Raw genomic sequence first — 72,089 nt, 5'->3', positions numbered from 1 at the left:
GAAGTATTTCAGCTCTAGAGTTGTATATTATTCTATTTGATGGGTGGTTATTGGATGATGGGTCTCTACAATTTGGTATAAAAATGCCAATTAATGCCAGCTGTGACAGCACTATTATGCAGGCAACCAAATTACAAAAATTTATTAGAAAGAAAAATCAAATGGGATTTGCTGGAAAACAAGATTTCAGAGCAGACATGTTCAACAACAGCAGCTCAAATTAAGGTTTAATTACAATAAAAATGTCTGGCATCAATAAACACAGTAACATCAAGCTGATTCCTGTATCATGACAGGATTTGAAGTAATTAACAAGCAGTGTCTGATAGATTTTCCCATTAGAATAATATATGGTAAAAAAGTAAAGATTAAAAATAAGACATATTTATATGAAAACCTTTATCTGGCAGCATAAAAGTATTAATTTAATATAAATAACAAGCATATATTAAATGAGTATTTCAGTAAAAAAGGAAATGGTGTTCTGTATTTTTTGTCAAGTTACCTCAGCAAACTGACTCCCTCCAAAATATATACATATAATTAATATGCTAACTGTATGTCAAAAGGAGTTGTTATCAAAGTTTGGAGGATAATTAGCCATATGTAAACCTGCTGTCTTCATTCAAACCCAACCTTTCTTCAAACAGAATGCCATAATGAGATTGAAATTTCTGTGAAACTATTCAGTAAGAAAATTACTGAAAGAATTTGTTCTGCACACAGCTAAATCTTTGGATTTATTATACATTGTTAAATCTGGTATTTCAGACAGTAAACCGCAATGATTATTTGTGACCAGCCACATGGTTTTTGTTTTTCTTCTCATACGGGGGGGTGATCTTACAAGCTTCTGAGCACTCTGGCCTTGATTCAACAAAGCACTTAAGCATACGAACAGTCGTGTTGACTTCAATAGTTAGATGTAGCTAATGGATCAGGCCAGAAAGTTTAGTACCCACCAAGATCAAGACACTAATGACCACACAAATGATAGTTAAAAGACAGTCTTGAGCATGTATTTGATTGTCTTAGACTAAAAGGAAGAAGGAAATACAGCAAAATTGAGTAATTTCCTTTCTGGATCATGCATCTTGCAGCATTACTGCTCTAAAAATAGGCTATAGCAAAGGGTAAAGTTTTTATATTTAATATCACAGCACAGGGCAGAATCTGCTCAGGGCACATGAAGTGCATGTCTCAGTATCTACAAGCTTGATTAATTGTTTCTACAGCAAAGTTATAGTATGATTTATATGTATAAATCCTGTGTCAAACAACACACCATCCAGGACAAAAATTATTTCTCTCATTGTATTGAATGGTGAAGCTGTGCTATGATGAATGTAAAAGTAACAATGGTAAATGGTGAAATTTATGATGCCTTGCATAAAGAAAAACATTTTATCATCTCTGAAGTGTGTAAATGTGTACAAGTCAAAGGCTTCCTGAAGAAATGTTCCTGCCCTATCTTCTCCCAGTATGCAACCCCTGATACACCTTTACAACTGTGGATCTAATACAACACAGCACTGCTTCCAACCCACCATTCTGGCAGAAGGATGAGCAGCAGTGTTTGCTCTGCAGCATAACCTGCCTGTATTTCCATACCAAGAACTATTATGCAAACAGTTGAGATGATAGAATATCATGAAGTGTCTTCTGCTCTCTCAGGCCTGCGTTCATCTGTTTATCAGGCCACCATTCTTCCCCATGTCAACACTGAGTTCGACAATATGCAAGTTTCCATAAACACTTTTTCTGCTAAAATTCAGTTGCTGGAGAGGTCCTGAAAAATATGCAGGGAAGGCTTAAATATGGGCAAAATCCAAGTGAATAAATGAAGTAGTGTTATTTACTACTACTTACTACTACTACTACTTCAGTTTTGAAGACACAATTAGTATAAAGCGATCCACATGGCATTTATTGCAATGTAGTAACAGCATGACTGAAGAACAATTTGAGAAGGAATACTCCGGCGTACTGCAGAGAAGCAAAACATGATCTCAGCCAGTACTTGATCATAACACTTATTTATTTCTTCACATATTGGTTCATGAGCCATTCTATGCCTCTCAAATCATGGCGTTTCTTGCCAACATTTGAAATCTGAAGCTAATGATAGGACAAGAAATAAAGATAGAATAACAACTGTTATTTTACTTATGGTAGTTTAGTAAATGCAAAGCGAGTTATCAGTCTTAGGATACATAGGTAAACAAAATTTACCTTCAACTAATGATAAAATGCTGCATTAATGCACTAATACATTGCAAGCCTCTCTGCACTTCTCTTTTCCCTGTAAAAACTATGTTGTCGATGTGTTCTGTCTCAGGCATTTTAGGTAAGTTCTCTTAAAAAATGAAATGAAAACAGCTCTGGCTCTTTAGCTGCCTGTGTGTTCATTCACCCAGTGGTATAAAAAAAAAACCAACCCCAAAGTGTCAAATGTTTGGTTATGAAACTCACGGTATTCATGACACCTCTGATAAAAAGAACTTTTTAATAGTCACCTATTCAAGCAGTATGATTAAAATAAACACCAAAACCCTCAGTTGACATTTAAGCTTCATTCAATAAACACTTTCTAACAAGGCAAACTATACTGTTTCCTGCTCTAACATGGAATATAAGCAGTATCGTTTAAATCACAAAGATTTTGTTTCCCACATTATGCCATTTAAAACAAACTTTCTTTCTATTGAACACATTCTTTGTATAATACAATGATAAGCCTTTCCAAAAATGATATTAACAATTAGTGTGTAATTTAAAGACAGGCCTGAGCCACAGTATTTGTGTCCATATCTAGACCTAGGAAGCCTCAAGGTTTAAAGATATTTATATTGAGGGATTTAAATTTGGGATCATCTCTAAGCCGGATTACCTCTACCCTCACTCCTTTTCCCACACACAACATCCTATACAAAGTGAGTTCAACAGTATCTCATTCTGGTTTTCTGTTACAAGGAAATTTGCCTCTTGTAAGCTCCAAGTCTCACAATAGCTGCTTGTAGCCTGAGTAGAAGCTTCCTACATTACTCCCTCATAGCCAGATTTTCAAAGGTATCTAAGCATCCAAAAACTGAATTTAATAAAAAAGAAAAAAAAAAAAACAAAGAAGTCCAAGGCTTACTATGGTTATACATCTATTGTATACATCTACTGAAAATGTCACTAGGTACTCTATCATTAACTTTAGCCTTCTGCGTAACTTTGACAAATCCAGATATTAATTTAGGTGGAGACGCTCTATTCAGAGTAGGTAATCCGGGAGTCCTCCCCAATTCCAGAGTCAAGGTAAAGACTCAGTTTGCCCCTAACTCCACAGTGGGAGGAGATGCAGAGATTCACCTGCTACTCCCTTCTCTCTCATACCCAATGCAAAAGCCGTACGGGTGGCATATATGTACAATGCTCCATCAAGTTCCAAAACTGGACTTTGATGGTATGCATCATGGCATGCCATATCAGGATGTTGCTTTGCTGAACTGTTATTCATAAATTTAATGGCATTAATATGTGGTTTCTAAATCTGCAGTCTAAGACTACTGAGTCTACGAGAAAAAGAACAGAGAGGAAACAGGTTAAGTATCTACACAATCATGTGCGTACAGACAGGGTGAACAGAGCTTGACTGTTTTCCGTGTTTCCAATGTAAGAATTAGTATCCAAATGAAGCTAGAAGAAGTGGCTTCAAAATAAATTAAAAAATGTGGTTCTTCATAGAACAAGCACTTAAAACTCTGGAACCCCACAACCCAGGATGTGTCAGATGTCCGAAATTTATGCAACCCTGACGGGACACTGGATATTATCATGGAAGAGAAATGCATCAAAGGTGAATAAATGCAATGAAATCACATTGGGCTCAGGAAATCCCATGAACTAGAAGCTGTCTGAAGCTGGGACAATAATCTGCAGAAGTATCATTACATGCTTGCCCTATTCTTATGTTCCTTTGGATTTGCTTTTGACCGCTGACAAGAACAGAATACGCAGCGGGATGGACCTTTGGTCTAGACTACTATGGATATTTTTATATTCAGTTTATGGTCACAGGAGTAAAAAGCAACTGGTGTTTAAGAACTCATTATCCATCAGTTGCATACATGTGACATCTTTAAATTTAGATTATAATTTCAGTGTCAGATACCCTTTTTTGGTGTCTTTCCCTCCAACTCTAGCTACTCATTCAAATAGTCCAGTTTCCTTCCCTGTCTTTAGTGTTTATGCATCTGGTTTTACGGCCACCTTATAAACTAGGCTAATTAAACAATACAGGTTAAAAAGAGGCATGTGGAGGAAAATTGACCCAATTTACAAGAGGACACTCATTAGTTTAAACCACCTTCACCATGATGACTCGCTGCTCATAGTTTAACCTTCCCTGGATCATAAGCTAAATATTTTACTTCAGAACTTAGGCAGGCTAAGAGAGCACTCATGAGTAGTTATTACCCCATAGCTGGTGAAAGGTATCTTGCTAAACTGCAGTACCTCAGTATCTTTTTACTCACAGTAGGAATGGTAGGATTGCTCCAAGTATGATAGTGAAAGCATATAAGACAAAGCTTTGACTGAATGTGACCTAGTGATACAGTTTGGGGAAAGGAGGGGAAGAAATGGATGGTAAAAAGCTTGCCATTTTATCCCTCAGTTATTCAGACTGCCTAACAACAGACGTTGCCATTGACAATCTTAGTGACAGTATATATATATATATGCATATGTATAAATTTCTGTATTTGCTGTTAAAATAATTAACTTTATATGTTGTGGTAATACTCAAGGAGTAATAAGAAATGTAGAAAACTGTGTACTGGGTAGACAGATAATATTGAAGGAACACAAAGATGCTGTTTTTGAAAACGTATTTTTTCCTGAAGAATTAAAAATCAGATAAGAGTTTATTTATTAGTTGGCCAGTTAATCTTTTCAATGCCTTGAAGTGAGTTAAGTCTTGATAAATGATTTTGCAATCCAATATTGAACATGTAACTGTAGTCTGACCGCAGGTACTCATCCCACATAATGAAGGTCTATCATGGACTGCACTCATGGACCAGGCAATTACATTTCTATTTGAACTTTTAATGTAAGTTCAAAACAAATCAAGATTAAATTTGTATTCACTATTAGGTTTAAGAATAAAAAGAAGACTTCTTTTAAATGCATAAATTAAGTCAAATTAAATAGACTTTCACAATTACTAAAGGTGTTCTGGAGTATGATTCAGATCATACTGAGGGCTTGTGAAGAGCATACACTATGTAAATTTTAAAATGAAGCAATAAATGGATCAACCATACAAAGTGTTAGAACTAGTTTGATGAATGTTTTGGACCAAACCAGTCCAGTCCAGCCACAATCTGCCTTCAGCAGTCATCATTGGGTGCCTGCTAAGCAAAATCAGTCTTCCGTGCTGTCTGAGCTCTGGGACCACAGCGGGCAGTTCTGATTTGGCTTCTGATATTTGATTTCCTGGCAGACTTTGGGTCAGTTCCAACTACATTCCTGGGACTAATCATTGGACAGACTTGCCCTTAAGTCTCTCATACCAAGAGCTTTAACCACCTATCCTGAAAGGTATGTAGGTTTGGAAGCAAGTGAAAGGCATTCAGTAATGGTCTTCTGTTGTTCCTGTGGAAACACGAAGAAATGCAGTAAACTGTGCCCTTGAAAAGAATCCCCAATATTGTCCCATTTGCAGGGGAGATGCCACTGAGGTTGCCCCTATCGTAAATGTGATTTTAAAACTTTACTATTTGTCCCACTAATCAATTGCATACTATTGGAGAAGTTGTACACTATCTGCTCTACCAAATTGTATTATTGATGTTTTTCATGACTCCCACCACCACATTTTAAGTATTGTTAGCACGTCACATCTGGACATAAATGAAATAGTCCAAGTCCTGAAGTCAGTTTATAAAGTCCAACTGGAGATGGTCAGATGCTCCCCTTTTCAGTCTCTCCAGGCAGCAAAAAGGCAAAGAGATTTTAAAAAACAGCAATGGGGTAACAAGAATTTTATTCCTGGAACTACATTAGGCCTATGTAAGACAAAATTAGGGAGGAGTAGGAATTACACAGAAGATACTTCTGACAGGATATTCTTTTAACTCTGGAATAATTTCCCACAATAGTTAAAGCTGACAGCATTAACTACCTCCCCAGGCAGGATGCTGGGGAAGCCCATAGGATACAGGCATCTGAGTCAGCTGTAGCACATGTGGAAAAGCAAAATTATGTAATATGTCTACTGGTGAATTTCTAAAGAGTTGATCTAGTCAAAGATTCCTCTGCTTGGGGCCAGCTCTACTAACTAAATCCCTAAATACAAACACACATTATGTGTACTCACACAATCAGCCTCTGCTGAGCCAATGTCTCTGTATTTGCATAGAAACATGAGGGAAATACATCGGTGTATACTTCACTATAATTAACAGTGAGGTCTTCTTGTTGAAAGAACCATCTGGAGCGCAGTGATACCTTCAAGTACAAATATTTTACTGCTTAAATATCTATAATTAGAAAATGGCCAGCTGCTCAAACACTGACCTTCCTAGTGCAACAGTTAGTACCAAACTAAATAATTCCTTAGTGTTAAGCAACTACTGCTGAATTCTTTACAATAACAGCTAGAAACTCCATGGCAAGGGGTTTCATTAGCTTCAATGGCACTAGTTCCGTGAGAAAGGACCATAGGATAACACGGGGAAAGCTTTCAATTATTTTAAAACCTGCCATATGAAATACCTTATTGCAAACAAAGAGTCAGCACATACAGTCACTTCATTTATCTCCCCGAACTAAGTGAAAGTTAATTTTGTTTTCCCAAGATCTGGTTTTAAAAGCATTCGTGGCAGCTTTCTGTTTGCTTTGCCTTGCCTTGCATTTTATTCTTTCCTGTAATTTAATTCATTATTCTTGTTTGGTTGATTTATCAGACAATGGAGGATTCTTTGCCTCTCCCTGCCTTAAGTGTTCTTTTTTTTTTTCTGCTTTAGCATTTACCAGAAACACAAAGATAGAAGCCTGAAGCCAAGTCTTAATGCATTTTAAATATTTGTCTTTTTAAGCAAAACCAAGGGGCAGATCTATTGATTTTAAATATCTAGAAGTACTTTAAATGTTTCATTTGAACAGGGGACGTAAATGCTCATAGGCTTCATTCAAAGAAAAGTGAAGGAAACTAAAGCCTTACCTGAGCAAGGAGAGTTACATTATACTCCAATAACAGGCACTAAGAAAACAGTAGTGAAGGCAGAGTAATGGGTTAGAAAATATTATTGTGACATGTTGCTTTGGAAAGAAATCATCATCCTAAATTACATTCTAATATTTTCATGGATTATAATTATTGCAGCAAGTGAAAGTCCAAAACCTCAGCTCTCTAGTTGCCAAACCACTGAGGAACAGAGGAAACATAAGGATCTTCTCATTTTCACACTTTCAGTCTTGATTACTGCACAAGATACTGAGGATCTTAATTGGCTAATCCTTTTAAGTAGGGGGTTCAGAGTGCATCCATTCTTGGTAATGGATGGTACCCTGTGCCTCCAGCACCAAGGAGTTAAAAGTGATTTAAGTTGATTCCACTATTTGACATAAATAGCACATAAATTCTAATTTCACACAGTCGAGATGGCCAAAAAATCTAGCCACAAGCAAGTTCTTCTTTTCATTTACAAAAGTGGGATTCATGCTGTTTAAGGAATGTACTATGTTTCTCTAATCCCAGGCCTAAGTCAGAGGCAGCAAGTGAAAGACATTTTCTTCTTTCAGAAAGAAGCTATTGTATTCATATAATTACAATATGTTTTTGTGATGACTCTGTCTAGCAAAATTATGTGCATTTGCTAAGCACCTTGTACTGCTTGAAGTGTGGAGTTATTTTTGCTAGCATACATCCTGAAGTAAAGTTGTTATTGCCATCATACCGAAGCATTCAAACTGAAAGATTATTTCAGAAAGAGATTTATTTTAATGTGAAGTCCAGATCCTGCATTCCAGTCATGCCTCATGCTTACTGAAGCTAATGGGACTTAAGAAATTACACTTGAGGAACAGGCTTAAATAAGTCTTTCCTGCTACCAAACTGTGGCACATCATGATGCATATATATAGAAATAGGATCTTCCATCCACTTACTCAGACTTTAACTCAAATACTGTGTTCAGTTTCTAACTACTGATAAGCAATCACTTCTTTACTGTATAATAAAGCCAGTTCAGTAATAGTTTGCAACACACCCTCTATTGCAGCTGTTGCACAGGATAGAGGTCTGATGAATTCTGTCCAGAGGGATGATATAAAACCAAGAGCTTCAGCCCTGATGTCATCATTGTGGTCTTTCACTGGCTTCCTCGAGGCACATCTGCAAATGACACTGAGGAATACATCTTCTTCGTAGTAATGGAAGAACTATCTTTGAATGTCAAGAGACATCACTGTACAATCTGGAAATCCTAAGGTACATTCCAATAAACCTCTAGGTGGCCTCTGCAGCCTGATATTCATAAAGGACAAATTCCCTGTCATTCAGAAAACAATAACAACATCTGTCATAGGGCCCTACAAATAGGACTGAACTTGATTTAACTTCAGAGTTCTACTTTGAGCAGATGGTTGGACCAGCTGACCTCCAGAGGTCCCTTCCAACCCATTTAAATTATTCTATGATTCTATTCTGACCTTTTTAGCGAGTAAAATGGTTCAAATTCAAAAGCAAAGCAATTTCTCAGCTAACAAAGGGACCAATGAAAGTAAAGTAATAATCTAAAACAACCTTAGAAACACATTTGTGTTTCTTAAGTGGTCTGAGACTGCAAGAAATCCACACAAGTCTTTCCTTCTGTTTGTTGCTCTAATCTGTGGTGTGCTGTGATGCTACAGTGTTGGGGGGCAGTACAAAACTCTTATGTAGAGCCATCTTGGTTTTGGTCAGAATTAAAAAAAAAAAATCTCAGGTCTAAGTAGAATGGTAGGGCCACTGAATTCAGGAATACAACAAAAATTTCTGAGCAGCTATTACTACAGAAAATGAGTAACATTCTTACAAAGTGAAAGACTGCTGGTTTAGTAGTTGTTAAAGTTTTCATTACAGCTAAAAGACATTCTATATCAATATATCATACTGGTTTAAATGTCTTCATCTTAAAAAAATCCAAAATCTAAATAACGTATTTATTTCATCACCACTGCGACCATCTCTTGTTAGGACCATGAAGTCCATCACAGAAAGTACAAAAAAACTTGAAAATCAAACCAGACAAAGCAAAGATTGCTACAACCAATTGAAATTTTGCTTAATTTACAAATGTCCAACATATTCGAGCTTGAGACTCGTACTTCTTGAATTATTTTTTATGTCATGGAAACTCTTGCCATTACCAATATACTTATTTCACGTGGTTTCATGATTTTTTTAAAAATTTTTATTTGTTTTAAAGTCATACATCCTAATTTAGGACTATAGAATGGCTGTGTTGCTGTACCAAAAAAAGTGTTGTTTTTAAAAGCAAACTACAAAATCATGAGAACATTAGAGCAATTAACAGGGATTCCTGTTTTTACCCACCACGTATAAGACAAAGAGGTCAATTCCCTGTCAGGAAGGATTTGAACTCTGATTGCCTAACCGCAAAGAAAATAGCCTAGATGCTAGGCCATAGAGTAGGCTAAGGTAAATTCTCTTTCAGTATTTCCTATTATAGTTGCTGCACTCTTATACCTCCTACAACTCCCTCATAAAGGAGAAAGACGTGTGGGTGCAGTTCCAAACGCAGCTCCAGTAACTGCTGCCTTTTATAAAGACAAGACACAGCCAATATACTTCTCCTGCTGTGTTCCTTGCACGGTGAAAAAGACTTGCTCTGCAGTAAATTGTCACTAGTAAATTTACAGTCAGTACCTCATCCATATACTACATAACCTCCAAACTCCTGTAAGAGCTTATAGAAGCTGCTAGCTTCTCAGGAGGAGGTAACTGGCTATATTTCAGTTCCACATGAGGCAATGGTTCATGCTGAATTACTGCATATGCTGTCACTCAGAACACAGATATTTTCTTTTTAAAAAAGAAAAGAAAAAAGTGAGTGTGACAAACTGCCATATTCTGCCCCTCCTGACATACCTTTGCTATCACTGTTCGCTATGTGAGAAAAATGAAAGCGACTTCCACTGCATGGCTGGGGCATATACCTAAACACCCTAGTGCATGTGACAGAGCTTGCTCCCACCACATGACCAAAATGGACATCTGGGCGTCCCCCTTATATAACTGGATGTACACAGGTTCACACAAGATAAGTCAGCTGCACAGCCAGCAACTCAGGAACTCAACCTGGCACTAGGTGACAGTATGTAAATCCATGTCATTTCTAACAGATCTGTGCCATATCGTCTTTGAAGATCTCCAATTGTGGAGATTACACCACTTCCAAACACTGTTATTGCCAAGCTATAAAATATTCCCTGACTTCATTTAATCTTAATTACCTCTTGTCTCAGCCAGTATGAGAATGCCGACTACCTTATTTCTTTCCATAGGCATTTATAACTTTTACTACAAATATTATTTCCAGGTATGTAACACTGTGGGATTCAGCTCCAGATTTAGAAGTCAACATTTAAGTAACTATGTTGTAACATCTACTTATAAGCTTGATATTCAAGTTATCATCATAATTAGTTGACATCTAGTTCAAGAGATCTACTTTGGAACAAAATGAATATTGCTGTACTGGTCATGATTTTCCCTCCATTAACTATAACAGTGAATTTGGAAAACTACTTGTAAGGTGAATTTCACTAGGAGCGCTGGCATTTTGGTCATAGGACACATAATCTTTCTTCTGGAAACAGGCTGGCAGGAAAAGGGCTGTAGCTAGATCGATTGTTCCACTGGGCTGAATCTTGCCTGTAGACTGTGAGTTGTACAACCCGGCCTTACACTTGTGGGAGACATCATAGTCTCCTCATCTTTGAATCTTGTCCCTCAATTTTTTCAGTTCAAACTGCTCAGAATTGAACCTCAGCTCACAGAGAGATGTTAGGCATCTCTAAGCCCTCTATAAATGAGTTGTCTAGGCTCCCTTCTGTACTCAGTAAGGAAGAGAGGCATCTCCAGAGAATGATTCAGCTGCTGCGTGGGATGAATTGCTTCAGAAGTCACCTGCTTTTCTTTTTTGACTATAAAAGGAGTTGGACAAGAAGTTGACAGCTCACTTCCAGAAGGCTAAAGCTTAAGGGGATCGGTCCCAAGCTCAGAATATATAAATCTCACTTTGGATAACCAAAAGCATATTATTAGGTAAACTTAGTATTCACAATTAAAAATGCCTCAACATTTATTGACTTAAATTATTATAAACTTTAAATTATTCCAGCTTTCCATGAAATTAGGCAAAAATGAAATATAATGGGGAAAGCTAGAAAAAAGAAAACTAGCATAGCCAAGATAGGCACAAATATTTAAAATGTGTATGTAGTCAGGCTGAGCCAAAGCCTGCAGATTTTATGGAGGAATAATCATTTGATTTGAAAGTATTTGCTATAGCAGGGCTAGAAAGGTAACCATTCAAACAGGCAGGCACTTTTTAAGCAAAAGATACCGCTCACAATCTTCACCATCCTGTGTGACTTATTCTTATGTTATACAGCATAATTGAATGGTTATATAGCCTTTTCTTGTTCAGGGTGGTGCTGCATACAGCTAAACTCAAAAGAGCTTAAATATTTCTAAAATTCTTTGAAAAATTCCAGAAGCAAAGGTGATTATCCATTTTGTAGCCCTTCATTTCAAACACAAAAATTGAATGGATTTTATACATGTGCTACTGCTACATATATAGATTGCTCCAAGTTAAGACACTAACAGTGTTAGCACACTTTCAAATAACAGCATATGAACCTGTTATGGCTAAGCTGGAGCAATGTGTAACAACCTATATGCTCCTAGAGGGCAAGAAAGGAAAACCCCTTTTTTGATTTCTGAATCTGATTAGACACTTAAAATTTATGGCATTTTCCCTTAGGCTGGAAGACTTAAACACAAAATTGTTGTTAGATTTTTCCGAAAAACAGAAGGGTGCATGCAGCCTAGTAGAAAACCAACTTAAAAATTTTTCCAGTGGTTGTGGCCAACTATTCATCCTGTTGTAATTCAAGGTGACTGACAAAGTTTGGCATAAAGCCTATTGTGGCCTTAAGATGAGCCAGTATAACTCTATATTTTGTGGTTCAAACTACAGTTTAGTTTTCGTGACACCACTGCATGATCTCCATGCACTTCCATTTCCTGACTCATTTCTCAAGTGACAAGTCCAACAAGTGATACTGCAGTGGCATCAGCTGAAAATCCACCCTGGAACTGTACGTGCTTGAGATCCTCCAACCACACTCCAGGGAGACAACATTCATAGCCACAAAATCTCTGTTGAACATTCTGCTTCCTTCATTTCCCTATTTAAAACTTTAGAGAAGCAATTTCCACCAAAATAAAAATTATCTCAGCTCTGGGAAGATTCAGTATCCCAACATGACTGACTATTTTTGGATAGCTGATTCACGTCACTTCCCTCTGCCAGACATTTACACACCCATAATACGAAGAGGAGAGGCAATGTTTCACTCTAATATGAAGGTGAAGGGAAGGAAGGATGGGTGTAGGATTTAACTTTGAACGATTGTACAAGGTTCATTATATTGTATCAATGTTCTACAACTTTGAGGAAGTTGATGAGAGTTCCTCCTTAGAAAAAATAGTAAAATAAAAATTTGACAAACCTGTCTTCTTCCAGTAGACTTTGACCTGAAGTTGATTGTCCTGATAGAAAGGAGTTCCAATTTTAAGAAAACGAGTGGGTTTTCTTCTTTGAAATGTTGGGTAGGGATCTACCAGTCCTTTTTGGGGTTTTCCAGCAGAAGATGTCTGTTCCTCTGCAATACACAGAACAATCAGGAATTATTTATTTAAGTACAATGCCGTATAATGACTATGTTAACAGTGCTGAAATTCAGAAAATAATACTATCTTTAATCCAAACTATCTTATTTCTGTGTGTTACTTAAATGAAATTAATATAAAGAACAAACTGCCCATAATGGTTGAAAAGCATATAATTTGTTTGACATTCAGTCAAAAAAATATTTTGGACAGAGAGAGAAAAAGATAAATATATTTTAATATGAAAATGCTCTGTAAATTTTCAAAATAATAATAAGGAAAGGGAGCGTACTTATATCCCCAAGAACAAGAAATGTTAACACATCATTGACTTTTTAAACAGGCACAGTATCTAGCAGTAGTTCTGTATAATCATTCCTGGTCTTTATATTTGTGCAGTGTTTGAATATACACAAAACCCAAGGACGGCATTGACTGTAACCCAGAGAGTGCCATATGTGGTTATTACATCAAAGTAAATATAGTCCTTTGGTATGCCATATGAGAACACCCAGGTCAGATTAAAGATCTTTCTTGCCCGCTTTCCTGTTTCCAACAGTGAACAGTGAATGCTTAGGAAAACATTGTAAGAGCAGGATTAACTTTGAGCAATTCCCTTGGTGTTATGTGCCTAGCCTCCAACAAGCAATGGTAACGGGATGTCCTTCATCAAGCATTTCGTTTGGCAACAGTTCATCAGCATTTCGCAGAGCTGACAGTATTTCTAGATATTTTGAGTTGAAAAGGCAGTGATGCTGATTCAAACTGCATTTTCATTGCACACTTGCAAATACATCAGTTCTGATTAAGAGGACAGTATTTGCATCAGATTAACAAAAAAAGCTGTATTTAATTCAATAATACACCTAAGTGAAAAGTAAAGATTTAATAATTAGGAAGTGGCAAATTATTAACTACATACTTGAGAGAAAGGATTTGTAAGTAATAAATCAGATGTGACCTGCATCACATTCTGAAAAACACAATGTTTTGCAGAGGGAAAAGTGAAACAAAAATCTTCCTCTCCCAACACAAACCCATTGGTGATACACACCATGAGAGACAGACCATTAGGGAGACCATGCAGAGTTGATACAGCACTACCAGTGAAAGGGTTTCTCACAGTAAGTATAGAATGGTACCAAAACCGACATAGTCCAATCTTAATTACTCAGCTTCAGTTTAGAGGGTTTTTGTTATATAGAAAGTCTTTATTTACTATAATGTTTAAAGACTATGATGCTCTGACCTTATGCCAGGACTAGCAATAAAGCTTGACAAACATCAGTTGATTAATTATCCCTGCTCCCAAGAGGGGAAAGTTTATAAAGATATTCTCATAGTAAAATGAGACGAAACTAACAACTTGCCCAATGTCCCTTTGGCTAGGTGTGTATAATGGCACCTAGAATTTCATCCCAGTTACCAGCACACAGCTCAGCCTCAGACTCAGGTGAAATCCAGGCACCAGCCTTCTCCTGTGACCTGATGTAAAGTAAACTCAGTTACATGTTCTTTCTCAGAGCTGTGACGTAATCTGGTGAAATGCTACTCAAGATGATTGGACTGAAAACTAAACACCTTAAAGTTTAGCACTGAGATCCAGAACTTCACAGAAACTTCTAATCAGAAGAGACAAGAAGACCCGGGGAGGAGAGGGTGGTGTAAAAAAAAAAGGAAATTTTTGCCTGTTTATCTAGCAAAATGTGCTTTGCAGAAGGAAAAAAAAAAAAAAAGAAAAAAAGAGAAGAAAAACCGACAAAAAATTCTTAGGAAAATACTCAGCAAAATGAGAACATCTCTCGTAAACACCAATGATATGCTTCTAGTTGAGCTCAGTGTCTGAATGTACTGGAATTAAACACCCAGTTCCCACCGTAGTTTTTCTTCTATTACATCTCCTGTGTACATACAGAAAAGAAAGGAAAACTAAGTGTGGTAACTCAAGGAAGCTTTTGATATCATGCACAATCATGCAAGCTAGGTCACTTTTCTAGGGGATGTCAGAAAGCACAGGTGCAATCTAGGAGAGCCAATGTGGAAAGGGCAGAACTCATATTCACCTACATTGGGTTTCACTGAGGATTTAACCCAAACTTGCCTTGTATACACACTGTGGAGATTCAAGCTCATATTCTGGTATGGATTTCAAGCAAATACTCATTGTATTGAAGAGATGAAAACTTGGCCCTCTGCTGTCTCTTAAGATGGACCAAAAAGGCAGTAAAAGTGAGCTTAGCATGGGAAAAAGAATGAAGTTTAGGTCTATTTTATCTTCTTGGTACATTAAAATGGGAAGCAACTGTAGACATGAAGGTCTGTCATAGCTAACAACTACTTTAAAATATTTTATGTATATCCAAACTGAATATGCTTGCAGAAGGGTCCAGCAACAATAGCAATTGATTAGTTAGGGTGAGAGTAATTACAGTTATGTTATGAAAATGGCAACAAGTAAAGTTTAAACTTTGAGTGTACTTTAAAAAAAAGAATGTAAATGGATGGAAAATGAAATGGAGTCAGGACAAGATATTTAAAATTATATTCTTTAACATCTTATTATCAGAATTTTGCTGTATTGGTTAATCAGAGACACATCAGCAGTTGGGGCAGTAACTTGGTATTGTATTATAATTATACAAGTAGCATTTAACTAAGACTAAGAATCATGGTTTACTTTCAGATTCAGATATGCTTTTCAACTATATTACTTAGCATGTGAAGTTTTAAAGAAGATCTTAACAAGAAATAACCTGACATCTAAAGATCTCAAGATTCTAAGTTGAATGTGGGTCCTATGTGTGCAATAATTTCTTGAGAATTCATTGCTTGTCAGGCATGGAACATTTCAGATTCCCTAATAGAAGAGTTGATGTTTTGTATCAGTTCATAGTAGATACATATTTGTGTGATCCAAGAATCTGAATTAACGGGCTACTCAAAATAGTCAGGATTTTAAAGAGCATTGCAAGCTAAAACTGTCCAGTTAAGACAAAGACACAGAAACGGTTTTATTCCAGCCACTGACAAATATAGTAAGTATTTATACCTGTATTGCATTTAAAATATATTAACACCACAGTCATGCAAATGCTTCCATTTTCATTGCATTTGTTTATTTCAGGTGAGTAGGATCTAAGACAGAGAGGCAAAAACTGTCACTAATTTTTAGATAAGAAATTTAACATTAAAAGGTTACTCAACTTCGCCGAGACAGGATGACTATGATATTAAACAGAAAGCTTTAAGAAAATTATTTTTTTTAATTTGAGAAATCATTATGTAAAACATTCAAATTCCAGATAAAGAAGTGATAAAGTATTCAGGTGTTTGAATACAATTACTCACTATTATTCCTGGTGTCCTGAGTCGTGCTAAAATGGAGAGAAACCTTAGCACTTTTTAGGCGTATCTGACCCCAACGTGTTACTGCCTGCAGTTCTACGTTGTAGTTGCTGTTGGGTTGGAGTCCCTCCAGGACCACATAATTTTGGGCCTATAATAGAGGAGAATAAATATACAAAGTAGTTATAGTATTACTGAAACACAGGCCCTTATTAAAAGCAGGCCTGTTATCTTAGGCACGCTACTCTCCTGAAATTAGAAAAGAAAACTCATGTATAAATTTCAACAGAGCAAAATTTACTTTCTTTAAAAAATGTATTTTATTGGACCCTGCTTTCTGTGTCATTTTTAAAATACTAACCTTCTTGATGTTTCCATAATTTTGGCAATTACTTGGCAAATACAGACACCTGTTGTTTAGGTCAAAACTAAAGGGTTTTTTTTACATATAACAAGTTTTTTTCTTATGCCAAAATTATTTTAGCCAAAGAAATTTGAACTTTTTATTCCCCAATTTCTGTGTTGAAATTGAAATTTTGAAAACTTTTTCTAGAGACAGTCTGAAGACAGCTAAAATCCAACATTCAGTACATTTGTCAATATTTTCCATTTGTTTCAACTGCTGAAAACAAAAATGAAAAAAAAACCCAAACCCCACAAATTCTTACAATGCATTTATTAAGAGCACTGAGAATTAAGTTCAGCCTGTTATCTGTAGTTGATTTCTATTTTTATTAACTACTTTAAAATAATATGCAATCTGCTTAAGGATATCACAACAGATAGTTTTCCAGTAAAGCAATATTTGATACATCATTCAAGAAACTTACAGGAACTTGCTGCTATGGAAATGTGTCAGATATTTGGTACAGCAGCTTATTTAACGAGTTTTGGATTTGTTTTTTCCTTGGACCTATACTGACTTATTCTATATGATAGTGTCACAAGTTTTATTTGCATAGTGAAAGAACAATGTGACAGATGATGTTAGGCTTTTTAAATAAAACAAGCACTGTATCTTTAAGAAGCACTAATAAAACAAGCCTGAATTTAGAGGACAAAGAGCATTTAACTTTCTATTCCTGTCTCCTGCAAAATCTATTTTAAGGCAGAAGTCTACTTCTCTCCCTGAGTTCAGTGAAAGATAGAGACCGAGAGATCAAAATTGTTTATGGGGTTGGTGATACTAAAAATTAAGACCACTACTTTACCAGTTGCTGAAATCATTGCAATTTATCACATAGTTTATACTTATACTCTATTTTGTGTCAGAAATAAGCCATATTTCTGTCTCATTTACTATTTTCTTTCTCACCCCATTGGTAATCTTCCTTCTCTTTTTTTTAGCTGGGATTACATATTTGCTATATGTCCAGCTCCAGAAGACTTTGTAGTGGTGCACTGGGATATCAGGCTCTTCTGGAAGATCCCAAGTAATCATTACATTTACACTCCCATCATTGCTTGCACTGATATTGGCAATTCTGATATTAGATGGAGCTGGTGGAGCAGATGGATCTGGAATTTAAAACAAACAAAAAGATTCTAAAGTAAAGATCATCTTCAATAAGGTAAAGATCATCTTCATTTTATGTATTTATCAGGCATACATGAGCTGGATTAAACACTCTCAATACACTGAAGAAAATTCAGGCAAAAATTTCCTGTAAGTGATATGGCTTCTTGTAAATCCTAGAAATTCAAGTTCTACTGAAATAAAAACTATGGGTTAGCACCTAGTTTTGTCATTATTCTGTGCTGTTGATAGTTCACAAATATTACGAAGCTCTATCAAAATGTACTAGACTATCAGTTTTACTTCTGTCATTCACTACTTTAAACACATAGTGAGTGTAAAACATTTGTGTTCTACAAGTGGCCTTGTAGAGTCATCACAGAATTGTATGGTGGAAACACTGAATATTTCTTCGGTGTTGCCAGACAATTTTCAGATGATAAAATTATGTTTCTACACGTTGAATCTTTCTTCAAAATTCTAGCATTGATATTTACCACCGTAGGACATAAACACTTCCTTAGAATAAATATAATTAGGATGTAATGATATATTATGATGTCTATAAAAGTCTGTAAGGTTTTTTTAGAACAACAAAAAGCAATTAGCTACCCCTGTGATTTATTTCCCTATTCTAGTCTAATTTCTGGTCAATATCAACTGAGATATTATTCCTTCAGTTGTCTGTGTGCTCACCCTAGAGTCAAGAAGGACACCTGACAGTCAGAGGTTCCAATATTGAACGTTTTCCAATATTGAATGTTAGGTCCTCCTTGTGGACCTACTGTATAATATCCTGGCCCTGAGTAATGTGAATCAATGGAAATTTTGCAACTGAGCTTCTGAAAGTCCAATTTGCTATTTACTAACTCCTAGTTCTTAATCCTACTTTTTAACTCCTACTTTTTTTAAAACATAACGAAACTGCAAAAACAAAATTTAAGTAAAAGTAAATAGTGTGATTCAAAAAAAAAAAAGCTATCAAGCAGAATAAAGGAAATTCATAGTAATTAAGGCATGTTATGAACCTGTAGCCAAGAAAAAAAATTCTGATCAAAAAAAAACATTTTCATGTAACTTTTTAGCCAAATGAGCCACCACTTATTTGCCAGAAATAAAACTGGAGGTTTCCAGAGGGGACACCAGGCATTCATTTACTGCATGGTTCACCTGCATCTTTTTATAATGGTAAATGAGCTGTTAAATAAACTTTCCAGGCATACTAAGTTCATCAGATAATCCCTATGACAAACGGTCTCACTGAAAAATTCTATTTAGGTCATGCAAACTGACACATTCAGAATTAATAAAGACAGTGTTTCCTTTTTAAAGATCAGCAGATGTGAAATAATGGCTTATTCCTGTTATTTAACAGGACTCTTGGTTAAATAACAATGGATGCTCCTGTTTCCTCACACATGACATTTTAGTTAAATAGTAATGGATGCCCCTGTTTCCTCACACATGTAATTCAACCTAACTTTTGGCTATAAAAGTTACAAAGCATACTTGAGTTTAAGAATTCTGGAAATTTAACATAATTTTCAAAATAATGAGAATTCCTTATTTTTTCTTACTCGTTTTTTTAATCAGCCTGCAAGCCAGTTCCCTTTATTTTTTTCTGGCTTTGGAGAAGCACTGTCCTTACACTTATTTCCTTACCTGTGAAGTAGCCAACAACTCCATCTTAAAGTATACAAAGCTATTTATATTGGAGGGGATAAATTTAAGAGATTAATTTAGTTAAATGGTTTGTACTGTTCTCTAACACAACTTTTCATTTACTTCTATAGTTTAATAAAATAAGTAGATATAAAATGAAATTTAGGTACAATAAATAGAAACAGAATCATGATTCATAAACCCCAAATCCTTCATCTTCACTGATTTAAAATGTCAGGGGTTTTTTTATGTTATATGACAATGTATTATGGCAATAAAACATTTATAAACTGAAGTGCAACATGATTATATTACTGTAGGTGAATTATTCAGGTTATTTCCCAGAAGTACTATGCATCATGTATTATGTATACATAACATATTGGATAGAATTAAAATGTTTCAGAGAATGTCTTCACAAATGGTCAGATATAAGCAAAAACAATTCTAACCATAAAACATGTTTGTCTTCATTCTGCATCTATAAAAGACTCTGAGAGTCATTAAAAAAAATCTGAAAGTTAAATGAAATAGCTCTCTGGACAAAATGTATTACATAATTAAAAATATTTTAAAGTTCTATTCACCAATTTTTCACAGGTCTAAAAGCAAATGACCAAATTTACGTTCTTCCTTTTCAAATGTTTCTGTCCCTATAAGAATGCAAGATTGTGTGTAATTTTCCTTGTATAAAGTTAGCGATTGACCAGAACAGAGCTTTTATATGTCTCAGAATCACAGGAATTTGTTTTTCTTTTAACGTAACTTCAAACATCCCTATTTTTCCCGGTAACATAAGCAGAAAAAGAAAACAGTGAGAAAGAACTATGTGCATACTGAAACCAATAGATCATTTCTTCTGACTTCTATAGCACCAGCATTGCACCCCGTACTTTTTATAATTGCACAGTTTATTGAAAACATTACTTTATCAGTAGCATTTCTTCTGTGTTCACTAGAAACAGCCCAGTCAGCAGACAAAACGCTGATCCATATCTAAAGGAAAACCTAGTAGTGTTTGTCCTTTGCTATGGGAGAATGTAAACATTGTATTAAAAATCACTGGGTAACTACAATTAAGGAAAGAAAGAACATCCTCTTAAAGGGAATATACATGTGAAATAATACAGCAATAGCAGAAACATTTTCCTGAGTGCCCCCTTTCTTCAAAGTTTCTCTTTTGCAAGCCTCGCAAACATCATCCACAAAAATGCCTTTGAACAGGAGGAAGAGTGGTGGTGATAGCAGCAGAAGACAGAAAGGAAGGAGATCTGCAGTTGACAAACATGAAGAGGCGAGACATTTGAAAGTGCCATATTTTCTAGAAGAGCTTTTTTAAAACTAGTAGACTTAGCTGGAGAAAATAATAAACTAGAAGGACGTAAGATGTCAAAGATGAACAAAACTTAATTTATTACAGTTTTGCATTTAATAATCTGAAAAAACCCTGTCTGATTGTAGAAACACAACAGTAAAATATTTCTTGGATTTGGAGTGTATTACCTGAAATATGAAGCCAGTTAGCGAGCATTTCATACCAGCTGAGGATCCATTCCGTATTAAGTATTTCAATACAACTATATAATTCATTCATCTATTTCTATATACTTCTGTGACACTCATCACTATTACAACTGACAGAACTATTATTTTGTAAGCCAAAAAACCAAGAATATTAATCTTTTCTCTCATTTGAAAGGATTGACTTTCACCAGCAAAACAAATAGGTGAGAGGGAATAGCAGCAAGGCAAGATATTGTGATCTCTGTTATTAACAGGAAAAAACCCCAAACGACCCAAACCCTGCCCTCAAAACCCAAAAAAAACCCAACAAAAAAAAAAAAAAACAGACCTCTCCAAAGCCCCCTCGCAAAAAAAACAAACCCCCAAAAAACCCCAAACCCCAAAAAACTGTTAAGTATAAGAGCATGCTCCTTCATAACGCATGCCTGCCAGTTACCAGATAACAGATTAGTTGGGTTTTTCCGATTTTTTTAAGCTTCACTACTGCATTATTGAATGGAAAAGTCATGCTTCTACAAGGTGCTCTGTTATGCTTATGTCTATGCAGACATTAAAAGCAGTTTTTTGAAATAATTCAAGGTCTAATAACCGGTACTGGATTATAAAGATTACATACATAAGGTGTTTGTTAACCTGACAATGAAGCGAAACCGGCATTCTGCTGACTATAAAGCTAACAGCCATTCTACTGTTAGGCTTCATATATCTATGATCCCTTTGACTGACTGCCCACATTATACTGCCCACATGTATAATTCAGATACATGAACATTAAATTACTGGAATGGAAACTACTGCCAGTTTTTCAAATGTAAAGTTCTGAAATTTTATATACACGAATTTATCTGAGTGTTAAATCAAATTCTTTGGTTTCCAGAAAGAGTGATGCTAGTTGCAGCTTTTCCTTTGCAGTTTATACTACAACTCAAATAAAATAAAAGTCATTATATATATACTAGAATTTGGCACAGACAGCTGTCCTCAAATCCGAAAAAAAATCTGGTCTCAGCAGCCTGACAAGTAAATCACTTCTCGCTGCTAGAAATGATAGCTTCATTAGATCAAGGCTGAAGCTGCTGTTCCAGCACATGGAGTAAGTACTGCATTTGTCTGGATTGTATCTGGCTTGAGTATACCCAAAGGACTTAAATTCTTGTCTTTCTGGCTACTTAGCCATCACAAGCAAAACTCTGTCTCCAGTCCCCAAAAGGGAGGATTCCTTGCTGCAAATAAAAGAAAAAAAGAAAACCCTCACATCATCACCATTTCAAAATGCACATCTTCCCACACTCATATTTGTAAACATAGTGATAGACAATTTATATTTTACAAAATTCTTTCAATCAATAGGATCTGGAAGCATTTTGCAATCTTAACAAAACAGTATGGGCAAGCTATACACAAGAATCACATCATATGCTGCTGCAATGCATCCCCTTTGGCTTTAAATGTGGCAACTGTAATGAAAACAGTAAATGATTTGGAATATATCTCAGAGAAGAAAATAATGACGTTGGAACCGGAATTCTCATTCTGAGCTGTAAAAGTGATAGCAAGTTTGACTCTAATTTAAACCCTTTTTTATAGAGCTTTTTTTTCTGACTTAAAATGGATCTCCCATTGCTATCTTTTAAACATTAGACCTTCCAACTCTAAAAATCTGCTGAAGCTGCTCTACAGACAAGTTTCCAACCATTAAACAATTCCAAGGCATAAGTGGGGGGACTGGCTTTGCCCAATGGAAATGGCACACATAAACCAGCTGTGCAACAGTATAAAAAAATCATTGGTCCCAAAGGAGCAACAGAAAGAATTTTATTGCTGGGAGTGGGTGTCTGTTCTGGTTTTACTAACACTCAGTAATGTATGCATGAAATCACATCCAGCATGGTACTTATGTGCTGTGAAAACAATGTTGTCTGCTTCCTTTTGCTTGACAATTTATCCTGTGTATGCTAGCAACTGCCTTCATGTTGAAGACAAAAACCTTTAGCAGCGGTAGAAGGATCAGATGGTTTGGGCTCATTGTGTTCATCTTATAGCCTCTTTTCGTCTCGGAAAATGGCACAGTACCTAACTACAGACCAGCAAGATAATGCATTATAAGGAAATGCCTAACACTGATCCCTCTAGTTGACTGCAGTCTGTTACTAAGAGTTCATTCTCACCATAAATCATAAAAAGCTAGAAAAAAAATAGCCTAAAAACTTACCCAAATGCAACAAATTAAAAGTTGTATTACTAGTGCCGAGCAGCTTCTGGCCAGTTGGGTTAGGCTATCCAGTGCCAGCTTAATAGGAGAAAAGCGCAGGAAGCTTTTCATCCAAGAAGACTCATTCCTGGATTGCAGGAACAGTTCTCTCCTGCTTCCAGAGAAAATGAAGCAGCTTAGAGAGACCCAGTCAAAATATGAAGAGGAATATATTTGTACCTTTGGGGATCAAAAATGTTCTGCCAGGCATTCTGTTAGCTTTATTTATTGCTGTTATTGCAAATTGTTGCCACTCAGTTGAAGATCAAAAGGAAAGCACACACAATTTAAAAACCCTGAAAAGTGAAGTGAAAACCACTGTCAAAATAGCAGAAAGTTTTGAACAATTTTAGCTGACAGTATCAATCTGAAAATATATGTGAGAGTCCTACTTCTAGGAAAGAACCCACTCTCCTAGGTGCAGTATTCACTTCATTTTCTGGCCACTCTACTCCAAACAGATAGGCGTAGTATAATATGTGCTTCTTGTAATTTAGGAATCGCATTTTGGCAAAATGAAGCATCACTTCATTCCCTGTGAAGGGCCATGCCAGAGAAGCACATGAAACCCTTCATTTCCTTTATAAACAAGAAATAAACAGCATAAAAAAAAAAATCTCTGCTTAAGCTCTGAATATTTCATAAATTATCTCAGCTATGTCACTTTGATTATTTATTATTTACAGATTAATGACATAAATTAATACATGAGGCAGTGTAAAACAGCTAATAAAGCTTCACCTCAAATGTTTACAGTATAAGAGCATCAAAACCTGCAGTAGATAAAACCTCAAAACACAACTAGATGAAGAATGGGAAGCTGGAATGCTTGACAAAATACTCTTGTTTTCTTGTTTTTGTCTTTTTCATGACTGGGAAATTAAACTAATTTGGATAATAAGGAGCTTTATTTAGTGATAAAAAAGTTAATGGAAATTACATAGCTCAGAAGACAAAATTATTTTGAATAAAACAAAACCTTACTTTGCTGGGTCTACTTAGAGATCACATTTTTTGCATTTGCAAAAAACACAAAATAGTATAAAACAGTATTGTGGTAACCAGACAAAATTCTCTCTCCAAATAATTACAGCAGCAATGTTTTTGAATGTTCTTTTTAACTGCTTAAAATATTTAGTGACCGAGACTTTGTGGTGCCGTATTCCTCCCTAGATTCAGATTATATATCACTTTTGTCCTCCTTTAAAGAGAAACCAAACCCAAATAATTTGCTATTCTTTATAACTTATGAGCAATTGGTAAAAGTTCAGCATCTTGAGTGAGAAACTGTCCTAGGAATTGCTGTCATGTTTCTTGATCAAAGGTTTTCTTTTTGAAGAAAACTTCTGTTAAGTCCAACGAAGATAATAATCTTTTCTTGGTCTTGGCACAACAGGGTGAATTGTACAAGAACTAATGTGAATTTGTGTCCACACTTCACACAAACGTAGCACAGACAGTCAGCAACCTTCCAAAGGTGATGTGTCAAAGTCCGCTCTCCTTTTCCAAACAGGAGGTTAAATGTGCCTGTAGGAGCTCAGCAGGGCCCAGTAGATGCTGGCACTCAAAAAACTAGGCACATCTGAGCAGCAGTTTCTTGCCTCTCTGCCAGGCAGGGGCTGCCACTTCCCACTGAACTCCAAAATAGTAATTAAATGTCTATATGACACTGTAACTGTTACCACTATGAGCGCCTGCTCGGGGACATGGAGGCTAAGAGATACTGATTGAAGCATCCCAGTATCATTCCTGACAGTCAGCACCTAGCAGCGTCTTCATCTGTGTCACCTAGCGCTTCTACACATTTCACCTGGTGAATATGGTATCTTTATAATAACCACTGACAATACCAAAGCCTCTAAAACTGTCAAATGAGCTGCCAGAGTAGGATGATTTTGGCTATAAAGCTGATAGCTGACTGAACTCCTTGCTGTTTGTCTGGCAATTCACGATTCTCCGCCAAGGGCTGGAGTTTAGATTTGAAAACTGTTATTTTGAGGGTTATAGAAGCCTTTTGAACAACATTGGCTACATACTTTCTGCCATTATCAAGATCCCGTTACTTTGGTTTATTAGGTAAGAACACGCAGAGGTATTACTGGCTCCTGCTGTCCTTGTCACAAAGTCCTAAAAGTGCTCCCACCTCCACCAGACAGCCATGAGCAGCACTCAAGGAGAGCAAGTGCTTCAGGGGTAGCTGCAGAGACCACAGAAAAAGAGGACTCTGGTATCTAACATGTAATCATTTCAAAACCATAAGCTCCTGAAACACAAATCACTGCCAGCTGGGAGGCTATTCTGAAGAAATATCCCTATGTGCTTATCCTGCTCTTATCCTGTTCTCCAAAAATCTACTTTTGGCTGGGGTCAGATACTGAGCTAAAGAGACCTTCAGTATGACTTACCATGGATGTCCTTATACTCATTACCAGTGTAGGTATTTTGAACAATATACTCCTGTGGCTAGCACACTCAGTAGGAGATGAATTTTTTGGTAAGTAATACAAATCCTGCCTGAAAATGTCACGCTCAAGCCAAAACCTCAGTGATATCATGTTATACCTTTATGTAATTGCAGTTATAGTGGTTCCAAGTAGAATAGTTGGAAAATATTTACAAACTCAGTAAAACAACTGACAATGATCTGAGTTTAAAATAAAGTTGGTGCCAGATTCAGCAACACAGTGCTGTATCTGCTCAAGTGCTACTCATGAAGAAAAGCAAAGAGAAAGCTGCTGCTGCTGCTGAGTCCTTGCAGTAAGCTCAACACAGCTTGAAGGAACTGTGTGTTTGATGTGACTGCAATGATGTGCTACTTAAGCGTAATAAATTCTTAAAATAATACTCCTTTTATACTTGAAAAGGTTTGTGGTCACATCAGTAATGGGATAGCTATGCCAGCCAACCTTCCTACCACAAATGTGGTTATAGCAGCAAAAAATGATTGAGTCTAATGTACACTTATTCAGTAAGTAATTAAACCAGGACACATCCATACCAGCAAAAGCACTTGCATGCCTCTATAACTGCATCCAGAATAAGTTTTCTAGGACTGACTACGGCCAAACAGCAAGCTAAAAGCTAGCACCCATAGATGGCAACTGCCTGTATTGCAAGATAATTCTATCTGCAGAAAGAGGAGGAAATGCATTCCTCGAAGTATGCGTTATACCAGTGTAAAGATTCTGTCACTACTAAAACAAAGACAAGTCTTTCTATTAGAAACTACCTCTATTAGTACAGTGAAGAGGGATAGATCTCATTCTTTGGCACTAGTCAACTAGCACGGTCTGGCTATGCCCACATTATAGACTGCCTTTAAGAGAGGGTGACCACATCCAGACCTTCTGTCTGTCGGGAATAGTTTCTGGCCTGTGCTAACTCCTATGGTATACCTGAGAGTCAGCCTGGAAAATTCTGCTTCGCATGGGTCAAATGCACACCAGGGACAATGCCAGCAACTTCACAGGATGGGAGATCCGTTTCCATCTCCTCCATCCCTCAAGTACCATTTACTGGTACAGAAATAATTTTCAAAGTTATTTTATTACCCAAACCCTTGCAAAACCAGAAATGGCAGCAAAAAATCCTACAATACTTTGCGGATTGTCCGGCATGCCTTTCTAATGAACAGAACCATGCTACTTAGCATTTATACCCTTTTTATTCTTGAGCCCTTATGATTAGTGCTAGCAAGGGGAAGGTTATATTAAGAGAGCCCACGGTTCCATCAAAACAATACTGCTACAATTATTTAGATACAGGCAACAAAATATTTCAATATGGCAGCAACTTATTTCTCATAACTAAAAAGAAAAGAGAAACCTTTCAGAATAACACACAGTTCCTTCATGTTTCATGGTCAGGGTCATGTTGTTTGATACCAACCATGCAGAAAATGTTTCAAAGGAGGTTTATTCGTTGAGACCCCTGACTGATAAAAGAATAATGACATCTTTAACCTTTAATTCCTTTGCCGACTTCAAACAAATCTCATACCATTTCTAAAGCTGGTGGCAAAACTACCCAAAAACCCACCTGTTAAAAACCTTCTGCCACAAAAGTAGGCAGATCAGGTTGTGTTCCATGTGTGAGTGAGTGGAAGGTGAGCACCAGACACAGCGAATGAAAACTAACCTTTTGAGGATCGGAAGTGCTTGCTGGGCGCTGTGAAGCCTCTCGTCCCATGCACATTCACAGCTGCCACACGGAACTGGTACCATCTGCTCGCTCGGATGTCCAGCAGCCGAACCCGCTCATCTGTAGTCTGGCGGGGAAAATGTCACACTTACATTCGTTGTTCTGACACGGCTAGTTGTGCTATCATCTCCCATGCAACACCAGTTAGTCAGACTGAAGAGTAGGGGATGCACTTTAATACACACCAGCGTCAACAGGCTGTGTGCAACCACCTCACCTGACTCCGAGCATCATTCTGCACTGCAAAGCATTTACAGCTGTGAACAAAACTATATAACCACCCAATTTTACAGTGCATTGCAGGTCTCCTCTGGAAAAAAGTAACCTTTAGAAAACTGGTGAAGTGTTAAATTCACAAAATTAGTTTTCCAGTTATCACAACCTTCACCAGTGTATAGGGCCTGGCAGTTCAGGTGTTGTCGTTTCAGGGAACTCATTGCCCCAGGTCACAGGACTCATTACTCCAATTCTCAATTCTCAGAGAATTAGGGGTCCAAAATGGCTTCACAAAATCCAGCACTGTGAGAAGCCGCCTCTTCTGGTTCATAGGAAACACGAAACCCTCAGGTAATGAATGTAAGCCTTCTTCAGATCTTCGGCACTTATGTCAAAAAGACACTCACAGCCTTAACTCTTCCCTGCAAACCTTTCTCAGGTCATAGGAGATGACCTTTTCTCCCACAACACCCACCGAGACTGCTAGTGTCATGAGTTCAATTTCCACCTTCTGTGGGGAGTGCCTTAACCGCTGAAATACGAAATAAGCATAGATGCACTCTGAACCCTTTCAGTAGGAGGTGCTTTATGTGCTCTAATTCTGAGCCCTGCTTTCTTTTTTTTCCCTTTAAACTTCCAAACAGCTATCTTCTGCACTGTTTCTTATTTTTCACAAGGTATATACATCAGAACTGAACACAGCCTCCTGGTAACTCTTGAATCACTGCCAAGTAGAGAAGACGTAGCATTTTTGTAGAACTCATGAGAAACTCATCCACTTGTTGTGGATTTTACTTTTGCAATTATCTCTCAGTTATCCAGTTTTCATTTTATTTTAGGATGTCATGTTTACTGCATTTTAATTTAATTCTTTCATCAAAATAACGCATGAACCTAAACCAAATGTCCTGTATATGTCTAAATATACTATACAATCATTACTGATTATCATTACTGACCAAACATGCAAGCCCATTAAAAATGTAGTGACATCAATTTATTTTCGCAAGCTCTGTTTCCTATAACTTTAAAAATTCACCATCCTTCTATAGGATTCAGTGTTACTTGCAATGATGCCAAGCACTTCCCAAAAAAGGCACAGCATAATTTCTGCTTTTTGCTCTTTCCAATCTGTGTAAGAAAGTAGCAGCTGCTGACCTAACTCAGCCAGAACTTGAGGAAGTTGTTTCAGCTCTCCAGCAACGGTATTTTTAGAGCCCTGACCAATAAAATTTGTAGGTGTTATCCTGCACTTAATCTCTTCATTTGGTTAGGGAAACTGATACCTCGTTTGTGTGTGCACGTAAAGGAAAGAGAGCCTTTCTAAATTGCGCTGTAGACTGCTCTCTGCACTGGTAAGTGTTGCAGACTTTGAGCCACTCACATACTGCTACTAGAATCCTTCTCCATTCAGGCGGCTGTATTTGTCTTTCTAGCTTAAGCAGGGGTAGCAGTCCCAATGCTTTCATTGTCTGCCTCATCTTCTTTCCTTTTTTTTAGCTTTTGTGTTACCTGTAGAGTGAATTATCCTATCCAATGAAGGGGTTCCCCTAGGGAAGAAAAAGCCTACTGAACCAACTTTTACTATTATTTTCATTTTATGGAGCACTCAAATGTGCTAGTTTTTTCCAGCATGCAGGCCCACATACTCAAGAACTTACAGATAAGACACGACAGTGAACTAGAGTAAAATAAACTATCACTATATTAACAGAAAAAAATGCAAGGATATATTCAGGCGACTGCTGCAGCTGAGATCAGGGTCAGGATCAATATTTAATTGTAATTAACAACACTGTGGGTTTTTAAAAACAGATTTGCTGAATTTAGTTACAAGGCAAGCATAATCTGAATAGAGTTGACCCCAAATTCCTCAGCTAAGGAATCTTGTTTGTCATTTGCATCAGCTCAGTTATTCTGCTAGGACTGATTAAAAGAAAGGATTTCAGTTGTGTCAGTCTTCCTTACAGTGAAATACTGTAAGATCAAATAATCTGTCAATCCATATCACCAAAATTATTTTAATTTATGAACATGCCTTGGGCCTATTACTTTCATCATTCGTTTTGTTGGCAAAGCTCCTGTTAAACTCAATGGCATGCAGGAGGTGTAACTCCTGCATTACAGAGTATAAACTACTTTGGCACATCTAAGCAACCTTTACATAGATTTAATAAATTTCAAGAAAGAACCAAATATTACTGAGATATTTTATACTACCTTAATGGTAAATTGATTTTTTTTTCAATTGCCTCAGTTAGTTCTCACTACTTGGTATGTTTGGAGCTGAGATCGTAATATTCAGAGTCCTTTCAATATCTGTCTTATATTAATGTAAGCCCACTAAATGGTATGCTGAGTGGCACTACAGTAATCAATGGACTGTTTCACTGTGTTCGTTCCCTTTCTTTCACACTATCAATCCTGGATTCCTTTCTGTTGTGCAAAGGTTTAATGGAAATAGGAGAGGACAGCGTTACCCTGCTGAGTTCATAGCTCTACACCTTCTTTTGAAACAACGCACAGTGTTGGTATTCATTCTGTGTTCATTCAGAGAATGAAGGGATACCATCCAGGGTATCAGAAGAGCTGAGTTTATGTTTCCTTTGATACAGAAGAAACCTGACAGTGCTGCATCCACAATTCTATCAAAGGACAGCAGACCTTTCCTATTTTGAGTGATTGCAATCCCACACAAGGTGGGCACTCTCTAATAATGCTTACCAAAGCAAGCCCTCTCCTGGGAGATGGAGAAACAAACTTTTACTGTACAGAATTGGTGGTTAGCTCCAGCAGGGGTTTCTCGCTGTCAAAAGCTGAGAAACTTTTGTGATCGTCAGAACCAGAACTTTAGGTGTCTCAGAAACTTTAAGTCTTTAAAAAGATTAGTTGTCCACAGAGTTTAGACAATTCCAAGGTGAAGCACTAGGGTTTGTCACAATCAAGCTAGCAGTAAATACAGCTCCTTATTTGTTTTAATAAAGGAATAAATAAATAAGTAATCTTGATTATTGTCTGCCCATATGTATACATACATATATGTGTGTGTGTGTATATATACACACACACACACACTTGACATCCATTCACACAACACAGACGTGTTCTGTCTGAAAATAACTGACTTGGCATATTTGAACTAATTAACTTCATTAATTAACTTGATACGATTAACTATCTAAGTTTCCAATGGAAACAGTAATACTATTATTTTTAGAAAGCATTAGCACCAAACAGAATTATAAGTTTGTTCACAAGATATACAGTATTCTCATGGGATAGTGCAGCATGTCCTGCTCAACTGGTTAAACCTTAAAAAACAGTAGTGTAAGAAACTTGGCATAACCACTTAGGGCACTGCACATCATAGCTAACCAGGCTAACTAGTATCTCAGTTCCTGTAGTTTTTATATTAACCAATGGAAATTAGTCAAATGGTTAGTTATGTCAAGTTTTCCCAAAAATGTGCAATAAAAAAATAAACAAAATCCCTTCTTCCTGAAGTGAAAAATAACTAAAATTGTTCTCAATTTGTTTGCTTTCTTTATATACTTGGAGAGTTAAATAAATAATGTATTAATAGACTGAGCCTTCCTCCTTAAAAAGAAAACATCAAAAAACACCTGATGACACAATACAATACAACGGAAACAAACTTTTTCAAAATTATTTTTTCAATACCAAGTAAAAATTTATGTGAGACATGAGAAATTACTTGCAAATTAGCTTATATAAAGGCAATAGAAAACGGCAAGTTTTTTTTAAAAGTAAACACTTTAAAATAAAGTTATTGAAAATTATAACCCCATTTCTCAACCTGTTAGAGTGGGTCCAGAGGAGGGCCACAAAAATGATCAGGGGGTGGAACACCTCTTCTATGAAAAAAGGCTGAGAGAGTTGCGGTTGTTCAGCCTGGAGAAGAGAAGGCTCGGGGGGACCTTACTGCAGCCTTTCAGTACTTAAAGGGGGCTTCTAAGAAAGATGGGGACAAACTTTTTAGCAGGGCCTGTTGCAACAGGACAAGGGGGAATGGTTTTAAACTAAAAGAGGGTAGATTTAGACTAGATAGAAGGAAGAAATTTTTTACAATTAGGGTAGTGAAACACTGGAACAGGTTGCCCAGAGAGGTGGTAGATGCCCCATCCCTGGAAACATTCCAGGCCAGGTTGGACGGGGCTCTGAGCAACCTGATCTAGTTGAAGATGTCCCTGCCCATGGCAGGGGGGTTGGACTAGGTGACCTTTAAAGGTCCCCCCCGACCCAAACTATTCTATGATTCTATGATTCTTCTTGGACAGATAATAAAAATAGAATATTGGATGAGGAACTCTGATAAAATATTATGAAATTTCTTATAAGAAGATGCAAACAATAACTTTGCATAATTACACTACATATGGGCATAGGCATAGAGAAATTCAGATCCTCACCCATAGTCTTTCTGATCTTTGACTGCTTTTTACATGCTCTGTAGCTTAAGTCGCAGAGTAATGAAAGAGCCAGCATCATCTCCCCTGGACTGAGATGCCCCAGGAGTTCTCAGCCAAACGGCTGAGCTCTTCACAGCCTTTGCCTATAATTAAAGTCTCATAGTCCAGTGTTTTGCAATCATACAAGAAAAAAATCTCAGTTATACGGACAAGAAAAGCCCGGAGGCTGTGCACACAGTCACTTTAGTCAAATTGGATATCCATCCTTGTTGCTGATATTGCAAAATAAATTCTATTGCAAGCAGCCACACTTAACAAATTTGACTGCCTGGTGGGATGTCTAAAACTACAAACACCATAGAGCTACATTACTCTATAGAGACAGAAATTCTGATTACTAGCACCCCTCAAGGGGGCCCAGCCTGTATGTCCCATAAGGTATACACAGTTCACAAAGCCAGTCACGCATCCTGAAGCTTGTTCTGAACTGACATCCCCAGTGGCGTCCATCACACAATCAAACACGTGTCTCTTGTGATGCAGAAGGGACAGCGAAGTTCTCAGTAAGATGTCAGTTGGAGGAGGCTTCTCCTGCCACAGAGATTAACTCAGCGCCTTCTGCCCATGTGTAACAGACCCCAGGAAAGGCAGCTGTCAGGATTCTTATCACTTTTGCGCAGTAACACATTTCTGAAATGCTCTCTGCTGTACATCCACTGCAAGAAGGCAGAGGTTCGTATATGCTCCACTACTGTGGAGCATATACAGGGCATGCTTCCAGAAACGTGCATGAGGTCTGTTTCTGGGATGAGAAAAAGCACAGCATTCTGCTACCTTTGTAGTCTGGATCCACCAGCCAGAAGAGTTGGGCTTCTACAGTCTAGCACATATATATGGCACGATAACAGTGAGGAGTAATACAGATCTGGCTCATTTTTGCTACATGGTATTTTCGTAGTAGCAAAGGCAGGAGGCTGTTTGCTGAATACGGAGTGTGCAGATTGAAGACCTGCACCTCAGCTGAGAGATAATAAATAAGTCACTGCAACTTTATCAGGTTTGGAGGTGTGCACGTTCCCTTGGGCTTGCACAAGCAGGGTTTCATGCCAGGCTCTGCTCTGCTTTTTCTGAGCAAGACCCTAACATGGTGACAGCCCCCTGTAGCACCACACTGAAGCTAAGACCTTCACTTCTCAGTGCTCAGTTTCACAAGCTTGACATTATTTTAAGATCGCTTTTTCCTACACAATCTGAATTGAGAATGAACACAGATTGTCACAGAATTTAAACTCCTTACTTTATTTTGTGGATGGCTCTATTTATTCTCTCTTTCCTTTTTTTCCTAGCTATAACGACATTTTGCAGGTCTTTTCAAAATCAGCATTTTACTTTTCTTGTCAGCAGGGATGAGGGTGAAGCAGTTAAGATAAACGATTGGAACTCTGCCATCCAGGTGGACTGTCAGCATGTTAAAAAACAGATTGAAACTGGGAAGGAACTAAGTGAAAATTTATGCTCTGTTGGCTGCTTCTCGTTAAGAAACATTTGCTCATGAATCTTACATTTTCAGTCTGGATTGCACGGAGTGATAAGAGCATGACATCATAGTCTTTTCTGAATTGGGAGGGTAATATCTGAAAAAAACAACTTTACAAAGAATAAAGTTTTTAGTCTTTTTTTCACTCCTTGTTTTATTTTAAAAAATTAAATAGCCAGTTCACCAATTGTATTTCTTACCTTTTTTATAAGACCCAAGTCATACCTTGGAGACTGTGCACTGAGCCCCAATGACCTCAAAAGGACTATGTCTCTTATGTGCCCCCTTCAGTGGGTTTTGGTATCTAATTCTACATTTTTCAAGAGATTTGTGGCTTTCAGAGACTTTGGAATTCCCACCTGAATAGATCATAAGTATGTGCTTACAAGAAAGTGCCACTCACCGGCCTTATGAAAATCAAGCCTCCAGCTAGTTCTATAGATTTTTATCTATAGAGAGCAAACCCACAAAATAAACTCATTTTGAAAACATAAGCCTCTGAGTATTTTTTCTTTTGGGGACAAGGAAACCACTATTTACTTCTTTACTGATATATTCACACATTTTTTATGAAGTCATTTTCAATACATACCAAAAGTATTTGATGTTTCTATAACTGAAAAACTGGAAATGAAAACACTGAAGTTCATTTCTCCTGAGCAAATCTAGAAAACAGTTCATTGAGCAGTGAAGTAAGGCCTTGGAGATCTGGATTCTGTTTGAAGCTCTGTCGTGACCTGGAGAGAGACCCTATAAAGGGATCCCTCTGCATGAGCCTCCCCACCTGTAAGTGATCTAACTCTTCTCCAATCTGAAGAGGACCTTTAGATCATGGTCTGGAAGCTAGGGATCCATATCGCTTTACAAAGAACTGACCTGTGCTACAGTTTGCCAGCTAGTAGCATCATCCTCACTTGGATGGATTCCTTGATTCCACCTCCTCTGAACAACATAGATCACAGGCTCAATGGAAATATTGAATTTGGAAGACCACTTCACCTCCAGGTCTCCAGACTGAAGTTCTATGAATTTTAATTCTTTCCGGGGTTTCAGTGGAACACCTGTAATAGGAACGTGCAGACAAAACTATGTGAGTAATTTACAAGATGCGATTAAACCATATGTAGATGAAGCTGTGTAAAAAAAATAATTAAAATAAAAAGGACATTGTTGGTCAGACAGAAGGAAAAAAGAGGGAATGGATAGGCTGAGGAGCATGGGAGTTTCAGAAGTGCTCATAGCTGACTGATCTCTGCTAACAGTAAAACTTGTTTTTAAAAAAATCTTCAAAATTATTTCCTTATTTCATTTAAAAACTAAAGGATCTGAAAGTTGTAAGCTAAAACTGATCTCACAGAAAACACTTTCCAAATATGCTTTGATAACCTGGAGAAAGATCCCTTTGATCCCAAGCAGAATCAGCTATACCTGTTGTTCAGTTTTTCACCTAATTTGTCCTTAAACACATCTAATGACAGAATTTCCACAGCATCACATAGTAATCTGTTCCACTACTTCTCTATCCTTAACATTAGAAAGCTTTCTCACTATCTTGTTTAGTCTCCTCCACTGCATCTTAAACTTGATACTTGTCCATGATGTCCATGGATCGTGGAGAACAGATTCTTTCTTTCATTTATGGAGGCGTCTTTTATTGTACTGCAAGACTGTTATCATGCCTCTGAATGTTTTCTTCTTCAGTCAATAACCACAGCGCACTCCATTTTCCTTTTAAATCAGTGTTTCTAAGACCGCTGATCATTCTTGCAGTTGTCTCTGGAAACCTTCCTTTTGGCCCACAGCCCTTGTCCAGAGTCAAGGCTAAACTGGACACAGACTGTGTCTAAGCTCTTTCCAGCGTAGACTAGAGAAGCAGGACTATTTCACACATCTTACATTAGTCTGAAATACTTAAGAAAGCTGTTTGCCTTCCCCATGACAGCATGATCTCATTGACTGACATGCAGCTGTATTCTTTCCTAAAAATCTAGGAAAGTTAATTCCAAGGCATCTTGGAATAGATATGTTATATCTAATGCATATAGACCAATTGTTACATTTCAGAGACAAAGATGTCTTTCTAAAATTTTACAGTAATTTCTTATTACACAGTGACACTGAAGGACAGTTATTTCTGTTGTTTCTGCTGCTGGTAACATCACCTTTTTGAAAACATCTGCAGTAGCTTGAAGGAAGAAACAGCTCTTCAAATTTGGCATCTTCAGGATACGTCACAAATAAGGTTTCTATGCTGACATATGAACCTTCTTAGCAAGTTATCGTATGCACTTTCGTTATTTTGTCATTTCAGTGGGTGTCCACATTAAGGCTAGCTGTTATGTGTTGGTTGGATAAATTGTTTCCTACTTAGTCTGCCACAGATGACTGAGTGCCAAAATTTCCTTAGGTGAACAAACTGTTTTTCTATTTTAAGAGGTCTTCTCCTAAAGCTGATTATACAATTAGCTGTAAGTAAATAAAAACTGATATTGTAGCCCTTGAAGAAACCTAAAATCAACCTGAGGAAAATCCAGTACTTAAATCTGGTTTAAACCCTGGAAATCCTTCAGCAGCCAGCAGTCTTAGCCTAATACAACGAACATCACAGAACATGTCAGTTTGGATTTCCACATTTGAAAATCCTGCTTTAATTATGATGTACAATAATCCTACAATTTGCATGTTGAGAAAACTTCCATCTGCTTTGCATTAGGGGCAGTTGGATTCACTTGATTGCAAGTACCTCAGCCTCTCTGCTGTTAGGTAATTGCGTGCAGATGGAGTGCAGCAGCACAAACAACGAGAGCACAGCACAAGTGCATTTTAAAATACTTTTGTAGAACCAGCACCATCAATTTCATATCCAGATGTGTAGATCCAATCACTCTTCAATGTGCTTTTTATTATGTAAATGGTCAGCCCTTTCATCGTGATGGAACAAATTAGTCCTCTGAAGTCTGCAGTGCTTAACTGAAGAATTCAAATCACTGATTGCTGTATGTGTGCAATACTAGAGCCCAGGAAAAATGTTTCTAAAGGTGTCTTTCAGATGGCACATGCATCTCCATGCCATGAAAAATAAATGCACACTGGCCCATCGTAAGAATCTGTATCTTAAATGTCGGTTTCCCAGGAATTCAAAAAGTTTCCATGGAAGGTTTTTGAACAGTAAAGGGTACATTCATGGTGTCAGTACGATTGGAAACACTGTGGTTCAAAGACTCAGAGATGCGCACGTTTAAAACTGTACACTATTTTTTTAATACAAAACTATTTTTCTTTAAGCATGAAAAGAGCTTTAAACTGTGTATGACTATCTGGCTCCAGCCATCTTATTATGATATTGTCATACCGTCATACTCTTTAAATGACATAATCTTCTCTTTACAGTTTATCTTGCCCAGATCTGCAGTTTGGTCTGCTGTATGGACTGCTCCCTTACACGTTTCAGACAAAATTAGTTAGGCTGGTTTAGACAGCATGAACCCTAAATCTTTGTTAAAAAGGGGTCCTGGAAAGTTCACACAAGTAGGTGTATCATCACATCTGAGAGACCACTAACTTCTGAACAGGAAAAAGGCAATGGGTAATTTTTTCAGCTGTCACCAGCTGAGTGTAGAAAAAGATACATGTCCTTGTCCTTACTTGGGGATGCATACATGCATGGTAGACAAAGCAAACCTGATCAAGCATTTTCCATTCCTTTCTCTTCCTTCTTTTTTTTCTGCATTTTTAAATTGTTTTACTTCTAAGCAGAGATATTGTCCCCGTTTCTATCACTGAAGTACCAAACCTACTTTAGGCACTTAAGGTTATTTATAACATCATTATGTCCATATAAAAAAAAAAAATGAGGTAGGCCATGGAGAAGGGACACTTTCTGAAGTCCTTCACTAGTTGAGACAATGTAAAGAGGGTGGATGAGGCAGATGACAGAAGAGTAGGAGAGAACATTTGATAACTCCAGTAAAGGGAAATAGAAATGTGAAGACTATGTAACTGATTACTAATACTCCCAACAGAGATGAAAAAATGCAATGATAATGGACAGTTTGAAGATTATAGCGAAGCAAGCCAATAAACAACTAGGATAACAAGTAACTGGACTTGTTATGTTAATCCAACAACATTTGCAATGTATGACTTTGGTGCAAGTGTACTTACATTAATATTATTTTAGGAATGGGCTTTAGCACTTAGTACTAAAGGGCAAATCCAGTTTGTAAATCCAGCAAATCAGATGAGTATTTTATATCTGCTGTTGTAACTAATCTCCAGAGCTTGATCAACAGTGAAACTACAGGAACTTCTGCAGACTCTTAGATTCAATCTGAGTTCATTTTCTAGCTGTGAGTGCTGTCAAAATGATAAGAATAAGTACTAAACTTATTCACTGGATCTTAGTCATGCTTGCAGAGTTTACTCTTCCTTAGTGACAGCAAGGTCATTTACCCCTGGAGGAAATGAATAGCAAGCCTGTTCCGCTTCTATTTGTCCTCTGTTGCAGAAAGACAGGTTGAAGTGGCTAATTAGCTGAATTCATCAGCTGAGAAGGCAGTACAGTATTGGGCTTGCCCTTCCTCTGCAAGACATATATGCTCTTACAAGCAAGCACCTCCTGCAGATAGGTGATAAGATGTTAGAGAAGGTTAGTTCTGTTCCTGTATAATTAGGCTGAACAGCAGTAGACTTTCCAGTGTGCAGTTATACAATGTATCATATCCTGTCATATCCTGTGTCCTCTCCAAGAGCATGTCGTCTTATTTCATTGGTTTGTTTGCTTGCTTGCTTGTTTTGTTTTTACCTTTTCCAGCTGTTACTTTTACTGGAATGCTTTGTAGTTGTGGTATGGAGCCTGATCATGTAAACCATTACATACACAATACGAATGCCAGTTTATCACTCTGGTCATTTGTCTCAAGAAGATGAAAGAAATAACTAAGTGATCCATTTTAATAATTTTCATTTTGAAAGGTGCTTTGTATAAGAGTGTATTAATTCCTTATAGTTTTAAAGGGGCTGCTCTGAAGTATCTTGGAAGCAAGAGGATTTCCCTTCTGCGCTGGAAATCTGGATCACAGTATTGCCTGCTGTTCAAAATACTTTGAGTACTATCTTCATCAGTTTTATGTTTACTCAACCTCTATGACTTCTAGACCAAATTTTCTCCATTTATGTAAGTGAATAAGACAGTGCTTCCTGATGGCCCATCCTGTACACTCAAAGACAGGATTCAAAAGTCAAAGCACATTATTTCTGACATACGTTCTCATCACTAGGGACATTCAAAAAGATGCATCATGCATCAACCTTTCAGTTAAAGCAATGAACTTAAAAATAAAATCACCACCTCCTTCACGTATTTTATCATTTTTCCATCCACAGATGGAAGTAAGTCTGGATTCAGACATAAGGCCTGGAGCTTAGTTCATAGTTCTGCTGATTAAGCTCTCCACAGAGAGCCCATGCTATCAGAAGAATAACTGATTAATATTTATTTTTTATCTCTGAAGCAAGGAGAATGGATTTCTAACAAAACATTCTAACTCTGTGGAACAAGAAAATGCTCATTGTTCTGCGCTAGGAGCACATTTTCAGAATATTTCCATGTATAAAGCTTTTTTTAATTCCAAATTAAAATCTGGAGTTTGTCTAAGCAAATCATTTCATAGCCTTTATGATCTTGCCAATGGATGTCAAGGAAAACCTTTTTTCACAGAATCTCAGGACTCAAATCAAGTAAAATCTTTTGAATAAGATTGCCTTAGATTTAAATAATGAATTAATGTATATATGTGGATATTATAATCTTTCACTATTTTGTTCTTAGGTCATTAAGAACACCAATGCCAAATATATTGCATTGATTTGGTCTTTTACCAGATTATCTCACACTTCCTATTTGGTAGTCCCACCTGCTTGGCTTATAAACATAAATGTTATTTGTGATTAATAGGACTTGAACTATTTATTGTTAAATATTTTCTTGCTGCATTCTCTCTCATCTGCATCAAATTAAGTGAGATTTCACCTAAATTGGCAAGTTTGTTCTGCTTAAAATGATTCATAATAGCCACATGTTTACATTCCACAGATTTCCAGACATGGACTTCACAAGGGGAAAAAAATTCAGAAACTTGAGCAACATTTTTCTCTGGCTTTCCACCCTTTCAGTGTCCAGCCACGTCTCTACAGGCGCCTCTCCTTTTTCTTCCCATCCATACAAAGTCCTATGAAATGAAAGTCCTGGTTTTCTAGGAGACTTTATTATGGCCTGAAGTTATTAGCCCAGTACAAGTACATATTAATAATCTGTACCTTTGTACAGATTTTTTGGAACTTGGCACGTATGACCGCATCCATTGGAACAGCATTTCTTCACTCCAGAACATTCACTATCAGCTTCACAGCTTTCAACACAGGCTGCTGCAAAACCACTGGCCTTCTCAGGTGCTGGGCAGTCCCCTTGCTTCACAGACAGGATGTACTTAAGGAATTCACAGCTAGTTAGGCATTCATAATTCTTCTTAGGGAAAAGAGGCTAAAGGGAAAACAAAAGAATTGTATAAAGTTTTCAACAGGAACAAAAAAAAAAAAAAAAGAAAAAATGTTGTATGTTTTCCAAGACCTTCTAAAGGAAAATTCAGATTTTCAGCTTTTGCAAGACTATCCCTTTAGATTTATACATTCAAGCCACTTCTAAAAAAGCTTTCCAAGTACAGAATGATGAATTCCCTCAAGTAAGACCACCATCTTTAATAGAATAAAGTTGTTTATATCTGCCAGCTTTCCCTTGTTTTCCTCACATTGGCTGGCTACAAAGTTGCTCAATGATAGATTAAAAACATTCCCAAAACAAAGGGGAAGCAATGGTCAGACAGTCTTTTTTTTGGACTACCCCACATTCTTCCCTTTGTACTTCATAATAACTTTACCCACAATATCTGATGTAATGCCACTCTAGATAAATAAGTGAAGTCTTGTTTCATTACACTGTTTGAACTGAGTTGGCTAAGAAGATTTTGCAGCATCTTTATGTCCTTGCCAGCATATTAGTAATTGTATAACTCTTCATGGAACTGGAACTAAATTTCTGATAAAATGATCTACAGAAAACACAGATTAAAATAAGCATTAAATATATTGATTAAAGATCAAAGTAAATGCTGCTTCTTTGAGAAATCAAGTCCTAGATACATGAGAGGTTGCTTCAACGCATAGATAATTATATAGCATGTGTACTACTCAGAGGTTTGCAAGGTTCACTTAAAACTGTATTAAAAATAGCATCTAGCACCCTAGGGAGAACGTTGTGTGTGACATAGGGATTTCATCTCCTCTTTTATCTGGTGCTTTATTTAGTTTGGTGCAAAAACAGCTAAAGTGATTCCCTCCAAGTGATTGGTGGAACTGTAGATGGGCAACCCATGTAACCGGGGTTATCTATAGCCTGCCTTTCTCTCTCAGAGCAACCAAAAACCTTCCACTCTGACAGATCTGATTTACAGATTCCTAAGCCTACACAGGAATTATAATCCACTCTCCATCCAACTATTCATGTAACTTCTGCAACTTCCTTCCATATTCAAATGTTTTACTTTCTTATTTTTACTGTTGTCATATTTCTGGCAAAATGAGAGAGACTTCACTATTATGGAGGCCCAGGTGTTTCACTGACTACATACCAGTTTATTCTCCAAAGTCACTGTGGTCCAAGTATGTGCCACTACGTTACCTCTCCCATCGTGTCCTACAGAATGGTCCAGAACTTTTGAATCAGGCTTTTAAGGACACATTTGGATGTTATGGCTCAACCAGCCTAAAGGCTGCCAAAATGAGCAGTCCTTATATCTCCTACTAACCCTAGTGATCCTTGGACATACACTCCTGATGTTCCCCCCATTGGAATGCACCTGATCCCATGGCTAGCCAGTTAAGAAGCTAAACCAGCAGGAAACTGAACTTGTGGAAAAAAGGAGTCAGGTAAACTCTCTCCTTTTCTGCTTCACACGTAAGGTTCCTTTAACATTGGTATATTCATTCAGTAGATAAGAAGTAACATAGCAAGCAGGGACCTTGAGAAAAACAAAGCTAAATTGTTGCTTCCAGATTTTTTACAAAATACAAAAAGATTGAAAACACTCTCAAAGGGAAACAGCCTCATTTAATTCAACCAAACAATGTCCATGGAGCATACACGAGTCTGAGAGAAAGGAAAGTGGCCCCGTACTTTTGTGTGTGTGTGAAGCTAATTTCAAATCCTAAAACATCACAAATTTGCAGCTACTTAATTAAAAACTTTATAGCTCCCTGAGGCATAATACGTCCTCAAGGCTTCTCCTCCTCACCCTATTTCGCAGCTCATTTTTCAGTTAGCTGCTAAATGTGCTGCTCTTCATTACGGGCCTTTGAAGTTCTAAATTTAGCTTCAACCACAAAACACTAATCAAAGAGGGATGTTTAGTGTTTTTAACTACAATAGAACAGTGTTCTACAAATGTTTTCCTTTTAAACCAATTTTATACGTATTTTCACCCATATCTGGAAACATACAGCCTGAGTGAGAAGTGATATACGAGAATGACATAAATTAGATCCACTAAAACTGGTTTATTATACTACCCTAGAGTTTTGTATATGAGGAAGCAGCAATTAATCTGGGTTAAAGAACTCTTACAAGAACTGGTTTTCATAAGAAATTTTTACTTTGTCTTCTAATGTAATTACATTGATCAGTAATCCAGTAATCCCTATTTACACAGTTGGATCTAATTTTTTTGTTGTTGAAATTACAGCTTTTCCTAATCATCTTCATGACACTTAAAATCATTTAAACATAAGACATGCTCTTGTACCAGAAAAAGAGTACCAACAGTGATGAGGGAGGAGTTAAATCTGTATATCAGTGATATCAATATATCAATTAAGATCACTTCTATTTTTTTATAGGAAAAGCTGAAAATCTTCATAAACATACACATTCATAGACTTGAATAAAATTGTATCTTTATATTGATTTAGTTATAATAAAGCAACTTTCTATTGGGATGATATTTCAATTTTGTACTAAAAAACACTCAAGAACTGTAACAGCTGACTTCTACCAACTCAGCAGAGCCACGTTTTAAATCCAATAGAACCACCTCTTTTTTTGTACTAGTTTAACTCATCTAGGTTTGCTTATTCACAAACAGGTTATTCTGAAACACGATTCAGAAACAGTTTTCCGAAGACTTGTTCCTGAATAATTATGTATATTTGACAGTAGTCTTCTGAACTAGGAGTCCACAATCCAGTTACTCCTGGAGAGAGATTCTTTTAGAAATCAGATTGACTTTCACATACAGGAAAGCCATCTTTTCTAGCTACCTGCACAAGGATTTTCACACAATGACATTTTATTTTTTAAACAAAGGTACTCTTTCTTACATATGGCCAGAAAAGATAGAAGGGCATGTGGCAGAAATAGCATCTTACAAGAGGGATTTAACAGCACCTTCTGAGAGAAGCTATGTAAGTGTGGCTGGATCAAGCCTTAAAACTTCAAGTTGAGATAAATCATTTGGTCAGAAAAAAAAAAATCTTTTTTTTAAACTCAAACTTAGTATGGCTAGATTGTTACTTGTGTATCCATTCAAATGAAGGTGAATACTGTAAAAATCCCATGTTTGTTAGCTGTCTCCTTGAAGCTAATAATTTAAATGAAAGAGACAGCTAGAACAAAGTGAGAAAGAGTGCCCTTGGGCTGACGTACCTCACAGAAGCTTTGGCAATGGTTTTTCTTCAGGTCCCAGGACTCTTTGCAGGGCTCCAGGCACTAGGAAGAATCAGGAGGCAGAGAAGTGTCAGGAATAGAAAGAAATAAACAACCACAAATGACCCCATTTCTTCTCCAGTTGTTTGTTTGGCCCATAGGAAGTTAATAATAGGCTTTAAAAATCCACTTCTCCCGAGGATAAGATTGTGTCATTGAGTCATGGTGTCAGAGCAAGGTCATGCCAAGCCATGGTTAGATTACAAGAAATATTTTCAGTACTTCTTACTGTACAAGGCAATTGCCTCACTTGTTTATATGCCATCCTATTTTCTGTCTTATTGAATCTAGGTCCTAATACTGTTTCACATCGTGTCACTGGCTCACAGAGACAATGTCAAAAGCACTACTCTAAACTACAGAAAGTTAAATCTTCTCCAAGCTGACCAGCCTAAAGATTAGACGGGCACATGCCTTCCCATGCGAGAAACTATTTCATCAAGCTATGGAGTAAACTCAGCAGAGGTTTAACCACTATTCCTGTATAAATAGACAATGTTCACTGGTCTGTTAGCAAAACCACTTTATTTCAAGTACCATATTATCATTTCTTCACCTTCAATGTCTACTGCAATGGTTATACAGAGAGTTCAGATTCAAACTCTGCAAACCAGAGTCAAGCTTCACAGCATAGCATAAAGAAAAATCACACTATTAAGAGCATTTCAGCATGCAGCTGAAACATAAATTTAGACTCACATCCAGAAACCTTTTCTCTTCCTTTGTTAGACATATGATCTTGGAAAATACTGGCATTGTTGGGAGTTAATAACACCTATTCCTTCTGGTAATAGTGGAAAGATACTTATTGCACCAAAAATAAAGGCCTTTGACATGCAATTTAGTATTTATATAATTTGTTTCTCTTATACATAGTATTAGATTGGATCCGTATAAATTTATGCTATTCAAAAACAAGCATGAATACATATAGGCTGTATCTCAGCTGTCCACCTGTATCATTAATGTACTAAAAAAAATAGTGTTTTAAGCATTTTTCTTACTAGCAACAAAGCCTGAAAAATATAATAAAACTATTAGTCACAGAGGTTACATATTTCAGGAATGAAAAATAGCACTCAAACATTTTCTCTATATATATTTTGGTATTTTAGACTCAATTTCTAGCTCTTCAAAATTCACTGTATACAGAATAATTAGAAGGATACATTATAAAATGTCACTGAAGTCACTAAGTTTAATTAATTCCAGAGTGGTGTTCCTCCTGTGGCATAGCTACTGCACATTTGAGCCCAATTCCACTGTCATGCCAATTTTACAACTCTCCTAACTGTCTGATGGATTTAGCCCCAAATTACAGAGGTATAAATGGCGTAAAGACAAAATGGACAACATTTTGACCACACTGGGACTTTGTCAGTGATCCCCAAGGTTGTCAGGATTTCCATATCCTTGCCTTCTCTGAATTCTTGCTTCACTGCTGCACAGCCGCAGAGAGCGTATCTAAACCAGCACATCCACAATCTTGAGATGACAACTAGGCCAAGTTCATGCTGACTGGACCACCTTCCTTGCAGGCTCTAGGGCAAAACAGTTGGTACTCCTGGAAGGAAATACCAAGATGCTGTATGCTTCAGAGGGTTTGTTCAAGGCGTTTGCACTAGGATGTCTTTACCTGCAATGTAAGCAGGCTCCAGCACTTGATGCCTTGTCTGGCTGCCACTCTGTCTCAATAATCACTCAGGACAGCCCAGGCTACTTTCAGTTCAGCCCCAGCATCTCCTGCCATCAGGGCAGGCAGAGACGATGGGCATCTCAACTCAGACAGTTCAAAGGAAAGATGGACAAAATGAACCAGGACTGAGCAGTATCCTGTAATCCGACTGCTCTCAGAATACTCCAAGGAAAACAGATGATGTAGCAAGACATAAAACCTCCATCATAAGCTTTGTAGGCTCTGATTAGAGTACATGCTCTTATCTATACATAAACAAAAAAATCTTCCTACTCCCACTGTATGAGGAGGCCTCAGAGCCTAGCACCATATGGGCTACTGCAGAAGCCAATTGCCTAGCTTTAGTGGAGCTATGCTATTCCACAGGTTGGAGAAAAACTGCTAGCAGACAGAAATGTTGCCAATAACCTTGCACTAGAAGAGTTTGGGACTGTCCTTCTAAAAAGGTAGTTATTAAGCTTGCAATAACAAAGACGAGAACACCTCACAAACACTGAGGTTTGTGCATTTATCCTCTTAGCTACTCTGTTATGAGGTTCCCCTAGAGTGGGAAGCTGGAAAAGCTGGAAACTTGGATCCAGGTCTCACCTTTGAGTCCTTGACTTAAACTGTAAATCAGCTGAGATCTTGAGATCCCCCCCACTGTCTCGTGAGCTTTATCCTCTGAATGGCAATAATCTCAGGTAGAGACAAACCTTTTTTTCCCCATGAAGTCTCTCCCGATGTTTTTTATATGGAGAAGTAAACGTGTTCCAGATCCAACGTGTTATATACATGCTAGCTCTGAAGAAGGGCTATTGTGTACATAAATTTGTCTTTTTCCAGACATCTCAGCTTTCCAATAAACTCTCCGTCCTCATAAACTTTAGCCTGCCTGGTTCTGTTAAACTTTCTCATCCCGTTGTGTGGGATGACATGTGTCACTCTGAGCTGTAACTTTTATCTGCAAAGGGTTGTGGGTTTTTTCTCATCTTTGGCATGCTTTGCTATGAATGTGCATCAAGATGAGTCTACTGAAGAATACACATTTTGCAGTGCTCTGCACAGTACTGTAGTAAAACTTTTCTCCCTCCACTATGGATCTTCCCCATTTTTAGTCCATCTAGCCAAGGCAAGCACCAAGTTGAAAATTCTCTCAAGAAAAGGCAGAATCAGGCCTTACATTGTCAGCAGCTGAAGGTTTTCTGACAGGTATTGTTCCGTGCATAATAAAAATTAAAATCAAGAAAATGTGAGTCAGAACTAGTGGCAATAACATCTGTTTTCTTAAATCCAAATCTTCAGAGAATACAAAAAAAAGCATACATCTTAAAATTTGGATAATACATTTCTAATAATTTCAGTGCAACTCAGCAAAGGCCTGACGCAAATCTCCCCTAGACCAACAGGAGTTATTTCACTGGTGTTCAGCTTAGCCTTGATGTCTGAAAGGAAAGCATACAGCGTACAGCATTTCCAACCAATAAGAAGAGTTTCAAGGAAATACCTAAAACACCCATGAGAAAACTATTTCCACCCAGCAGGTAAACACATTCAGGTTTTCTGGATTAGTGTAAATGTGTATGCCTGTTAAAAGGATACTGAAATCCTCTATCCAGGATAAGGAGGAATCTAGGCCAAGCAGCAGCTGGCAGCTGGTTTTGGCTCTACTTTATGTAATAAAAAATACCTTGCAGACATTACCACCCACCCTCAGAAGCTAGGCTTAGGTATGTAGATGGCAGCCCACCAGCAGGCAGGAGGGCAGTTGTCCTGGTTTTGGCTGGGATAGAATTAAATTTCTTCCTAGTGCTGTGTTTTGGATTTAGTATGAGAAGAATGTTAATAACACACTGATGTTTTCAGTTGTTGCTAAGTACCCTGTCAAGGACAGCTTCCATGCTACCAAGCAGAGGCTGGGAGGAGGGAGCACAGCCAGGACAGCTAGCCCAGCTGGCCAACGGGGTATTCCATACCATGTGACGTCATGCTCAGTATATGAATGGTAGGCGTGATCCAGGAAGTACCGATCGCTACTTGGTTATCGCTCAGGGCGGGTGGTGAGCAATTGCATTGTGCATCACTCATTTTGTATATTCTATCATTATTATTATTCTTATTTTCCCTTTTCTGTTCTATTAAACTGTCTTTATCTCAACCCACGAGTTTTTCTCACTCTTACCCTTCCAATTCTCTCCCTGTCCCACTGGGGTGGGGGGAGAGTGAGCAAGCAGCTGCTTGGTATTTGGCTGCCTGCCAGGTTAAACCACAACAGCAGTGATGCCAGAAGTGTCCCGGCAGTCCGTTCATCAGATGTCACTGGTCCCTTGGAGCCACCGCTGATTGCTGCCCCAGCACCACCGTAAAGGTTGCTCTACTGCTGGGGTGGGAGGAGATATGAAACACAGTCATCACGGGCCGGTGGCACTCTTCAGAAGATGATGGGTGTTAATCACACCAGCCTTGCTAAATTGAATCTTCCTAAAGCACCTGTTTTATCATCTCCTGTGGTTAAACCTAGAAGTTGTAGGCTTGCTTTCTTCATCCAGGCTGCTGCAAAGTAGTTATTCAGTGCTAAAAAATTGCATCAAAAGCCAAAAGGAGTGCTAATATAAAGCACCCCAGCATTTGTCATCCTTCAAAATTTGTGTGGGGGGGTACCTACGTGCACACATATAGGTATAAATATATATATCAGATACTACTATAGATCTGTTAATATTTGGACTGTATAAAATTAGGAACAAGGGCAAAGTACTGTTTCATTCAAGAAAGAAGGATTACTATTGCTTTAAAATATTTTGGTTTATGTTTTTTTATTTATTTTTTTTTAAATTGGCAGTTAAGGGCCCAGTTAGAGAAGTCTTTTTTGTTCTAATTTTTAAACTATAAATAAAGCAATTTGAGATTAGCATATGATGCATGCCATTTACATTAGTTAGTAAAGGGGTTTTCAAAATAGTCCACCAACACTTTTGCTTAGGAAATGTTGCCTTTGACCTGAATGGGAGAGAGTTATACCAACACAGCAGTTTTGAAAGTCTAATGAATTGCAAAATATAATTTAAGTATTGAAAGAAATGTTTATTAAAATACTGTATATTTATTCAAATATTATATTTAAATTAAATAGCTGAATATGACATATTTATAACTATTTAAATAGCAAATAATTATTTCTTTCAGAGTAGAAGAGTCTATCCACAGTATTTTTGTCTAATAAGGCTTCTTCTTTCACCAGAGTGGAACCAAGTCATATGCAAACTGTTGTGAAAAGAATGGAATTAAAGAGTTATAGCTGGAATAGAATTATTCTTTTCATTATCATTCACCATTCCTGTTGCTCAAAGCAGCAAGGTCAGAAATTAATGATTTATGTTTACAATATATATTTAAGTGTTTTGCTGTCCTAAGGTATTTCATTAAATGGAACTTCGATGGTTTAAAAAAAAGGAAAAAAAACACCTTTCAGTGTGCAGTCTCCTAAGAACCTGCCATGTCATGAAGAAAAATGCATGTACCTGAAAAATGCATGTACTCACTATCAGGCACTGAGCAAAGAACATTCTTGGGGTCAGGAATTTAACCAAAGTCAAAGGAGAACATAGTGTTCATCACTATTACAGAGAATCATTTTGTGATGGCTACACTTAAATACACAACTGCACCCAAAGGAACCATGAGAAAAGTGATTTTCAATCTGTAAATCTTAGCCCAGTGGCAGTAAACACAATGCAAAACATAAACAGGCAGCGAGAGAGAAATAGCTGATTTTGAGATTTTTTTGTTATCTATGTCTGCTGTTTATCAACAGGAAGAGAAATTGTTACTTTCTGTGTCTCAAAAATTGGACTGTGAGTTGTCTGAAGAACACAATTTTTTGGTTTCAGAACAGTAAATGCACAGTTGAATATTTACCCAGTCCAAATCAATTAATATCATGCTAGATTGGTAGAACAATATTAGGTATTAGTAATATCACATCATAGAACATATTACCTTTTGAACAGCTTGAAAACTACTTTTCTTCTTTACTATACGAGTCATGAGATGCAGGATGTGTTTACTGAAAATATTTCTCATGATAAAACTGAGGAGACGCATCAGGAAGATTTATAATTTAAAACATTTTGGCACATCAATTATAAAGAAAAAATCTCCCATTAGTTCTGAATTACATTTTCCCAAAAGATCCATACACACAAAAAACAATCCTCAAACATTCTCTTCCTAGAAGATACGTCTCATTTATTAATGTCAAAGAGAAATATCAATATTTACGTTACTGTTTGAATCGAAGACCAAATTAGATTCTCCAATTTGATGTATGAGTCTGATTTGGTACTTCTGCACTTAGGAAGACATGATGTAATTCTAAAAGCTATACCTATAAGGAAATAATTTAACAGAATGGGAGAATATTAATTATGCATAAAAGTAGGTAAGAATCACAACTCTTTAACAATCTGCAATGAAAAATGAGAAAAGCATTCTGGGATGAGACCAATGAATCCATCTGAAGGACTTTGGCTGCCCACTTCAGGAATGTTCATAATTTTTGTCAAATCATTTTATGAAAGTCTATTTATACATTTGTGTCTCAACTTCTTGTGGTAACGCATGTCCTCATAAACTTTAAGATGGGTATTTTCCTTCTATAGATTGAAGGCAGCTTACCTGAATTCTGCATATTAAAATGAAAGAAGTGTTTGGTTATGAAATTGAAGTTAGACACACTCTTTTAAACATCCCTGTTCTATATTTTTATCTCCAGTTTAAATCTTTGACCAGCACTAAGGTATGGGCTGTCTACCCACCCAGAACGCACAGGTGTGACTGTTTCATAATGTATGTTACAACATGAAAAGCTCAGGTAAACAGAACTATATGCAGTGAAAATTTCAGGCATTTAGATCAAGGAATCCTACAGAGGCAGGTAAGTGAATCCAGAATCGTGATGCAAAAAAACCTTCTCTCATTTCCACGCTGGATCATTCTCAATGCTCTCCAAAACCCATGCTCGATAGTTTGACTGATTCAGAGGCTTCACGTGGGTAATTCTCCATGTGAGTGGTTCATGGTATCAGGGTATTGCACTCAAGCTTGTATTGCACTGATCATCTTTCTTAATGATCAAGTGCCTAAGATGAGGCACTGCAGCACTTCAGGTATGAGCAATCTCAGGTGCTCGTACACCCTATCAGGTCAGGCACCCACTGTACACATCTATCTTGTTTGAAACAAACCATTTGAGGTAGAGTTGCACTAACGAATCAGTCAGTTCCTCAGGCCAAAAAAATCCACAAGCCCAGAGAGGAGTGTTCAACTGCAGAATCAGTAGCTGTCATATTAGCTTGTAGGTTGATACGTGCCGCTCAAGAAGCCTCTGAGCATTTTGTGAGATCTGTTTTAAGCAGAGTCAGACTCTTGTTTCTCTGCCTCTTTTGCCTCTCTTCCCCCATTAGCAGACTGAACCACCGGAGCACTAGTCATCAAGTTTCTAGAAACTCGGTGTGACATTTTCGCTCCTAAAATTCAGTTACATTTAATGTAGACTGGGAGAGGTTTAAGTATCTTTAAAACTTTGAAAGTCTAATAAGAGCAACTGTGAAATGTATTCTTTTATGTAAAATAGCAGTTTCATGTGGCTACCTGGAGTTACTCCTCTGTTCATGTTAAAGAGATTCTCACGAGAATTACACTAGTAATATATTTCCCTTGTAACTGAATAAACAAATGGGTTAAATGACAGAGAAAGGTTCCCTGTCTGTGTTGCCTGTTTTCTCTCCTGTAGGTCAGTGAGCATCATGATTTGGTGAAAAGGAGTGATTTTGTATTCGAGGATCAAGTCTTAATTAAATTAGTTACAGTTGGGGTTATTCTGTGACATTATCATGTACACTGGGAACCCAGCTGATACTGTCTGAAAGTATTGCTAATTGTAGAGCTGGTTTTGAACGAAAGCCAGGTCTTAGATTTTAAATAGTCACTAAAGAATGTGCTACTTGGTTAGAGTGATCTGGGTCTTTAAAATCCCTTTAAGGAGCACTTCTTAGTCTTTCTTGACATATATTTTTGTTGTTCTATACTGATGACATCCTGACGTGTACTGTGATGGGGTAGATGACAAGGAACAGGTTCCTAATGAGGAATTTGTTATTATCTGCAAGTACTAATTTATTTTAATTAATAAAAGTACATATATACAAAGAAAAAGAAAAATCCTTAATTTGTAATCAACATTCAGACAGTGCATCCTTATGTTTTAGGACAGACGACTGCTTTGCATTTTTGAGAAGTCAACTGCTCAGCAAAAAGTAACAACAAAATACCTGGGGCTGGCACTGAAACTAAGGGAATGGTCTCTCTATTGGAGACGTAGTTACAGCTACCTTAACTATTCTGAGTCCTCTTCAGTTGTAAGGTAGAACAGTGCAGCACAAACCCCCAGGGTCTGACAGGAGCAAGTAGGGACAGGTAGGGAACAGCAAGCACATGGCCACCATCATATTATATTATATCACATCACACAAGGGTGTACCTGCAGTGGTTGGGATTAATCTGAGGCTAACAGACTACCCTAACAGACTTTTCTGGTTAATTCACACGTGACCTCATCCAGAGCAATTTGGCACTGAAGTACTAAGGGTTAAGTTATGAGAATACAGCGTTTTGTGTTGAGTTCTAACATAAGAAAGTAAGAGGGAATATAAGCCATCCAGCAGTGATCTTAGTCAACAGGAATGAGAGCCATACTTCCTGGCAGAATTTGGTACAGCCCTTATGAAAAGACCAGCAAAAGCTGTATAACAGAGATCCAAAACATATCGTTACATACGCAACTGAGATTTATTTTTAATAATTCTTATTTTAGTAGGATGATGTACACAACCTGCAGGTGAAATATGGAACTTACGACATATCACTTGTTTTAGATAATTTTCCAGGAATTGGATTCTTCCTATTTTTCTCACTGTTTTTATATCTTATATTTTAAGAAAAAGATCGTAAATTACATCTTCCAAATATATGCTAAATATAAACCTATAAAGTGAGACCTTCCCTATCTGACACCTTGAACTGAAGTCTTGAAAGATACGAACAACCGTTATTCACCTCAAAATGGTGTTACTACTGAAATACTTTTTAAAATTACATTTCAAAACCAGCATTAAATGATATTACTTCTGGTTTCACACCCAAGCAGTGTGGTCCCAATAAATGTAAATTGTTTCTGCAGATGGGACTGTCAGTGTCTCATAACAGACCACTAAAACCTTCACTTCACCAAACCACGCAGAACACAGCTATAGTATCTTCCAATTACAAATTCTGAAGGACATAGGAAAAAAAAAAATTATTCAAAATAATATCCAAATAAGTAAGAGGAAGACAGCATACTGACATATTTCTTTGAAGCTCTATTTCGCTACTTGAGCAAAGAGGTGGACAAACCCTTGATTTCAGCTCTGTTAACTCAGCCTCTTACAAGGCTTAGACATAAAGTTACTGAAGCAAACTACAGCAGTTTTAGGTGCTACTCTCTTCTGTTACCAGTGTGTCTGCTCATTCGAATGATTATTTTTAAGAGCAGAATGGAACATTTCTGAGAAACTTTACTGGCTGCAAAGTCGACGAGCATAGTTTAAACTGCTATAGCAAATAGCTGCATTTGATGTGTATTTATTTACTTGGGTGTGGAGGGACTAAAAGCACACACATGGACAGGTATTACTGCTCTCCACAGTTATGCAAACTTGCTAATATCAAATCAGGACTTACAGTAAAGGAAATTTTCAGAAGTCTAACAAAAACGTGAGCTTGAAAAAATAATTTCCTTTTCTTAATTGTCCAGTTCATTTCAGTAGACAACATCAGGGATGCCAATACTACAATTTTAAGTGTTAGCAATTTGAGTTACTGAATGCCTTCAATACCCTAGGCAAATAAAGTAAGCCTTATGACTTAGGATCAGTATCAATATTTCCTGGAACAGAGATAGGAAAAGGGCTAGTCACAGTATATCAGTTAAGTCTGTCCAAACCTTTGCATATACAGAGTAGCATTACAGGCTTTGTTCCTAAAATGTACGCTCTGTTTCAAAAATTTGGATAAAAAACCTGTTCTGACTGCCTTGACCTCTGAAAATCCACCATTCAAATCTCCATATGCTCAAACACCCTGCATTAGAGCACCAGAAAGACCAAGACTCTTGCCAAGAACTTCATGTCAAATTTTCTGGAAATCCATTACAGCTTTTGCTGTAAATTCCCAGAATTAAACAGAAAGTGAAAGCTACCAGAAAAGTTGAACATGTACTGAAGGTAAGAATCACTGAAGGTATTGAAAATGAAGGAACTGTTCTGACATAAAATATTTGCAAAGTAAATTACTATTTTAAAAAAAAAGAGAAGTCATATGATTACACTGTAGCAGAAATGCAGCAGTTTCAACTCTAATCCTTTTAGAGTGAAAATAACTTTCAACACTGACAGCTTGATATCTATCTGTATGGCTTAGTTGTCTGGCATGTCAAACTTTGCCAGCAGAAGTGTTTGTTTGACAGGACAGAAGAACAATCCTAGGACGCTTTTCATGTTTCTATTCTTTGTTACCAAACCAAAATCATGGCCATCGATGTCAACAGAAAATTGGCTCCCAAACATTAGTTCACTCCTGACCAGTTCTTTTCAAAGTTTGTTTACAGGGTTTTGTACCAGCAGATGAAACTGGGACACGTACTTTCTTCCCTTGTCCTGCCTCATAGCCTAGAGCTTAACACAATCACCAAAAAACAACTCTGAGTTCTTATTTTGCCTGACTTTGAGACATGGACTTGAACTTAAACCTCCTACATTCAAGATGAACCCCCTAACCATAAAGCATTTCATGGAGCTTTTTCTCTCCTGTTGAAGCTGTTTCATCTTATATAAGCAATGAGTTCTTCTCTAGAGGAGAGCCTTAAATGTAAACCTCTCACCTTGAAGGGGCATGCCCTAGAAGCACTTTCTGATCCTCCTGAAGTTCTTCCAAAATGCTTATAATACGTAGAAATATTTTCATTATGTCTCCGTGCAGTAGCTATTCCACCACCACTTCTTTGCTACAGAGATAATATTCTTTTTCACGCTCTCCTTTTTTCACATCTTTGTTTCCTCTACCAACCTACTCTGGCCTTAAAATTGTTGTTCCAATTATCCCTATTCAAACTGTTGCCTCAAAGATCATTTTCCTATTCTTCTATTGCCTTGCTCTTATGTGCTGCATCAAGTGACAATTAGTTCTCTCTTTTCAAAATTCTTCCTAGCCCTTATTCTCAATCTCCACATTCTGAGGTTTCACCTGTCAGGATATAAGGCGTAGCATTGGCAAAATGCTACGAAGCAGCAAGTCAAGCCTGGAGCACTAGTGTGCACACAAGATATATACTGGCAAAGTGCATAAATTATTTTAAATCAAATGAAGATTGATACAGTCTAAAATGGTTAAGAAGCTCTTCTCTAACAGACTTCTTTCTGATAGTGATAATAGCTTTAATTGCTTAGTGCTTTCCTGCTTCTTTCTGTGCTATTGGTTACGTATGGAATTCTTCGGTAGCATAGCTACCGTATTAATGAATAATGAAATGAACTACCTGAATTAAAAAACAGTAGCAGTTTTGCTTCTCTGTCTGAGCTTTCTCCCTTCAGGCTGCAGTCCCGCAATGCAGTTTACCAATAAACTGATTTGTCATGTTTGCTTCTGTTCCACCAATCTATCATGGATCAGTCATGCCAACTCTTTCTTTCTGCTTTTAAAGCTTCTCCAAGATTGTATCTATAACCTAGAGAGCAAGCAACATGGCAGAAACTTTCCACTTGTACGTCCCTACTGTTTCTAGATCACTGTTCCCTGCCACCCTTTCCATGCGGATAGGGTCCAAAGAACGTAATCTAGTGAAAATAACAGTAATATTTACTGCTAACAATATGGGTATACAAAATGTAACAGCTTTTCCCTTCCAGCTGCGGATAGGCTTTCACAATTTGTTTCCAGCAGTAGCGATAGTGATCAGCAGATGGATAACTTTACAGTTGGACTCGATGATCTTAAGGGTCTTTTCCAACCTAAATGATTCTATGATTCTATGAAAAGAACCCCATCTTATGTTCTAAAATGTCTCTCTCATAAACTGTCTTTTCATTTCCTAATAGTTGACTATTTGCTTCAGTGATTACATAATACTTTTAAAATAAAAGTGAGCATAAATATTTTGACATTTTATATATGCACAGAATTTTTCATTGAGAAAACATGATTCTTTTAATCTCAAACAGACAAGGGAAAGCCTCTTCAAGCTGGCACTTTCCCCTTCCAATCTGTTACAAGGCAGCTTCAGATAACCACACACAGTCTTGTTATAAACACCATCTTGCTATGCAACTTAAAGTGTCTGTCAGAGCAGTGCTGCTCTCTCCAAGCAAAGTCAGGTTTTTTGTTGCTGTTTCACAAATGAATTAAACTAGTGAACTCTCCTGATAACAGATGACTCTCCTTATACATCACCCTGCAAATTCACACACACATTTCTGAATGAAAGAGCCGCAACTAAATGTTCTTTTTGCTTGTATCCACCACAGTACTATGGTTTTATAGACCACCTAACAATCAGAGACGATGAAAAAAAGGGGGGCCCTTTTTTTAAATCATTACTTTGTTTCTCTTCCCTGGCTTTCTGTTTCCCTCCCAGCACTACCATCACCATCAGAAACGACATATTCCGCATTACTAAACAGCAAGAGCCATAGGGCTTTTCACTTCTAATTTCACGCCATAATAAAATGCAGTGGTTGTTTCACTGGGGGACCTGAAAAGCCTTCCTTTGTGAGGCTTGTTTGACGGTCAGGTTAAGTATCACACTCTGGCAGCAGGCATCTGTGCATGCTTCTTCATGCGGTTATGGCAAGGGGGGGGAAAAAGAACAGAAAAATTAAAAGGAGTTTGTCTTGAAAAAAATATTCATCCCCCATTCTGAAGCAAGCAATCTACATTCTGTTGCTTGGCCTAAATATTTTTTAATATATCTGCTGTCTGCCTCATTGATTAACCAACCAATCTAATAATAGCAAGTCTAGAAAGTTTTCAGTGTACTCAGAGTTACACTTGTTGCTTTAATGGAAAAATCTATTGACCCAAAGTAGACTGATGATACAAATTTGTGTAGGTGAGAGGAAGGGGAAAAAAAAAAAAGGATCTGAAGAAAATAAATTTCCATTTTTATTAGTTTCAGAGTAAACAAATTCACAAGAAAAACAGTGAAGGTGATCAGCAATAACAAACAAATACGGTGTTTCTAAAAAGTGCCAGCATCATATGTGAAAGAAATATTGCTTCATTCTATAAAAATAGAAGTTAAAATTCTGTTAATCCCAAGTACAACAGGAACAAAAACCCAGAATGTAACAGGAAACTCTGTGAAATGTTCTAAACTCATCTTTAAATACATTCCCACTACACAAAGAATGTTTTTCTGTCCCGTGTTTAGAAACCCTATTGTATCCATTGAACCTTTTGTAAAAAGAGATAATGTGATTCCTTTCCACAATAATATCTTCATGACTCTTAACATAGTTTACTGAAACCCCAAAATGAGTAAAACTCTACCAGTTTACAGGACAATTCATAGAATAAACACTGCTGGATAATACTTTAAAAGTTAGATAGTTTCACATATTATTTGCAAAAAAAACCAAACATTGTGGTTTAAATAATAGTGTCTAAATACCCTAGAATTCAAACAAAGTAACTAAAATAGCTATCTTGTTTCAAAGAAATTTCTTTCAAATGTTATTAAATAAATGCCTTCTCTCCTATTATTTTTCAATGCATGCCACACATAGGCAAGAAAGACTGCACTTATATGTTAAATTTCTTGATAAGTCTCTCTAACTGTTACATTTTTTAGGTTATGGTTACATGATGGGCACAAGCGAATCTAAATCTATAATGCCACCAGAAGAGGAGCAGTCCTGTACTGGGACTAGCACTCCTTTGGATGTAAATGTGCTGAAACAGGCACCCTAGATGAAAAAGTGATCAGTTTTTAGCCAACTTCCCCATTCAGCTCGCTTAGTAGCCTCATAAAAACTAGCTGTCTGGGTCAGGGACGTGCGCAAAAGGGAAGGAGAGAGGAGTCTGTAAACACCTCTTTAATTGATATCCTGCACTTACAACAGCTTAAGCCAGTCATAAAACCACAGTCTAAAAAACAACTACTATCTCATTTTCCCTCCAAGGCTGAGTAATAAAGGTTGACATTTTGGTGTTGAGAAGTAAGTGGGACAAACTGGCAGTTGAGTTAATAAATAAATAGTTCTGATTAAACTATCATAGAATGTAATAAACTGTTAAAACAATCCTTAGCCTTGTACTGGAAGAATCGAGCTGGACACATTTTCCCTGGGCCAGATCACTGGCCACTTCTACTTCCAGAGCAGAAGGGAAGGCAATTCAGCTGTCCAGACTGCGCCCTGGGAACGCATTCTGCTTTCAGCGTTCATGAATGCGGTAGTTCACCTCTGCAGCTCAAACAGGCATCGCTACATTACTTTACAGTATAAATTTAGAATGTTAATTGGGCAAGCAAATTTTCCTTAAATATGAAATTTGGCTGGCAGATATTACTCCTAAAAGGATTCTAGGATTGTCACCGAATATGTAGCTTTTTTTTTTCCTTAACTTTAGCTTGCAAGCTGAGTATTTTGATTAATTATCCACTGATTATAACATTATTAAAACATACTGATCCTTCCAGTCATGGACTACAACACAAAAAGTGAAAGACTGATAGTAATATGCTTCTAGTCATCCTAAAGTGACCTATTGTAGTATGCAGATGTTAAGACGATGAAATGGAATATAATTGTGATAAAGGTGATGCTATAGCACAGCACAAAATGTAAAGTGGAAATTTGGGATATGTAATGCTTCATCTAGTTTTCTGCCATTCATCCTAATGGGACTCTTGAGCAAGCTCTCAGAGGAATCAAAGAGAGTAAGATTATGGAAGCATGTTGGTATTAAGTCCCCAGAGAACAACTGTCTGAAAAGGAGCTCTTTGCATAGCACGCCGTATGCTGACAGATGAAATGGATAGCTTGCCTTTTTATGTAAATATATGCAAGGAACTGAATGCTAGTTAATGAAGTATAGCCATAGGGTCACAACCAGAAGTCATAATTCTAGATTAAATCAGCACAGATTGCAGGTGCCCAGCAATCCCAGTAACTGACTCCCCGCGATTGCTCAGAGGCATCCTAAATCTCATGGTAACGCATACCTAGGTAAGAGTACTAAAATGCTCGGTTTTGTATAGAGAGCATGTACCTGTGAGCTGCTCTGTAGTTACTGTCATTGTAAACTGCAAAACTTGACAATCCTGAAAAATCTTCACTGAGGGCCCTGGAGTTGCGGCAGCTCTAACTGGATGTCATTTTTTACCACTCACCTCAATACAAACAGGGTTAGGTTGGGCAGTAGTGGTAAGATGGCAGGTTGGAGGACTCTGTGCAAAAGGAAGAAGGAAAACAAGGGCACTGGATGAGGGGAATAGAAAAGAGGGGGGTGGGAGGGGAAAATAGTCCTGCAAAGCTTTGCATGTGAAGTCATCTGTAAGGATCACAGTACATCCTTGAGGGTATATTAATGTGTAATCAAATACTGCAGCTTTTCATTCAGTTAGGATACTTCCAAGTTTTCTGTTTTCTATATAGCTACCTCTTTTAATGAAATGTTTTAGGGATTTTCTTTTAAGAGTTAAACTCTCCCTTTGAAACCAAACATCAGGAAAGAAAGTACATGACAGCTCTACCTCTTGCCCCAAAAGCTAGTCTTCTCCTGAATCATTCATCCTAGACCATCCTCTGCCCAGGCACCTTACAATTCACTATGAAAGCTGAAGCAAGTAGACAGCTAAAAGGAGAAGGCTTTTGCTGGTCATGCACAGACAGACAGAATGACCACAGGCTAAAGACAGAAATGAAGAACCTCTTGCTATTTATAAAGACAGGAAAGCTAGGTAGGAACTTGTGCCAGTTTTATATGTAGAATCTCATGGACCTCCAGATATGAAGAGAAGAGCTCATATTCTCCATGGATTATGTTACCTCTGTCTCAACCTCATCCCACCCTTTCCTCAGGGCTTATGCAGCACTGAAAATGTAGTATAGCCCATGATTTTGCTACAAAAAAAGAACAACAATGTATTTTAAAATCTACAGAAAAGTCATTATTGTGTGCAGTTAACTAGGTGGTTTTCCCTGCCTCAGTAGGATCTAGGCCCAATTGCTCAAGTCTTACCTCACGAAATAACTGAAAAATTAAGATAAAACAGGTCTGTTTTCTTTTATCGTCCCATCAAAATTTACTTTTGCTAGAAGATCAACCAAGAGTGGGGAACCAACCTACCTTTCTTGAAAGATAAAGAATCTTCGCGAGGTCTAAGTAGCCCCCACAGCAATACCAGGCACCCTAATCTAAGGATAGGAAGCTGTGCAAACATTATCTTCAAAGTTTAAAGGAACATGAGACATCTATTTCAGGAAACGTACAACACTCTGTGGCTACAAAACCCAGTAGGAACTGTGCTTTGAATGTGCCGGGGCAAAGCAAGTTATTTCCCCAGACAGAAAAGTATCTAGGGCTTAATTCAGTTGCCCATTCACAGGTACCAATATCCAACATAAACACACAGTATGGCAACTGGCCTCCAGCTGCCACTCCTGAAAGGCAAACACCTTTTCCTCAGGTATCTGTCACATCTGCCAGGCCCACATGGATGGCTCCAGGACTCTAGAGAAGCTCAAACGGAACTGAGCGCTCATGCATGAATGAACAATGCAGCCAGTGGTGGGTTGACCTTGGCTGGATGCCAGGTGCCCACTAAGCTGCTCTATCACTCCACTCCTCAGCTGGACAGGAGGAGAAGGGCTCGAGGGTCGAGATAAGGACAGGAAGATCACTCACCAATTACTGTCATGGGCAAAACAGACTCGACTCGGGGAAATTAACTTAATTTATTGCCAATCAAATCAGAGCAGGTAATGAGAAAATAAACCCAAATCTTAAAACACCTTCCCCCAACCTCTCTCTTCTTCCTGGGCTTAACTTTACTCCTGAATTATCTACCTCCTTCCCCTGAACGGTGCAGGGGGACGGGGAATGGGGGTTGCAGTCAGTTCATCACACGTTGTTTCTGCTGCTGCTTCCTCCTCCGGGGGAGGACTACTCACTCTTCCCCTGCTCCAGCGTGGGATCCCTCCCATGGGAGACAGTCCTCCATGAACTTCTCCAACGTGAGTCCTTCCCACAGGCTGCAGTTCTTCATGAACTGCTCCAGCGTGGGTCCTTTCCACAGGGTCACAAGTCCTGCCAGCAAACCTGCTCCAGTGTGGGCTCCTGTCCCCATGGGTCCACAGGTCCTGCCAGGAGCCTGCTCCAGCGCGGGCTCCCCATGGGATCACAGCCTCCTTTGGGCGCATCCACCTGCTCCCGCGTGGCGTCCTCCACGGGCTGCAGGTGGATATCTGCTCCACTGTGGACCTCCATGGGCTGCAGGGAGACAGCCTGCGTCACCATGGTCTTCACCACAGGCTGCAGGGGAATCTCTGCTCTGGCACCTGGAGCGCCTCCTCCCCCTCCTTCTTCACTGACCTTGGTGTCTGCAGAGTTGCTTCTCTCACATATTCTCACTCCTCTCTCCGGCTGCTGTTGCGCAGCAGGTTTTTTCCCCCTTCTTAACTATGTTATCCCAGAGGCGATACCACAATCGCTGATGGGCTCAGCCTTGGCCAGCGGCGGATCCGTCTTGGAACCGCTGGCACTTGCTCTATTGGACATGGGGGAAGCTTCTGGCATCTTCTCACAGAAGCCACCACTGTAGCCCCCCTGCTACCAAAACCTTGCCACGCAAACCCGATGCACAGTCCTACTGTGGGATTCAGCTTCAGACAGCTAAGCTTTATGTCTACATGTGAGACAGAGACCCAACTTCTCTTTAGCTGATGGAGATCTAGCGAATACAGTCAATGGCATGTGGAGAACCACTCAGCAGACCAAATATATGTCTCCTACAGGGTGAGATAAGTAGTCTGGAGTTTACTGACTGTATTAACTGGATTCCTATTGATAATGGAGGGAGCCTGGATACCTCCATCACGTATAAATTGTACAGAATCCAAAATTCAGGTGTTTGAATCTCACGTTAAGTCCCACCACTGGTCAAAGTACTCTTATTTTGCTTAGTATGGTGGGATTATCGTCTTGAGAAACCATTTCTTACCCAAGAACTGTAATATTCCAGAATATTCCTGGAAGCAGAATACTTCTCTAACAAGTATTTCAGGCAGACGTTTATAATCTTGTGGCTGTATTATATTTCCTACATGTAAGAACACTCAGTCATAAAAGTAGATAGAGAAGTACTCATGAAGAGACTTCTGAACAAGACATAAGATATAATCTGGTTTGTTTCACCGCCAGTCACATTTGTTACATGATTTTAATCATTTTTACTCCCTGATCCCAATTTGAATTTATATAATTTTCAATTGCTGTAACATTTCAAATATGTTTAGGCCTATGTCTGAAACCACCAAGGCACTATTTTTTGCTTATTCAAACAGTCTTAGTCATTTTATATTTTCCACAGTATTTCTTTGGGCAAGTGGTTAGAGATTAATATGTAAGCACTTAGGGTAACCATTCTATATTTGTATTTGTCTGAACAAATGCATCAGTTGATGCTGCACAATAAAAAACCAATTCTTTCTTTTCCCTAACCTCCACAAGACAGTTAGTTAGATAAAATTTTTCTACCACCATGTAAAATTGCCACTGCCCAGCGGCAAAATTGCTAGTATAATGAAGCTGTTTATAGAATTACTTGTAACATAAAATAGACATATAGTCTTTATTGTAAGTGCCAGTTGTTACAAGTCAAATCACGAAAACTACCCTTTTTCGGGAACAGTGCAAAATTTTTTGAATAGTGTTTTTTATACACAACAGAATGAAGAGTATTCCAGGATTTGACTATTAAAAATATCTTAATAATGTCTGACTGTGAAGAAATATAATACCTCTCTCCTGCATTTTACAATTGCCTAATGGAATGGCCATAAAAGTTTGCATGCATCTGACAAATGTATTCTTCAAGTATCCTAAAATGGCTTACACATTCATAGAGAAACAATCTGTTTTATGGTTTAACCTCAGTGACTCAGTATCATAGGGCCAATTTTGTGCTTGAATTAACATATGCAATGCTCATTAAAATCAATAGGAGCCACCCAGGCAACCGAGGAGACAGAATTTGGCCCAAAGTATCTTAAGAATAATTTATGAATTTGGCACAAATTCTGGAACAACATTTAGGCCAAGCCACTTACATAAACAATCTTTCCATTCATATTCTTCAAAAAGGCAACAGCAACAACAGCTGTCACAGCTCGTTGTCCAAATACATCTTTCTCTTTTTAATTTTAACCTCTTAGACTAATCTGTACCTGCATTTTTAAGAAATTCATTTAAAATTATGTCTTTTTCAGTTCTTTTATTCTATGAATACAATTTTCCTTCGGACATTAAAAAGTAGCTTGAAAAGGATATTCTTCTAAATTGTGGCCATTACAGTTGATTTACTTACTACTTCCTTAGTCCTTTCATGTGTCTTTTTCTTATTCAGTGTAACTACTGAAGTCCTCTCCAGGCCTGAATATGATCAACAGAGATAGCTATATCGAGATACTTTAGATGTAAGAGCCTTTCCAGAAGAGAGGCATCATCCATCACAAGAGGCAAAGATGGACTTCATCCATATTAGAGAATCTACACTTCTTGAGTGTATTTCAGGCTTTACTTTGGTTACTAGACTCATGGTATGTACAAAATCATTCTGATTTAGATGAAGCTTACAGTGTCATATAATGTGCTCTTAAAGATACAGCCTATCACAGTTGACACAAATTATTCTGTGCTTGTAAAAGCCCTTTTACACCATTATAATTGCACCCCTATAAGTATTTTGCTAGAGGAGTATCAAAAAGCTCTACCTCTCCAATCTATACTGCCAAACTAGTTGCTGATATAGTTTTATATTTTTCTTCTCTCCTGGATCTGACAACAGCATAACAAAGGTGAGGTGTTAAGACAATTAAAGTATTTTTCAAAAGAGAAGAAGAATTCTAGCCGAAGATCATTATAACTCAGTTCATGAAAAAAAACTCAGTTCACTATACCTCTTCAGGTACAAATCCAATCCAAGAAGTCAAAGAGAAAAAACATGCCAGCCCCATCTGTAACACATTTTAAACTAATTTATTGTCACTAACTGTTCTCAAGTAACTGACTTGCCCTGCAAATACTATAACCTAAAGCTCTCATTTAAGAGCTTTATTTTACTTGCTTCATGGATTGTTTTGGCACATTTTGCCGTTTCCCACTGCAAAAGTAGGGCTATTTCTTTTTTGTTTTTTCAAATTTCTGAAAACCTCCATGTAATATCTCAGAAGAAAGAATAGTCTGAAGTTTGTTATTTGCCACATTAATAATCCAAACTGCTCCAGTTACCCCCAAGAAGGACAATCAATCACAACATTTGTTATATGAGTCTCCAGAAGTTATTTCCTTCATTAAAGCATTTTACTGATTTTTCTAAATGACACACCATCTTACAGTCAGATTTGCTTTTAAAAAAGAAGTAGAAATGTAGCTTTAAAAGTATTGCTTTGACTACTATAACACAATATACAGTATGGAAGATAGGGACATTTGATGTTTGAAACAGTGACTTCAAAACATAAAGAAAACAGAGGCAGACTAAACATTGGCATCTACTTCCCAAGTTTACACAAGGAACACTTCATCAGCCCAAAATATTCACCATCCTCTCCCTACACATAAATATGCTTGAGGGTCTGTATATCCTAAAGCTTTTCAGGGTGTTTTTTGTTTTGTTCCCCCAATTATGCCGGTTCCTTACAAAAGCTTTATTCAACTTTATGCAGATTATATACAATACAAGACCTGTTGTGGGCTTTACCTTCCAGTACATTGCTTCTTGTGGAGCCATTCAAACCAAGCACAAATCAAGTGATAAGAAAACAGAATAACAGTGTTTTCCAGCTCATTGGATCCAGTTTGGAAATTAGAGATGGTGTCTTTACAAAGCAATCAGTGAAGGTTAAGTGAGAGGCATACAAAAGTATTAGTCAAGATGTAGTTGAGAAATGGTATCCTCCCCCACTGCTATTAAGCTAAGTAGTACAAGTGAGAGGAGACTCAAGTCCTGTTGCCCTTTATAATGAGAGGGAGCGAGCACTTTTGCAGATATGAGCAGGTAAGGCTACAAGAACAGCATAAGCCAAATCAACTATAGGCACATGTCCTGGTTCTTCCCTCCCGCTCTGTCTGGGCTGCCCATTGTGTTTGCTCTTTTGCACTTCAACTGAAAAAGTGAACACACTTTTAGGCTGGCAATGCTGAAAACTCTCCCTTTCTCATCTCCTCCACCTCAAGAAGTTTTTGGCCAGACATGTGAGCTGACCTTGCTCACTGGAAAGTCAACATAAGGCAGTGGGACAGAACAAGTAGCTGGGGGAAGGGAAGACTGCCCCTTGCCACGTCAACCGATATATAAAAGAGCCTTACAGCGAGCCCACCCCAAAATGTATTCAGTTTTGAAAATTTCCTTTTTCCTCATCCTTTTACTAAACTGAAAAAACTTTTGGATTTTAAAGTGACCACCAAATAAAAAAAAGATGAAGTGTTAATGTTTTTTTCTTCTACTTCTGCATTTAGAAGACGTGAACTGTTCCCATGATCCTCCAAGAAAGAAGTACTGCATTCTAAAATAACAAAGCCTTATTTGCATGTTCAAGGTCTCATATACAGAGACATAAATCTGAGCAACCTGAGCATTAGAAAAGATACTCACAAAGAAGATAGTTATGTCACCATGCTGCTCTATGACTGGTCCAGTGACCAAATTCTCACACTGAAATTAAAATTTGGTCATTAAATCATCTTTGATAGAGATAATATGCTACTAATTCAGGCAGAAAGCATATACGCTTTTAGGCTGGACGATAATATTTGCAATCATACATTCTGACCTTCTTACTTCACTGCCAAACTGGGACAGGTGTTAAGGAGCAGAGTAAAGCTTTTTTTTCTCTAATTTCACATGCCCCCTCTTAAAAGCAGCAGATTATGCGAGTTGAAGAATTTACCAGGTTACAATTCTGGGCTCCCAGGTGCCTGCAGCAAGAGTTCCCAGATCTCAGCAGAGCTGCATACTGCCCTTGCCTTTTCCCACTCTAGAATGTCTCACCTTCTATCCCAACTACACATTCTTTGCTCTGGATCTTCACAAGCGTCTTGGGTGCATGCAACTTTTTGCAGTGCCTATTCTGGAGAAATTCTCCTTAAAAAAGCTCAGGGGCTTCTCAAGTGCTTCTTAGCAACATGAAGAATCCAGGCTGGAGGAGAGAGATAAATATTTCTTACCTTTCCTGAAACTGATATTTTGGTAGATAGTAAAAATGTAAATGAACAGATCTTTATCAAACCCTGAAAAGCTTAAAATTTAAGAAATTAAGATATAATACTGGCCAAATTAATAATAATGAAAAATAATCAGAGGAAGGGCAAGGAATTGCATTCTGAAAATTCTATCATAAGATTTTTAAAACTGAAAACAATAATCACAAGTAGCCAATAAGGCTTCAAATCAAAGTCAACTTAAATCAATGACACCTTTGCATTTACTTCAGCAGGCTTTCAATAGGACTATAATTGCTTTAATTGAGTCTTGAAAGATAACCTGTGATCATATCATGTACATTATAATAATAGATAGTTGAAAACTGAGAACGTTAATCACAAAAGGCCTTTTTTCCCCACTTGTTTACCATCTCTGTAGTTTGAATGAATACATTTTTGCAAATATTTATTCAAGTTTGTATTTTTTCACCATTAACTTCTAAACTAAAAGTTTTACATTGTTCAAACATCTTTGTGTATTTCTGTTTACTCAAGGTGTGAAGCAACTTGCCTTTCGAAGAAAAGTTGCAATTGTGTCCCACCATTTCCTTCCAGTGTAACTCATTTTTCATTTTATCAATGAAAAATTAGCAGACCGTTGTTTCCACAGTTGAGCACATTTTCAGTGCAATGTCAAAATGTGAAGCATTTAAAACTTTGTTTACTGAACTTCAACGATTTTATAGCAATAAACATTGTATGCAAATGTTTGTATTTTATTGTAAAAATGTCTTAAAGTGGCGATTTTATTAATCTGTCCTAATAGTTCTTGTCTATCACTTTGAAAGAGCAGCCAAATTATTGTACAGGATTTTACAGCAAAACTTGTGTCCTGAAGCTTTTCTGCAAAACAGAAGACAATTTCTACACAACCAACCTTGCTACTGTACCAGTTTTCTAGAGCTTTTTATCAGTTTCAAAAATATTGCGTCTAATTACTAACCTCGTCTGTTAAACTTGATAGTAACTTCATTAGCACAGCTCATAGGTGTTGCATTCACACATTTATAATAAAGAATTGTTCAAAGAAAATGTGTCCAGCTCAAACTACAGTTCTTAATTGCTAAAGCAGATCCTAATTAGCATTCACAGCCTGCATTTCCCTAACAACAGGCTTTCAAGCTGAAAATTTGTAATTCAAAAAGGATTTTGGTCAATAGATTCCAAGCATGCAAAACATGTTTGGCACTTAAAAATTCCAAGACCTGTTGAAAACTTAACTTATGAGTTTACATTTTCTTATTTCCTGTTATTTTTCAGTGAAACATTATAAAATGGGTGTATGATTTGATAAAAATTGGAATTATTCCCAGACATTCAATTTAGACTAGGTTTATTGCTAATATCTGATGAAATCTTAATCTATATTTACAACAGTTCTTTACTTTGACTCCAAATGATGTAATGTCCTTATGGTTTAATAAACAGGAAAAGATGTTGAGAAAAATAATCTCTTATGTAAATTTGAAACACACCAGCCTCTTCTTCAAAATGTTTGTCTGTACATCTGTACAGATTATAACTATAGCTGCTGCAATACGTTTACTCCAATAACAGATGCAGAAAAAATCAGGCTGATTCATTGATTAATTATATAGTTGTGTGCAACATCTAGTACTGAATGTGCATAAATTACATGCAAAATTACATTTTTATGGGGATTTATGGTACATAACAAGTCATGAGATTTTAAAAAAATGAACAGTACTTTCCTATTGCAAAAATAGAAAAGCACATACACAATAGTTTATGTTTTCCCATATTTGGTTGTCTTTGGAAGTCTGAAATATGTAGACATGATATGATGGAAGTAATATGTGGTATTAGTATTTCTGCACTGCACTGCATTTACTTTATAAGAGTGCTGAAGAAACTTCTGAAATAGTTCTCACAGAAATTAAAATGTGATTTTCCCTACGAGGTCTGTTCATGATTTGGGCAATATATGCTTCCCCTTTATTTGCATTGGAGAAGAGGAACAGAGAAGAACAAAATAATAGACCTATCAAGTCTACTATGACAAAGGAGGTGCTCACCATTTTGGCCTTCACCTTAAGTCCTCTCTCCCTCCCTCTTTCCCCTCAAGTCTACCCCTCTCTAGCTTGATGCCCTCATCTGACACACCTGCACACCTATCAACTTCTGCAACTGTATCGGTTGGAAAAGCTTGCTAACAAGATTTATGTGGTGCAGGGAATCTAACATTTTAAGGCAACAAAACTATGCTGCAACAAGGAAAATGTATGCCTAGATACAGATATGCTATGTGTGTCTACAAAGAGACTCTATTCTTAGAGAAGAGCGCTGATTCCACATGGGAACAAGACTCCAGAAGACTGGAGGAAGATTGTCTTCTTTACAGCTTCCAGATAAAGTATTTTGCCCTGAAGAGTAAAAGTGTTCCATATAAATTCCTGATCAAGTTGAAACAGATTCAAGTATTATCTCAGCCGTGAGAACAAATGACTGTAACATCCCGGTCCACTGGGGATTTAGGACACAGCAAGAACTTCTCCCTGAAACCTTAAAGCTGTAACTATACTTCATCACGGCTATAGCTTTTTTTGTGCATCGGGGGCTCACAGGTTTCATCTGTATTTGTATTTCATGTTTCTTTTTCATCTTGCATATTTTTGTTAGGTAGGCCACCGGTGTTGTGATAATTCAGCCTGTTGAGTGAAAAACCATGAGATATCATGTAAAGGAATTTTGAAGTCAATTTTACTAAAAATTCTCTGAGACTGAAACAACAATTTATACCAATTTCACTTCTTATTTTCTGAGCCATACAATATGTTTTGCATATTGTCATGATTTTAGGAGACATGCCATCGAGGAAAAAGCAAGATCCACAGATCAAAGACTTGGCAGACAACTTTGTAGATTATTTCATTATGTAACCACCCTTCTACGCTAACCCCAAAAGCAAAAAAGCTGCTACAGATGGCTTCTGATGGCAATTTTTCCCTCACTGTAGTTGCAAGACACATTAGAACAATTGACAGCTTAAAGAGTGTCCAGCCAGACCTGTACTTCTTTCGAATAAAATTAGAAGTATGATCATTATGGGTTTATCCAAATGCTTCCTCCAACCCCACAGCCTGTACATATAAAGAAGTTAGCTGTGATTGTTTCCCACACTCAGCTGACATACTAGATGCTTCAGAATGACATTATTCAATCAGAACATGAAATTAAATTTGTCTCAGACTCACCCTGTCACTTTTGTCTCTTACATATGATTTAAATAAGAAAATGAAAGCCAGTTTTTTACTGAAGCTGAAAAAAAATACAGAAGAGCAACATAAAACAGTATAAAAGTTTTAGTTTCACAGAATAAGAGAAGGTAAAGCATTTGATTTTCTATGAACCAGATTATTATCTTTTATATTCTGGGTCACAATATAGGACATAAATATTACACTTTCATAACATTTCACATCTCCGTCAACAAACTCCACGACCACTACTAAAAAGACGGAGATGATTTACACAGCAGCATGTGACAGCTTTAGCCAAAGAAAGGGAGAGAATAAGTGGGTAGAGAAGTGGATGAGAAATGACTTTTTTGTTTTGATTCTGCATATAAACATGGAGAAATACTGGTGTGATGGATAAATGCATTAGCTTAGTATTTCTGAAGCTTTTTGAGAGGTTTTGAGCAGAGGCTATGCTGCTTTAATGGTCATATTACAAATGGTGTTCGTTTTGCAGCAGCAAACTGAGAGCTGACGAGGGTTTTGGTTGCTCTACCTCCCTCATACTAGCTACCTGCTCCTCAGAAGAGACTCCAGAAAAGGATACATGTTCACTGCTCATCTCCCTTACTTGACAATTCCCCATCTTAATCTTTACCAGAATTAAAGTTTATGACTTCTGTTGATTCAGAAGAGGAAACTAGAATTCATCTCTCCCCTTCTTTCTTCCTTCTTCCTGTCTTTGGGACAAACATTGAGATGCTGCACTTTAACCAACCTAACTTTAACCAAAAGTTAGCTACGCTAACACTAGCTCTAACCTGATTATATTAAAGTACCAAAGTGTAATGGTTACATGCAAATTTTGATTTGCAAATGTATATAACAAGAAATGTATATAACAATAAATGTATATAACAAAATAGGGATTTCTGATCAGCAATTGACAACAGATTTAATTTCAGTTCTGAAGTCCCCCATAGCATTGCAAATACCCTTTACTACATTTTATATTAGCGCTGCATACAATACTTGTTTTAACAAGAAACTCTTAGTATGACTTCAAAAGTTAATACATACAGATCTTGTATAGATCTTATGCTTAACTCTGTGTAATAACTTTTGAACATTTCTGGAAAGACCAAACTGTGCATAGTAGGATAGCAAGGAGTTAAATGGAGGTGCAAGAAGCAGATAAAATACTACGTAGGCCACCTATTTACTCATCATTTTCCTGCTCCATTATGCCAAAACATTACACCAGTACACTGCTAGAAGTTTACTCTCTATTGCTAGCCATGTAGGAGTTTACTACAATCAACACAGTAAATGTTCATGACAGACCAGTATATATTAATAAAGTTAAAATATTTCATCTACCATTATTATCTTTAGAGGACACTAATTTAAAACAATCTATTAGAGTAGTTTCTGATTTGTAAGAAGAATCAAGCTCTTTATCTATTTATCTGTGGTGCTGGAAATAGGGAGCCAAAGTATGGCAGAATTATTTCACACCTACCAGTTTATCATGGTGTCAGTTATCATCCAAAACAAATGAAAAAGATCAGAATTAATCCAAAATGTAAGTCTAGCCAAAGGGAACATATATTACATTATGACACATTGACTACTCCATAAATATCCCAGTAAAGCTTCCACTTTGGCAAAGCCATTTATACTAATACAGTATAATCCTTCTCCTACTTAGCACAAAGAAATGTAATCAACACATAGTTATAACTAGAAGAATCTGTGAAAAGGTTCATGATTTCCTTGGTAGCGAATATAATGAATCCTTTTCATCACTGCATTATTTGCTACACTTTCTTTGTTGTACTGAGATCAGATGTCATGAAAAATGATTATAGAATTCAGCAGACACTAGTGACCAGGCACCCTACATGCCTGCATATGTATCCTAAAAATAACTTCCCTATCTTGTTCTTAGTTGGAAAAAAAAAAAAGCAATATAAAACTAGGACTAAAATTTCACAAGAAAGCAAGCCTCCCTTCCACCAGAGTTGCCCTTGGTTGCTATTCTGTTAATATGTCATGTACACATATTTCTTTCTTCCCCATCTCTCATCATTGATTTACATAATATCATAAAACTTAGATTTGAGTTAGTGCAGACACCTAGCAAAGACATGGGACAGCAAATGTTTCCTATATTCACTGAAATACTTCATTCTACAAAGACAGCTGTAGGAAATAAGTAATATTTTAACTTCAAACACTATTACAGCTTTATTCTCAAGAAAAATTTCAATTCTTAGATAAACCCATCTATGTAATGCAAAACTTATGGAACGGAATTATTTTTCAGTATAACAGCAGATCTAGTCATATCTATGTACTTTTTTAACCCTGAAAAACCATTTCCAACAAAGTCCATGGGAGGTAAATACCACTCCATTTTACAGATGGGGAAATTAGAGAAGACAGAGGGCACAGAATTTGCCAAGACTACTTGAAGTATATCAGCAATAAGAACATGTATCTCTCAACTCTGGCTAAATCAAAAGAATCTTGCTCCTACCTGAGTTAGTCACCTATAAGCAATTCACCGTTTAAAATCACTTTCTATCCCTGGATGACAGCACAGATACCCCCAAGCCTTAAGTACTATGTTCAGATTTTGCTGTGACGATCCCTGCATCCCACCTCTGACTTCTGTTGTACTCCCTTCACACCAGAAAATACTGCACCCTGAGATTTCCTCAGGCAGGTGGGTCTGTGACTTTTTTCAGTCCAAATGAGGTTGGTTAGCAAAAACTGTAAATTTGTCCAGCTTAACGTGTTTTGACTGAAGCAGGTTAGGATGTGCTCACTAGAGTAGCAGAGTGGAGCAGCAGTAATCACAGGGATACGGTGGAGAGGGAAGAGGTGATAAACAGCTGGGGACAGTAACCTCTGCAGTTAGAGGTTAAGAACCAAAAAAAGTATAGTACACAAACCAGAACCTGCAGCCCAGCTTGAAAGAAATATATATATTGTGCTAGCCAGAGAATTTATCTAGTTAGCACTGCACTAACCTGAACCCTGAACAATTGTTAAATGAATGGTCACAGTGAGAAAGCCCAAGCAACTGAACTTGAGGAACAGTAAGAGTAGAGAGGATGAAGGTAAACCACGAGCTCCAAAGGAGACGAGAAAAAGGGGTTGATTTAATTCCCAT

The 72,089-nt window shown here is 37.4% G+C and overlaps 1 protein-coding gene across 1 annotated transcript; it reads right to left on the bottom strand.

Annotated features, from left to right (window-relative positions):
- Window positions 1-12,733: 12,733 nt before the first annotated feature.
- On the bottom strand, window positions 12,734-43,459 carry LOC104069649 (anosmin-1; the record flags this gene model as incomplete). Its single annotated transcript, XM_009582368.1, has 7 exons — window positions 12,734-12,954; window positions 16,310-16,457; window positions 17,622-17,824; window positions 27,397-27,526; window positions 34,519-34,703; window positions 39,961-40,183; window positions 43,397-43,459. Coding segments are annotated over 7 exons (1,173 nt in total), but the record flags the coding sequence as incomplete, so codon positions are not given.
- Between the last annotated feature and the right edge of the window lie 28,630 nt (window positions 43,460-72,089).

Source organism: Fulmarus glacialis, unplaced genomic scaffold (genome assembly GCF_000690835.1).
Source record: "Fulmarus glacialis isolate BGI_N327 unplaced genomic scaffold, ASM69083v1 scaffold3700, whole genome shotgun sequence".
NCBI lineage: Eukaryota > Metazoa > Chordata > Aves > Procellariiformes > Procellariidae > Fulmarus > Fulmarus glacialis.
The sequence above is the reverse complement of the archived record's forward strand: the minus strand, read 5'-3'. Positions and strand labels throughout refer to the sequence as shown.